General features: G+C 52.7%; 1 protein-coding gene across 1 annotated transcript; it reads left to right on the top strand.

Annotated features, from left to right (window-relative positions):
* Positions 1-11,548: 11,548 nt before the first annotated feature.
* On the top strand, positions 11,549-60,699 carry LZTS1 (leucine zipper tumor suppressor 1). The gene is made up of 4 exons (XM_036450498.2): positions 11,549-11,747; positions 54,714-55,189; positions 56,192-56,992; positions 59,678-60,699. Exons 2-4 carry the CDS (start codon positions 54,845-54,847, stop codon positions 60,347-60,349), a joined length of 1,818 nt encoding a protein of 605 aa, XP_036306391.1. The 5' UTR covers positions 11,549-11,747; positions 54,714-54,844; the 3' UTR covers positions 60,350-60,699.
* Positions 60,700-70,442: the final 9,743 nt, after the last annotated feature.

The raw sequence follows: 70,442 nt of genomic DNA, 5'->3' as shown, positions 1-70,442 counted from the left end.
CTGATCAGTATTCAACATTTAGTGGCCAGGCATTAGGGAGAGAGAGGTGGGTTTTTTTTTCGTTCACCAAACTCCCCAACATTTACAGATGTCAAACAGAATGGTTTGTCTCATAAAATCGTGGGTTCTCTGTTAATATAAATCTCCAAGCAGAGTTGGACAGCCACCTGCTATGTGTGCTGTTGTGAGGATTCTAGGGTTGGTTGAGGTTGGGACGTTTAGCTCCATCAATTCTATGGAATTTGGAATTTTATGGAAATTCTAACTGCAGGCTGTTCCAGCTTGGACATGCGGAATGTGAATCAAAGAATGAAGTGGCTTCTGCCTCAATCTGTGGCCTGTTAAATCTGAGACTTAATCTTCCTGAGCTTCAGCTTTCTCAGCTGCTAAGTGGGATAATAATACCTGTCTTTCCTCCATTAAAAGGTTGGCCAAGATTAAATGAGACGATGTTTAGATTTCAAAAGTGTGAAGTGTTCTACAAATATTGCTCGGGGCGGGGGGGGGGGGGGGGGGGGGGGGGGGAGAGAAATGGAAATTCTGAAGTACCAGGTCTTCTGAAGTCCAGGCCAAGACGCTGTCAGGCTAAAACAAGTGTTTTTCCTCGGTTCCCTCTGGACATTTTAGAGAAGTGTTGAACCTCTCCCTCTCTGTCCCTGCCTGGTGATAATAGGGCTGTTAACTTGTTCTTTTTAGTTGTAGTGATTTCACTTGGTACATAAATGTCAAGTTGCACCTGACTCGAAGTTAACATATAATGTCTCTTCCCTTTCCTCATGAGTACAATTCTGTTAAATTATCCCTTATGCTCACATTGATTTTTTTTTTCCTTCAGTTTTAAGTCTTAAAATAGCATATTCTGCCCAACTGCTTTCCTGCTTTCAAGGCAATGAGAATGGCGCCTGGCATTGTAGGAGTTTCATGCAAATCATAGTGAGGCTGGCTGTGCTTCAAGACAGCGAGAGCACCGCCAAATAGGCTTTTATCAAGGACAGCCTGACAGTCGCCGGGGCCTAAATTACCTTACATCTCAGCCTTTCCTTCCCAACTCCCATCACCCTCGTGTAAGCCAAATGGAACCACGAGATGGGTTTTATTATCCCCGTTTTACTGAGAGGAAAAACTAAGATACAAAACAATTAAGTGCCTTTACATAGATCTCACTTGGTCCCACCAGTGCTGGACCTGAGCTTACAAAGTTGGCTTCCTACTAGCACGTCACTCTTGCTACTAAATCTTCATACATCGTCAGATGCTCCTGCCTTTTCCATGGGTTGATTCTACTCCAATCCACTCATGATCATGGTGTGCGGATCTTACTAAGAAAGGCTCTGACCTTGATCATGACACCTTCTCAGACAATCCAAAGAAGGCCCGGGTGAGGGAAGGGTCCTTAGGCCTGGGTGCATGTGGCTGAGTTGGTTGGAGCATAGTCCTGTACACCAAAAAGTGGTGGGTTTGATTCCTGGTCAGAGAACATACCCAAGTTGTACAGCAGCCAATTGATCTCTCTCTCTCTCTCTCTCTCTCTCTCTCTCTCTCTCTCTCTCTCTCTCTCTTCTCTCTCTCTCTCTCTCTCTCTCTCTCTCTCTCTCTCTCTCTCTCTCTCTCTCTCTCTCTCTCTCTCTCTCTCTCTCTCTCCAGCCAATTGATCTCTCTCTCTCTCTCAAAATCAATTTACATTTTTTTAAAATTAAGGGTCCTCAGAACTAGAGGAAGTAACTAAGAGAGCAAGCTTATCTCTACTGTGAATTCCAGTGGTCAGCCCTGAAAGCTTATCAGAATAACAGGGAACAAGCTTAATGTCTGGCTGAGTAAAAGGGGTGCATCTGCCACAGGTGTACATTGACTTGCAACTTAAAAGAACTTTCATATTGTCTCCTGATCTGGTCACAAATTCGGTGACAACCCAGGGAGGTATGTATGGAGATGGGGGTGTGGGAGCTGGGGTGGCGCTCTCTCCACTTTATAGAAAATCAGCTGAGATTAAATGGCACCCATGGTCATGTGGCTGGTAAATGTCAGAGCTTCTCATCAACTAGAACCGTGGTCGGCAAACTGCGGCTTGACAGCCACTAGCAGTTCTTTGGCCCCTTGAGGGTGGCTCTTCCACAAAATACCATGGCCTGGGCGAGTCTATTTTAAAGAATTGGCGTTAGAAGAAGTTTAAGTTTTAAAAGTTTTGGCTCTCCAAAGAAATTTCAATACTTGTACCGTTGATATTTGGCTCTGTTGACTAATGAGTTTGCTGACCAAGAATCTCAAGCATCGACTCTCCTTTACAGTGACAGACTTAGGAAGTTTCTTTTCAGTCTCCCAGAAGCAATACCAGAGAAGCAAACACTGTTCATGAGTTCCTCTCTGCAAAAGGCTGACCCTCTGTTGGCATCAACAGCAGGCTCGCTCACACGTTTCCCCTTCGAGGTCACTTGCATCTGACTTCTCCAGGAGGACTCTGGTGACAGAAGCTGGGAGTGTTTGCCATCAGCCTGTAGACCAGCTGAGGCTGCCCATGCCCAGAGGCAGAGGGGCTTTCCCAGCAAACACTCTTGCGCAAGAGCCCACTCTCCTTTGTCCCTTCCTCCCCAGCCTGCACCACTGGGAAGCGTTCCTCACCTGTCACCAACCCGCCGGGGCCCAGCCTGCAGCCCACACTCCGGCTCTCTGAGCAAGCAGCCTCCCCCTCAGCACAGGTCAGGGCCAGGGCTGGCGGGGAAAGGCAGGGGTCGCCCCAGGGAGGTGCAGGTCTACCGGGAAGCCTCTTCCCGGTGGTCCCAGAAAGCCTCCTCCCCCTCCCCGCTCTGGGCTCAGCCCTGCAACACAGGGAACTTCACCACTTCACCGCTGCAAGTTGAAACAGGACTCCCCGCCTCCCCTCTCAGCAGCCCGGCTTTAAATAGGATTAATGAGAGAACATGCTAAACACCGCGCTGAGAGGTTCCAGAACAGGCAGCCCAGACTTCCTCTCAAGCTGCCATTTTGGACCGGCTCCCCACTGCTCGCCCGTCCTTGACTTTGAGCTAGCTCCTCCGCACTCAGCATTCCCGCTCTGCTGGGAACCTGACCTTGGGATCTCAAGGACAAGATGCAGCCCCACTGACCTCCCCAGTACCTCCTCTGCCCACAGCTTGTGCCAGAAAGCTCGTACAGTTAGCTTATCTTCTTTGATAAAATTCAAACTCGTCCCCCCCCCCCCTAGAGAAGGGGATGGGAGGTGGAGCTGGGAAGGAAGCAGCGTGAAGCTGTGTGTCACACACTCCTTGGTGTGAAGAGTCTATTTGATGGCAGTACCAGTAGCCCCAAGAACGGTAGTAAATGTCATTTAGTCTGCTCTATGTGTGTCCCTGTCCCCCTGCCTGTGGAGTTATACTGTCAATGTCCCTAAAACTGAGGCTATGAGGGCAAGAGAATTGGCCAAGGTCATGCAGCTACTAAGTACAGTCGAATTCAAACCCAGATCTCTCCTCCAGCCTAGACTCAAAATGCTGTTCACTTCCCCTCACCCCTTGCTGAGTCTGCTTCAGGACAAATCCGGCAGCTGATTTCAATGAGGAGATTTAGGGCAGAAAAGGCTCTGGGTCTGCACTGGGGGAGGCAGTTGGTGAGGAACAACAACAGTAGGGGGTTCCTGACTGGCGGGTGCTGTGCCACCCACATCACAAATATCAAACCCTCCCAGCCACACAGGCATGTGGGCCCTGGTACTGGAAACCTCAGGCTAACGGATGCTGTTTCCCACTTTGCCTCGACTGTACTCAAGGCAAAAGAGAAAATCCCTCCAAGTTTACCTACAGCCTCTCCTGGCGGCACTGCGGCAGTCCTGAGCTGCTCCCAGACACCCGCCAGCTAAAGTCAGAAAATGCTAGAAGTGACCGTGGAGATAACCTGAGGCAGCCGCCGGCACTTGCCTCCCCTCTGTTCCCTTCTCTCCTCCTCCTCCTCCTCTATTTTTGCCAGTGATAAGATTGAAGCCTTCTGATAGAGACCACATTCAGTCTGGAAATAAAGCCAAGGATGTGGCCGACACCTAGAGAATTTGATATACAAAAGTAAAGGGAGTGAGGTTAATTCCGGAAGACATGAGGGGAGACTGGCAGTTCTAGCTGAGAGGGGCAGGGACCTGGAGGATTCCATTAGAAAGCCAGACGAGCCAGCAGGAGCCCAAGCCCAGGACGGTCCTTTGTCCCAGACTCTCCTGTCTCTGACCCCACCAGCTCCTAGGGGACAGCATGGGCCTTGTCATTTAGGACTTCCTGAGAAATGGCTGAGTCCATGTATCAATTAAATTTCAACATGCGGGATGTAAAAGCCTCTGCTATTTGTTTCTGCCCCCCTGGGAGGAGGAAACGAGCGAGCCAACATTCCCCATGGGGGAACTAAATGATCTCCCTGGCGTTCTGGTCTCATGTGTTCTATTTGCTTAAATGAGTTTAGGGCTACAGCAAATGTAAGCTTGACGGGACCCGTTTGCCAAAGGCCTCTCTCAGAACTGACAAAGGTCATGTCAATGTCTCTGTCTGGGTGCTCTTCCTCAGCCCTGGGGAGAAATTAGCCCAAAGTCAATTAACCCATTAGTCACCCCCCATGTGCTCAGCAGTAGGCTGGGTGTTATTAGAGAAACAAGAGGTGGTCCCTGCCTTCATTTACCATTAAATATTTGTTGAGTGTCCATGGTATGCCGGGCACTGAGCTGAGCACTTAAAAACCCAGTAGGAAAATGAGCTTCATTCACCTGGAACAACAGAACACAAGTTACAACGTGCACAGTGAAGGAAAGAACACCAGGACATGGATGGGCTCTTTAATGGGACTTCAATGGGGTGGGGATGGGGGACCCAGGAGGGCTGGGTCAGGGATTGGGAAGGGTCTTCAAAGACACTTTCATTCTGGCTTGAAGGAGGGCAAGAGCTAGGAGGAGGACGTGGCCTTGGTGGAGATGGGAAGCAGCATGGAACTGAGGAGAGGTACACGTTGGGGAAGAGGGAGAAATGGGGGGAGTAGGTAAGGATGGGGTCACAGTGTCGAGGTGTTTAGAGCTAAGCAAAGAAGTGCAAACTTGATGGTAAGGGGAAGGCTCTGGCTCAGTTTGGGGCATCTCTAGACTTGGATAGAGTTGAGAAGAGTCAACTCTTAAGAGCCAGCGGGACCAGCAGACAGAGAGACAAGGCTTTAGATGGACCTGATTCAGTCTTTTTTTTCTATATATATATTAGTGGTGGAATTTGGGGCACATCATTGAACCACCCTGAGTTGCAATGTCTTCATTTAGAAAATAGCAATAATGAATACTGTATTAAATAAAATGCCATAGATTAAAATGTCCAGCAAAAACAATGGTGCATAATAGGCAGCAATGACTGTTTTCCTTCAGCTTTCCCCTTTCTCCTGGAAGACAAAGATGAGATATACAGATATATCCCTATATTCATTCCACCCTAACCGAGTGGTGAAAGCCAACAATGGTAATCTCCTTGAGCTTGCCAGTGATTGTCAGATGATGTTGCCAAGAGCCTTCCAGGAAAGGTTTCCTTGATCCCAGGAAAGAGATGTAGGAACAAAGGCCTTTTATTCCTCAGCCCACTGCTCATTCTGGGTGTGACTACTAGACCGATGGGCGCAGTCCTGAAGCAGCCATCCAGAAGGAGAGCTGTACTCTGGATTGTAAGCACGTAGAGATGGAAAGACCAGATATATCTCTATATCTATTCCACCCTAACCAATTGGTCAAAGCCAACCATGGTAATCTCCTTGAGCTTGCCAATGATTGTCAGATGATGTTGCCAAGCCTGTCCAGAGTCGGCCGAGAGCCTTCCAGGAAAAGTTTCCTTGATCCTAGGAAAGATACTTCTCTGATGACTCCATGAAGCCAAGGTATGAAGTAACCTGGGAGGTAATCTCTTAACTTATCTCTTTCATGAAGTATTTTCTATTGTTTAAGCCAGTGTGATTTGTCTTTTTTTGTTTGTTTGTTTGTTTGTTTTGTTTTATTTTGTTTTGTTTTTGTTAGCTGTAAGTGGAAACATCTTCCTGATTCACAGCTTTAGAGAAACTAGTCAAAACCATGGAAGAGATAGATTCCAGAACCTTTGGATAGGCCTGGACCTTTCAGAGCGAGGATACTGAATTAGAAATAGTCTATTGTAAAGAAGTCATATCCCCCCAGGTAATAAGATCTCTTTATTAAAGCTACTAAATTGCTAAGTAAAAAAAAAAAAAAAGAAAGAAAGAAAGAAAGAAAGAGTCTATTGTATCTGATAGATCCTCCCTTCCCTCAGTTGATGGACAGACATAAACCCCACCTGCAGCCAGACATTCCTGAGCTCTGAACCTGCCAAATACCCTAAGCCCCCATTCCTAAGACCCTAGGTCCCTAATCAATCAGTGTGTGCTGAGTTCCCTAAGCCCCACCCTCTATCCTTAAAGGTGCTTGTAAGTCCCTAGCTCACTCTCTTCTACACCTCTTGGTGGAAGCAGCTGGCAGGGGTACCCTTCCCTCCAATAAAGCCTGTGTGTCCTGCCATCTCTGTCTCCGGTCTACCTTCTCTATTTAATCTATCAGTATCCATTTGAAATGGTGTTTGGGGGTGAGGGAAGTAAAATTTGAATATTTCTTCTTATTTCTCTGTCATCTTATTCCACCCTGCATTTATATCGAAGGGTTTGCTAAACGATTATCATGAGCCTTGTCAACTAGAGGCTAACTAAAGTATATTTGCACTAGAAGCTAGTTAGTGCCATTTGAGTCCTGTTTTACATTAGCCAAGATGTCTGGTTCACCGTTCTCAGGGGAAGGCTGACTGACTAAGGGCTACACTGCCCAAACCAAACCACCTCGAGGCACCGCATCACTTACACAGTTTCTGAGGCAGGAAGGGGACACATGCCTTCAACCCCGGGGGTCCTATCTTATGTGAAACTGGGTCCATTTTTTCTCTTGCCCTTGGACTCAGTTTTCCTTTTGATGAAAGAGTGGGGTGGACATCTTTCCTGATGTAACTTGAGCATGCTCGTTGGGTTGAGTCAACCTTGGACAGGAATTCTGAGGTCAGTAAGTTTCCCCTAGGGCCCTGAAGAATTTGTTCCCTCTACAACTTTACCCTGGTTGCCTGAGCCTGAACACAACACTCAGCATCGCTATAGACAATGATGCTACTGATGGTGAGGAGGATAATGGTAGTGATAAACAATTCCTTGAAGTCTGGTAGTACTTCCTAGAAAATGAGAAATGCCCCTTGCATTTTATCTCACTTAACACTCAGAGAAGTCTAGGAGGAGCTCTTTTCATACAAAGGAGAGTTTATTGAAGCACAGAGATAAGAGGCGAGGTGCCCCAGGCCTTACGGGTGGGGAAGGTAGAGTCTGGTTCTAAGAGCTACACATCCAAGGCAACTCCTGGGGACCCATTTTGTACCCTAAAGGGAGACAGGACCTTTAAGGTCAGAAGGCCTGGGCTCCACCTGCAGGAAAAAAGTCTTGTACTTTTTCTGGTTAGTGGGAGATAAATGGAGTAGTGGAAGCCTGTTCCCTGAAAGCTTTTCTCAATGATCTTTTCTCATTTACTTTTGGAGAGTACTCAACCTCAACTAAATATAGTCAGCCTTTATTTCCATTGATTTTTAGAGAGAGTGAAAGGGAGGAAGGAAAAAGGAGTAGGGGGAGGGGGGGAGAGAGAGAGAGAGAGAGAGAGAGAGAGAGAGAGAGAGAGAGAGAGAGAGACTGATGTGATAGAGATACATTAATTGGTTGTCTCACATACATGTCTCCACTCCACCCCACCCCCACTCAGGGCTGGGAATTGAACCTGCAACAAGGTATGTGCCCTTGACTAGAATAGAAACTATGACCCTTTGGTGCATGGGCCGGCGCTCTAATAACTACTGAGTAATACCTGCCAGAACTAGCTAGCCTTTCTATCTCCCAATACAAGGCCCTGGGTTTTTAGACTTAAAAGAAATTAAACAATTATTTAACATTTTTACTTTTCTTAACACCTCTGCCTTTATTCATTCTTTTATTCATTTGCCCACAAGACAAATAGGGCAAATGTTATCGGGCCCATGTTGCCAGTGAGCAAACTGAGTCTCAAAAGGTTATGACAAGAGCACATGTGTGAAAAGTGGGAGTCGATGCGGATCTTCTGTGTGTGAGTCCATGCCTTTCTGTGACATCATCCTGCTCTCTCCATAGAACTCATTCAAGGATTTTTAAAAAATATATATTTTATTGATTTTTTACAGAGAGGAAGGGAGAAGGATAGAGAGCTAGAAACATCAATGAGAGAGAAACATCGACCAGCTGCCTCCTCCACACCCCCCACTGGGGATGTGCCTCCAACCAATGTATATACCCCTGACCGAAACCGAACCTGAGACCCCTCAGTCCACAGACCGACGCTCTATCCTCTGAGCCAAACTGGTTTTGGCTCAAGTATTTTTTGAGTGTTTGCCAAACACCAACAATGTGTTAATGCTGAATAAGAAAGAAGTGGTCTTGAATGAGAAACTTACAGAAGAGTTGATGGTGAACGAGAAGGAAGACAATTATTTGAACTGTGATAAGTCCATTGGAATGGCGGGGATGGTCCTCATCCAGACAGGCTGCTGGTCCTTGGACCTGTCCTATATGGCCAATCCTAGATTCTAGAGATGAAGAACAGAATGATAAGCCAGAACAGTAAACTGCTTGGTCTTGAGTGATGAGTGGATGAAGATGGCAAAAGACTTTTTATAAGAACATGCTTCATAACCCAGCTTTCTAGGCTAGCTCAGACAAGGGCAAGCCTGAGTGATGCAGATGTCCAAAGGGGATACCCAGGACCAGGAACAGCAGCACTTCTTCAGGAGACAAGGCAGGAAGAGGGGCCACACTGAGAATCTCACCAGGGGTTTTAGGGGCAGACACATCCAGCCATTGCATTACCATACCAAACGGCTGAATCAGGGAGCTAATTATGGCTTTGTGCGCCTGGAGATCACATTCCTGAGGCTTTTACGAACTGCACTCACACACACACACACACACACACACACACACACACACACACACACAGACTATACTATCACTGCTCTCCTCCCTCCATTTCACTCCCTTATTTCCACCTCTATGGTCAACAGCACCTTTATCTCTGAAGCATCCCTTGCACAGGATGTCTCTTTCTTTTTTTAAATCCTCACCTAAAGTAAGCGTATTTTTCCCATTGATTTTTAGAGAGAATACAAGGGAGAGGAGAGGTGGGGCAGGGAGAAATAGATAAAGAAGATGGCAAATACAGGGAAGAGGAGAAAGAGAATGAATGGATAAAGGAAACCTGGAGTCAGAATGGAGTGCAGGTGATAAAAGGCAAGAGGGAGGGGAGAAGAGTAAGATGGGAACATTGGGAGAAAGGGGGAGATGGGAGGGAGGGGAGAAACTGAGGCCTAGCCAGGGACATGGCTTTCCCAACAGCATTTAAGTAGTCATTGGTGGGATCAAAACCAGGAGCAGCAGGCCTCCAGAAGCTGTTTGCCTCTTCCATAGAATTCCACATCTGAAGTAACCACAAATGAGTTTGACTGAAGCCTGGAGCCCCCCTGATCCCTTACTCTACCTTCTAAGATTCTACCCTTTACTTAAGGGGCTGAGCTGTTTAGTCAGTATTAACCCACTCAGCAAATATTCCTGAGAAACTGCCACCTGGGAGGCACCACATTTGTCTCTGGAGCTTTGTATAGAGTCCAGTTCCTGACTTAAGAGCCACTCATACTCTAGGGAGGCAGACCTACAGTGTCAGCCACCATGCAAGCAAGCATGCGTATGCTATGTCCATGAACGGGCTACAGAAAGCCTGGGGCTTTAGATAAAGGGACCATAATTCTGCCTGGGGTGATCAGAGAAGGTGTGCATTGGTAGGTCTCAAATTTTTGACAGGTAGAGAAAGGCTTTTCAGTGGAGGAACAAGTATACACAAAGTGGGAGAGAAGAGGTGAAGTTCAGAGAAGAATGAATAGCCTTTGGGGTTGACACAGAGAAGCTGTCGTATTACTTGTAATAATTCCCATGGGTAAGTATTGACCACATGCCAGGATTCTCACTGAATCCTCACAACCAACTACAATCTATGAATTAATTATTTAACAATAATTTATTGAGTGCCCACTACATGCCAGGCAAGTTCTAGGTGTTGGGAATATACATCCATGAACAAAACAAGACCGACTCCCTCAGCCATGAACATGAGAATAGTCCCTGCCCTCATGAGTTTACATACTGGGAATTGTCACCCCCGTGTTACACATGAAAAAAACTGAGATCTAAGGAGGTTAAAGCACTGCTTAGGGTCACACAGATAATAAGTGACAGAACCTGCCTGTGCTCTCAAGCCCCCTGCTATGCTGGCTTCTAAGAAGGGTCTAGAAGGATCTCCTACAGGGTACTGAGCAGAGGGTGGCAGAAACAAAAGGGTGTTGTCTTCCTCCATTCTACTTATAATCAGAGGTCAGCTACTAAATATTCCCCGCCACCACACACACACACACACACACACACACACACACACACACCTCTTTTGTCTAAGGTTGATGCTGCCTGGGCAGAGCCAGGCTTGGCTTTTAGAGGATTATCTCCAGTGCACCCTCAGAACCATAGCTTCATGCAACACCTGGCACCCCGTTTAACTGTCCAACCAAAGCTTGTAAGCTTGGTTTTCCTCCTAGCTCAATTACAAACAGTTGAAAGTGAGTGTGGTAAAAGAAAATGATAGTGTTGGAAAGGCACTGGGTGAAATTAATAGCTATAAACTTGAAACAGGCCTCAGCTCTTCCCTGAAACGCAGTCCCTGGGAGGGAACTGAAAAAGTTTGCCTTTGAAATGTCTTGGGAGTAAGAGTGCCAGGGCTCTGGGTTCCAGTCTGTAATGCTGGCATGGGGAAGCAATGCCCCTCACTAGGCTGCTGGTCAAGTCTCTGAACCTAGAAATCCAGCCTTTTGGCGGGGTTTGGGGCTTGGAGTGGGGAAACCTTGTAAGATGGCAAATACGGAGAAGAGGAGAAAGAGAAGGAATGGATAAAGGAAATTGGAGTCAGAACGGAGTGCAGGTAACTAAAGAAAAGAGGGAGAGGAGAAGAGTGAGATGGGAACATTGGGAGGAAGAGAGGAGAGAAAGACCCAGGGCCGCTCGGCGGGTTTTGCTGGAAGTGAGAGCGGGGAGATGGGGGCCAGGGACCCCGCTCTCGCACAGGGACGCACAGGAGCCCGGAGGTCGCCAGCAGCCCCAGCTGTCAGCCAGAAACAAAGGCCACGGAGCGGGGAGGGGGAGGCTGCGGGCCGCGCCTGAACCAATGAGCGGCGCCGGCGCCGGCGCTCGTCCCGCCCGGCCCAGCTCTGACCAATGACCGGCCCCGCCCCGCCTGCCGCGACTCTGCCCCGCCCCGGCCAATGAGAGGCTCCGGGCCAGGCTCTGGCCCCGCCCATCCCCGCCAGAGGCCCCGCCCATACCATACCTGGCCAATGAGAAGTGCCTGTCTCGCCCCGCCCCGCCCCGCCCCGCCCGCGGCCCCTCCCGCCTGCGCGCCCGCGGCTCCGGGACAGCAGAGGCAGGCGCGCTGGGAGCGGGCGGGCGGCGGGCAGCGCGCGGGAGGAGCGGCCGAAGTTTCTCCGCCCGCTTCGTCCCAGGACCCAGAGCCACCCCGCACTTCTGAGAAAGGAGGGGCGAAAGCAAACTGCAGAGCCACTGAGAAATCATTCTCAAGTCAGCCCGAGGCGCTGGGGCAGGTAAGGTGCGGCGAACGTGGGGTCTCGCTCGCGTCCACAAGGGTCTGTTGCCACGGAGGACGCCCAGGTTCCGGCGGACTCCGCGCTCCCCGAGGGGTGCAGCGCGTCCGCGCATCCGTCAGTCTTTGTGTGCGCCCGGTCTGTCTAGGTGTCTTTGTCTCTACGTTAACTGTCAGGGTCTCCCCTCCGCCAGGGTGGGTCTGCTGGCTGGTCCCAGCCCAGAAGAGAGAATGATGGTATGTCTGTCCTTCTGTCTTCATCTCTGTCTCCTGCAGACGGGGTGTATCTACTCCCAGCCCAGAATCTGATAGGCAAAAGTGTTGGGTGACACTGATGAGGGAGCCATAGGTGATGGTGAGGCTGGAGGGGCCCTGGCCCCAGACAGAGAGTTTGACAGCTGAAGTCTTGGCCCCTGAACTTGGCCTTCTGGGACTTTGGTGATGGGCTGTGTCCGCATCAGTGGCAAGGGACACTGATGCAGTTAGAGGTTTGCAATATTTCCCTGGAGGAGTATGTCACAGAGGATGAGGTAGATAGAGAGGGGGGTGATAACCCCAGAATTTAAGTGACCCCCTGGTACTGCAAGCCACCAGGATCAGTCCTGAACATGCACACAACACAACACACACAACACACACACACACACACACACACACACACACATACCACATTCACTTATTTCTCTCTCCCACCACAGGCAGCCAACCCCCCACACTGCACTCCTACACACACACACACACACACACACACTCTCTTCCACATGCTTCAGGCACAGAAACAAGAGCCAGGTGATCTTTCCCTTTCTTGCTCCAAGTGGAAAGGATTGGACTGCGGAGTAAATGAGTGTTCTGCTCGCCCACGAGCATGTCAGCCTCAGGAAAAGTGTCCCAGGCTTATTAGCTTCAGAGCCCTCACTTTTCCCAGGAACAAGGAGTGCTTGGGGCTCTGAGCATCTGAAGTTCCCAGATCCTCCTTCCTCTTTATTCCCTCCGCACTGGTCTTGGGTGCTGGCAAATGAACGAGGAGGCTCCGGGTTCTGGGGAGCTCTTGGCAGGAGGTGCGCCAGATAAGGGGCGCCTGCTCTGCTGGAAGTGCAGCCTCATTATAATCGTGGGAGCAGAGGAGCCCAGCCACGGGTGGGGAGATGAGCTGTCTGCTTGGCAATTCTTGGGAGACCCTTGAAAACCGTCTGTGGGAGCAAGAGTGTTTGTAACCTGAGCTTCCTCCAAGTTCAAAAACAATTTGCTGGGGGAAAGGCAGGTGCTGGGAGAATGTCTATGCATGCACGTGGAAGTGGGCATTAGAGATCAAGTTCGCAGGGGAAAGGGCGTCTGTGCTCCCGGGTGGAAAAGAGCCAGGTCCGTGGGCAGAGGCATATACGCTAACCAGGCGTGGTGTCTGCACCTTATATTTATCCAGCGCCTTTCTTCTGAGGCACTTTCTGCCTCTCACAGATGCTATCTTCTTTGCTATCTCCATTATCCTGACACCATAACCACCAGGTGGTTACCTCTCTGTGTTTACCAGTGAGGAGACTGAGGCACCCAGAGGGGCAGGGCTTTCCCCGGGACCCACAGCTAAGGGGAACAGAGTTGGACTCAACCACTGGGAGTTCAAGTACGAAGTCTCAGCTGGACAGATGTGAGTGGGGGACTCACTGGGCTTGAGCTGGGAGGAGAAGCTCAGGTGGAGGAAGAAGGGTGTCTCTCGAAGGTGTGGGCGAACAAGAGGGAGGATGTTTGTCATTTAACATTCACAGCAGCCTCTGTGTGCTTCGCGAGGTAAAACCTGCTTCAGCCGTTCAGCGTGTGCATGTGTGTTTGTGCATGTGCCTCGGTAGACCTGTGGCAGATTAGCTGCCATCATGGGGCGCTGCTGTGCACTTGTGTGTGTTGGGAGAGCCTGAGCATTGGGCATGTGTCAGGGGAGGATTTGCCAGGCAGTTTTGAGAAGCCGGGCACCTGCCTGTATAGACCAAGAGGTAGGTGGGCTTCAGCCATAAAATACGGCCTTCTCATTTCCCACACTTATTTATATACCTTTACACATATTCCATGTTCATTTAATAAGTATTCAGCCGGTGCCAACAAAATGCAAGGCTCTGGGCCAGGCGGTGAGGCTTCAAAGATGAGTAAAGTAATGATGGCAAACCTGTCATTAAGCAGCTTACAGGGGAGCGTAATGGGTAATAGTTCACGACATCTAATAACTTCCACTGCGTACACTGAGCCCGGTATTTTTTTTATCCATTATCTCATCCATCCATTATCTCAGCCCTGCAGGGTATGTGTGATGATCTGAGGAGGAGATAGCAAATGGAGGATGGAGCGAGGATTTGACCTCAGCTCTCTATCCTGGCTCTTCTCCTGCTACCTTTGAATACGTGTTCCTTCTCTGTAAAACGTTCTTGCCCAGTCTCTCCCCCTAGCTAGCCCCTGCTTACACTTCTGGTTTTAACCACGTGAATCAACCCCTCCAAGAAACCATCTCCTTTCTTTCCTTAAGTCTGGGTCCCGGGCCTTCCACAGTTCCTGTCATCATCCATGCTATCCCACCTGTGGCCACTGGCTCCTCAAGAGCCAGCAACGTTCTTAGAGGCAGAGATTGTGTCATGAATTCCCAGCCCAAAGTACAATGTCTGGCTACTCTGTGTAGGCCCTTCGTCAATGCTTAATGGAGTGGTGGGAGAGGAGAGACCCTGGGCAGGGAGCACTCTTCCCAACAGCAGATGTGTGGCCTGACCTCTGATACTCTGGCCTCTGCTTTGCGCCAGTTCCTTCAGAGGCTCTGCCTCACCAGGGCTTCTCCATCCCAGCTCCTGCCTCCAATAGTTTGGGAGCCTAAGGAAAGCATACCACCTAACCCCCACTCTATCTGCCCATCCACTCCATTTCCAGCCCAGTCAACCCACAAGTACGACGATACAGGGAGGCACTATGTGTGATCTAGACTTGGGACCCCAGGGGGCCAGTGGTTCCAGGGCAATGATGAGGTGTTTCTGGCACTTGGCCAGCAAAGAAGTGTCCAAAGGCCTGGGGAATCTTCAGGCAATTGACATGGCTGGTCTTCGAGCTTCCTTTTGAATAGGTCTTTGTGAATAGGTCTTTGTGTTGCTGCGTTTGAAAGCCATTGATCTCAACTGGACACTCAGACTCTGCTGCTGCCAGTATGAATTGCTACCATGTTTGGGGAGGTAATCTGGCCGTGATTTGCCCAAGGTCACCCAGGCACAGTCTGGCGTCTCCCTTCCAAAGCTTTTAGGACCACCCCGTTATTTCTCATCAGGGTTGCCCCATGCCTTCGCAGGGATTGTGATGACTTCAGTTTTCCTCTCAAAGATCATGACTCACGTTTGAAAAACTCTGCATTTCTCTGTTTGTAAAAAGGTCTTACCCATTCAAGGTCACGGACCTTCCTGAGTTCATGAACTCCCAGTGCAAAGTACATCGTGAATTCCATCAGGTTGATTTTTTAAGATCTCCCATCAGGTTGATGGGAGATCTTAAAAAAAAAAAAAAAAAAAAAAAAAGGCTAAATATTTTCTGATGAGAATTGGGAAGGGGGGACAGCACACAGGAATCAATGACAAATTATACTAACTGTATTTATTTTTTTAAAATATAGAAACATCAATGATGAGAGAGAATCATTGATCGGCTGCCTCCTGCATGCCCCCTACTGGGGATGGAGCCCACAACCTGGGCACGTGCCCCTGGCCGGAATCGAACCCTGGACCCCTCAGTCCACAGGCCATCACTCTATCCACTGAGCCAAACCGGCTAGGGCAGATTGTACTAACTTTAAACGAAGCAGCTGCTCAGCCTGAGGAAGGTGAGCTCAAGGATGTCAGGAAGAAGGAAGTGATGGTGGACTGAACCTCAAGAAGGTAGGAGAGAGGAGACGGAGCAGCCAGGTCACAGCTCCAGGATGGAAGCTGAGAGCGGAGGGGATGGGGCTTTGTCTTCCAGGGGGAGCCCTGGGGGCACCCTGCTACCTCCTTTCCCGCTCAGCCAGTCACCCTGCCCAGACAGAGCCGGGAATGAAGGGTGGGAGGGCTCACCTCTTACAACTGCCCGCAGCCAAACGAGTGTGCAGCCTGGCCGGGGCCTCCTCCTCCAAGGACTGAGAGCCGTGCGTGTGTTGGGAGGTGTCGCAGCCGAGCACAGTGGAGTTGGGCTTCGGTTTGGGCGAGCTGCCCTTGGCACGGCTGCCTCTGTGTCTGCAATCTCCATCCTGCTTCTCTCACTCGCTTGCTTCCTGCCAGACATCGACTTCCAGCAGACGGTGAATGCCGTTCCTGGCCTTCCTGCAGTAATGGTTCCAATAGCCCCTTTATCTATCTGTCCAGGACTTTACACCTTAAAAGGGACGTTGTTCTTAACAGCTCTGTAGGAAGATTTTGTCTACAGCATGACAGAGGAGAAAACTGAATGAGCTCGCCCGAGGTAAAAGAGTTTACCCAAGATTTTAAGTGGAACGCTGGGATTTGAACCCAGCCAGCCATCCTGACTGCCAATCTGGGCCCTGGCCACCCATCATCAGGCCGCGCTAATTAAACAGATTTAGGTTCACTGCATTGTTGTCAAATGTTTAATCTTTAGAGGGAGGGGGGGCATATTTTAAGAAGATATTTTCCCCCCTGATTTCATAGGGAGAGAGAGATAGAAATATCAATGATGAGAGAGAATCATTAATCAGCTGCCTCCTATGTGCCCCACGCTGGGAATGGAGCCCGCAGTTCAGGCGTGTGCCCTCACTGGGAATCAAACCGTGATCTCTTGGTTCTTAGGTCAATGCTTAACCATGCCAACTGGGCAAAACAAATATTTCTTAGGTCAATGCTCAACCATGCCAACTGGGCAAAAAAATATTTTTAAAAATCATGAGAACTCAGTTACTTTCGTAATTATTATGATCACAAGCGTGATGGGAGTCAGAGTTTTCTTCACTTTTTCTAAGCTGCCTTCTCCCTAAGCACTTGTCATGCATGTCTGATGAATCAATCAACAATAAATTAGGACGTATCTCGAATAATGGAATGTCTACTGGAGATTCACTTTAGGAAATGAACTTTTCTCTCACATCAGTTCTTTCTTTATAGCTGGTCAATCCGTAAGGTTTCATTCCTCCACATTGAAATCATAGCAGACTTTGCCTTCACAGAATCTGAATTCATGACATTTCACTGGAATACCAAACTTGACTGCATTCTCTTTGTCAGTGCGTCCGCCATGGGCACGAAGTAAGTTCCAAAGTAAAGTGGGCTGGCAGTCTCCCCCCTGGCAATGTGAGCAGAGCGTGGGAACCAGGCTTGGGAGGTGATCACACGTGGAGGTTGCCTACAATGAGGAGACGTTTAGGAGAGATTCAAATGGAGCAGGGATGGGGAAAGGGTGGGGGTAGGGGGGAGACACGCAGGAGGGTTCGGAGGGAGATGGAAAAGACAGAGGACACACAGTGTGTGTGTGTGTGTGTGTGTGTGTGTGTGTGCACGCATGTGTGCGCGCGTGCGCTCACTAATTGCTCTTCTAATCAATCCAGCAGAGAGGTGATTTTTCTTACTAAGTGACAGGCCAATTTTGTATTCGAACAGATGATGTGGGTTATATCCAGGTCCTGGAACAAAGGCAGTGAAGAGCTACTGTACCCAGATCACCCATAGATTTGCTTCCATGTCAGTGAGTCACTGTGGGAGAAGATGACTGCCTTCAGGATGGCAGCCAGCACACACATACACACACACACACACACACACGCGTACACACACACACACACTCATTCATTTATCCAGTCTTGTCATTTTTCCCTCGCAGACATGCCCTCCTGTGGTGCCCACACTCACAGTTGCATCTGGGTTGGCCTCTCGGTGGCATGATGTGGTGTGTACTCGGGCAGCCGACCTCCCTGACACCCAGGATCTCCATTTCTGCCATGCCCAGAGCAGTCAGATTGGCTGCCATCAGCCCTTTAGAGCTGCTGATGCCCCCCAGGCCAAAGCATCCCTCAGAAGCAGAGATAAAGGTCTGGGTCGAACTCCCAGCCCAGGGGATGGACAAGGAAACAGCCCCTCGAGGGGGCCAGAAGCAGAGCTAAGATCAGGTGGGATGGATATAGCTCTGGAAATCCAATCATGTCTGAGGACAAACCCAACCCCATGCATGGCTACAACCCTGTGCCCAGGCTGTGGGTGGCCGAGGCAGTGCCCGCCGGGCCCCGGGGCTGTGCAGAAGGCTGGCTGGCCTGCTGGCTCCCGGGCAGCCGCACTCTCCTTGCTGTGGCAAAGCCATTTGCTGCTCAGACAGCCTCCTCCTGGCACCCCGGACTGCTAAATTGGTCTCAACTTGCTGTACTTCCACCCACCACCTTAGTCATTATTCACTGGCAGCGTTCAGAGAGTGGGTGTAAAGCAGCCGAACATTATATTCCTGCTGAAAAGCGAGAGAATTGAGTATAAGGCAGGCAAGGGAAGGAGAGAGGGAAGGAGCTAAGAGAAAGTGAAGGAGGCAGGGAAACAAAGCTTGGGTCCCCCAACACCTTTCCCCCTGACCCCAATAATGTTGGAGGGCGGAAGGGCAGTGAGCATGGGTTGTGTGGGTCTGGGCTCAGTAGGAGGAGCGGCAGGGGTGAGAGGGTGAGAGGGTGAGAGGGGCAGCACCTGTGTGGTCTGGAGGGGGGAAAGGACATCAGCTGTGGGGGGAGAGAGACCTCACGCTCCTTAGCTCCCTGGTCTCTAAGTTCTACAGTAGTTGCTTCACGCCCAGTGAGCGCCTGTTCCCAAGTATGGTTACTTCTCATTGCTCCCCGACTATAAACCCCTTGAAAGAGGAAGTGTGTCATGCCTCAGGTGTGTAGCGCCAGGCCCTGGGCACAGCCAGGGCTCAGCCCCAAACGGATGAGTCTGATGATGGAGAGCCTGCCGTGGTCCTTCCTGCCCAGCCCCTTCAGATCTCCCCGTGCTGCCCAAGGGCTCCGGATCTGGACCAAGGCAGCCAAGAGTAGCAGAAATGAGCCCAAATCGGGTTGGTTCAGTGGATAGAGCGTCGGCCTGCAGACTGAAGGGTCCCGGGTTTTATTCCGGTCAGGGACATGTACCTTGGTTGCGGGCACATCCCCAGTAGGGGGTGTGCAGAAGGGGATATGCAGGAGGCGGCTGATCGATGTTTCTCTCTCATCAATGTTTCTAACTCTCTGTAACTCTCCCTTTCTCTCTCTAAAAAAAAACAATAAAAATATATATATATTTTTTAAAAAGAGTAGCAGGAATGACAGAGGAGCTTCAGGGTTGGCCTCCCATCCTGGGGAGGAAGATGCAGGGAGGGAAAGCGGGCCAGCTGGGGAAGCGGACACTCGGAGCCCCGTGTCCTGGTGCGGAGGCTCCGGTGCGGATGCTGTGCGGTGCTGTGCGTTGCGGCTCCAGGATGGCTCATCCAGCATTACCCTGGGGCTGGCAGGAGGTGACCACGAGCGGCTCTCCCATCAGACAGCAGAGACATCACCGGGCAAGGTCAGGGTGACCCTGACAGGAGGTGCTCGGAGTCCCTGATAACATTTGTTTGGTCTCCCAGGGGCAGGGTGGAAGGGGAACACAGCAACAGCCCTCGCCAGCTTGGAACGTGGTGGGCCCTCACCCTGTTCCCTCCCATCCCCTCCCACAGGAAGATAATGGGGAAACTCTGAGAACAAAAGCCGCTACACAGCTAGGGGGGGAGGCAGGGGCACTGGGAAACCACACTGAATGTCAAGGGTCAGAAGTCTGGGGAGTGAGCCCTGCTCTTGACCTTCTGCCAGTCGCCAAGAGGCAGACTGTCTGAGTGTCTCCGGAGGCCTGCGGGGCTGCCCCACCACCTCAGCGGTGAAGTGAGGGGGGGGGGGGGCTTCAGAAGACACTTGAAGCACTCAGGACCCTCCCTTATTGGTTGCAACCTTCAGACTCGGCTGCTTGGGCTCCCTTTGGCGCCTCAGGGAAGGGCTTCTCGGCAGTGCAGGAGGAGGAGGAGGAGGGAAGGATTAGACTGGGCTCAGGTCTTGGGGAGACAGCCTCCCCCTCCTTGCTGATCAAATTCCCCAGCCCCCACGTCTCCGTGGCGCCAGCAGACAAACCGCACTGCAGGCAGGTGGGGGAAAGCGAGCCCCAGGCAGCCCCCAGCCGCCACCTGCCCTGGAAAGGGAGCAGCCGGACCAGGAGGACCTCCAGCTGCTGCCTCCTCCTCGGCTGGCCCGCAGCCTCTCCCGCCTGAAAGCTCTGCACCAGCTCAGGGCGCCTGGGGGCAGGATGCGGGGCTTTTCCTGACGCGACATTTCCTCATCCACCTGGAAGACTAGAAGCCAGGCTTTCAGCTTCCCCAGACCTCCCTCCTTGCTGCGCCGGGGGCATCTGTTGACTTAGAAACTTGCTATTTTTGACAGAGTTGCTTTTATGCTGGAGCTACAGCAGGACCTCCAAGCTCAGGGTCCAGGATTTACCTGGAAACGGAAGAGCCTGCGTTAAAGAAATGGCCAGTGCTCTGCATAGAAACACACAATCTTGGGGTTGAAGGGATCTTTAAGTCCCGGTCTGCCTGCCGCCTTCCCCACCCCCAGCAAAATCTCCTCTCCCAAATTGTCTCTTCTTTCCCTGCTTACTTCCAAGAATAGCTGTGCTGGACCCAGGAACACAGTTCTTTCTATTTTAGTTCCATTCCTTCAAAGACATAGGATGCCATGTCCCTGTCAAGCACCCTGGTTCCGAGGGTTCTGAGACGTTCCCAGCTGATGTGGCAGAGCTGGCCTGGAATTGGGGGAGCAGACAGACACCTTAAAATGTATCACCTGACAAAGATGTAGAATTTGAGAAGGACCCTGTGGGCTGGCTGTGATTTTTTTTTTTAATTTTAAAATTTTTATTCATTTATATACTTATGATTAATTCTCACCCATTGGTTTTTAGAGGGAGTGGAAAGGAGAGGGAGAGAAAGAGAGAAACACCGATGGGAGAGACACACATTGATTGGTTGCCTCCTGTACGCATCCCAACCAGAACCAGGGATTGAGCCTGCAACCGAGGGACGTGCCCTTGACTGGAATCGAACCTGGGATCCTTCAGTCCGCAGATTGAGGCTCTGTCCTCTGAGCCAAGCCAGCTAGGGCTGGCAGTGATTTTAAGAGATTTTAAGAGGGAGAGGGTGGCAGAGATGGGGATAATAAGTGGCAGGGAAACAAAAGCAAGTTGAGTCAAATTGAGGAGCACCCTGCCCACCCAGCTCTAGGTTTGCGTGCTGTTCTGCAGCAGGGGGGAAGCCATAGGAGGGGGCTGGTGGAGCAGACCTGGGCTTTAGCAGGCTCACCTAGCAATGGAGTGTAGAATGGAGGTGAGGGGGGAACACTTTCCAGAAATAACATCATTTATTAGAATGCCTCTCTATCCTCCCTGTCTGTGTGTTGATAGCTCATGTTCCTAGAGATGTCATGCAGCCTGGAAATGTGGGGGAGCCAGGCCTCCAGGAGAGGGGAGTTCCTCGTCCGAGGTCAAAGGTCAGGGTTAATGTGCCATGTGGAGGACTTATAACAGGAGACATGACTAACACCTTGCTTTGGACTGCTTTGGACCCGGGACCAATCACAGTTCGCCTTCCTTTTTTCCTTCCTTTCTTCCTTTCTTCCTCCCTTCCTTCCTTCCTTCCTCCTCCTCCTCCTCCTCCTCCTCCTCCTCCTCCTCCTCCTCCTCCTCCTTCTTCCTTCTTCTTCCTTCTTCTTCCTCCTCCTCCTCCTCCTCTTTTTGCCGCCCATGGTAAGAGGGAGCAGGACTGCAGGGCCAGTAGAGTTAGTCAGATCCTCAACCATGAACGTTCAGCAGGTGTGCCCCAGGGACCCATAAGAACATCCACAGTGGGTGCTCTCAGTCTCTGGATTTCTCCCCAGCAGGCCAAGGGATGCCCCGGATGTCAGAGACAGCTGATAGCCATGACCTCCGTTTTCTCCCCTGTCTTCTTTCTTACTCTCTGGCTGCTTCTGACATTTTGTTTTCCTCTGTTCCTCTGCCTTTTCCTTGGTTCTGAGGGTTCTGAGACGTTCCCAGCTGATGTGACAATGAAGCTTACTACCAGTTGGCGCCTTTCAGAAATGAAAAACCTGTTCTCTGCCTCTGTCTCACCCGAGCTCAGTTTAAACCAAATCCAAACAAAATGCAAAGGTTGTGGGTGCCAATCAGCCATGCTAACCGCCCAGAGTGTTGATGCCACATGGGCAGAGTTCCATACAGGAGGCAGGTCTTGGTCAAGTAAGAGACCTCCATTACTCTCAGGGGAACAGGGTGTAGGGGTCCCCTGCCCACAGCCAGGAAGCTCTCAGAACACTATTCCTCACCTTCTTCTGCAAGGCTCCTCAGGCTGGCACCTGCCCAAGAGCTTGCTTCTTGCTTGCTAACTACCTGCATAGTCAAGAGAGGGCAACGCCAGGGCAGTGTCCTGTGAAGTCTCGAGTGAAGTGACACCTGTACATGACACCTTCCTCCAGAAATAATTCAGCCCCTGCCACGTTCGTCTTCACCTGGGTGGCAGCCACAGCCCTGGCAGAGGGAGCAGGCAAGTCCCAAAGGTGAGACATGGGCTTTTTCCTGCTTGAAGATTCCATGAAACCAGTGTGGGAAGTTTGGAAGCGGACAGCAGAAGTAATCAGAGACTACGGTTTTGATCCCAGCTATGCGTACTGTTAGCTGTGTGGCATTGGGCATGTCACTTAGCCTCTCTGAGCCTCATTTTTCTCATCTGTAAACTGCATTGTGTCCCATATAGAGTTTTTATGAAAATTCCATGAGCCAAAATGAGTAAAGACACATGAAACATAGTATCAGCTTCATTTGTGTTAACCTCAGCCTCCTCCCATCAGCTCCAAGGGAAGGGAGCCAGGCATAGGAGTAACTTCTCTGTTTGGGAGGCTCCTGAGCCCGGGGTCCAGGCACATGTCCAGGGGTCAGGGAGGGCCAACTTTGGAATCAGGCTGCGTTCTCTGTGACAACTACCTTCTTATCTGCTTCCTCTGCCAAGTTGAGACCGTTGTCACTGACAACAATGTGAGGGAACCACTCCACCTTGTCACTGGGGTCTCCATCCGCTCTGTCAATGTGACTCCATTTTGATTTGAGCTAGGAGGTGAGGCAGAAGCAGTAAGGGAGACATCATTGAATGTCCTAGGTTGAGACTCGGTGCTGAAAGTGTACCTTGCTCACTTCGGGCGTAAGCCACGTGTGTGAAGGAGAGAAGGAGGTGGGAGGAGGGCCCAGAGGACGGGGCTCAGCTGGGCGTTCCCACTGCCTCAGGGAAGACCGGCAGCTCCACTCCAGCACCTAGATGGAGGACGGTTCCCCCCCAGGGCGAAGGGCTGGATGGAAGGGGCATGTGCTGTGTCCCTTCCTTCCTCCTGCCTCTTGCTTCCAGGCCAGTGCCTTTCCCATTTGGACTGCTTTCTGGATGATGCAGCACGTAAGGTCAGGGAAGGGGGAGAGAGAAAAACAAGTGAACTGAAACTTCTCTGTGCATTCAGTTGAGGGGGATGCACAGATGTGAGGGGGCCCAAGGTCTGGCTGCATCACACAAACAACTGACTTTGAATTCTGCACTGGAAAATTAGATCATTTATGGCACCCACCTGGCAGGGCGGGGCGGGGCAGGGCGGACCAGACCAAGGAGAAGCCACTCCTGTTGGACACATTCCCCAGCAGCCACACAGACGCCCATCTTCCGTGTGAAACAAGCAGGGGGCAACGAACGCACCTTCCACCTGCCTCTCCTCTTCCTCTGGATTAGGGGTGTCGAACTCAATCAGAGAAGGGGCCAAAATCTAAAATCCAGCCTAAATCGTGGGCCGAATGGTTTACTGAACAGTCATAAACTGTCATTGTGATGGAAACGCAGCGGAGTGCAGTGATGACAGCGCGGTGCGGGCCACATTGCAAGGCCTGGCGGGACGGATTTGGCCCGCGGGCCTTGTGTTTGACACATGTGCTCTGGATGCTTTTTTTTTTTTTTTTTTTTTTTTTTTTTTTAGTAGAAGGAACTTGGCTTTAATAGTGAGGCCCAGAGAGTGGAAGGGATTTCCTCCAGGGCACACAACCCTTAGGTTCGCGGTTTCTCTGTCCTTGCATGTTGGTATCTACCGGGGAGAAGGCAGTGCCTCTACCATCGTGGGGCTCACATGGCATTTAGGGAGAGGGGGTGCCAGCCCAGCTGTAGGAGCCTCTATTGTGGGACCAGGAGAGTTTGGAAAGATCTCAAAGCGCTGCCCAGGAACAGAGAAGTCCTGGGACTTACCTGGAGCCATCTCTGCCCCCCACCCTAAAATGGGCATGTGCCTGCCCACCTCCCAACAGAGTTCAAAGGACTGAGTGCCCTCCTCACAGTCTCTTGGACAGTCTATGAACCACCCCTTGACTGAGCTCTGTGACTGAGACCGGGACCTGGGTGAGGGAACACAGGCCTGCTTCAGATGGCTCTGCCCAGCAGTCCTCAGAGATGGGCCGGGGCATGGCAGCACACACCCTCCCGCACACCTTTCCACAGCAGCGGAGGACTGTGCTCCATCACCCAAACCTGAGCAACCAGCGCTGGGGCAGGGAGGCGTGGCGGTTTATGGGAGCAGTCAATTGCAGATCTGGCCTCATCACAGTGCTGCCTCCCTGCCTCCCCCAGACCCGTGCTGGCCGCACAGCGCTGCTGAGGCAGCCAGGACAGCTCTGCAGGAGCCGGTGGCGGGGGACCCCACTTTCCGGAGGACCAGAAGGCCTTAGAGTAGGGGTGTCGAACTCAATCAGAGAAGGGGCCAAAATCTAAAATCCAGCCTAAATCGCGGGCCGAATGGTTTACTGAACAGTCATAAACTGTCATTGTGATGGAAACGCAGCGGAGTGCAGTGATGACAGCGCGGTGCGGGCCACATTGCAAGGCCTGGCGGGACGGATTTGGCCCGCGGGCCTTGTGTTTGACACATGTGCCTTAGAGTATCTCAGCCTTTGCCGGCAGAAGTGTTTCCACATTGAATCACAGAAGGTCGCCGGCAGAAGGCTGGCTGGCTCCTAAGAGCAGTTGGTGACTAGGACATTTTCTTTTGCAAGAAAACCAGGGGTGTTCAGTGTGCATCAGCTCAGGGCACTGCCTCCCGGTCACTCTGCCCAGGCCCCGGACCCTCCTTGCCCCTCCCTGAACTCGGATGGAAGGGCCCCACAGGTGAAGTTTAGTTTTCCTCCAGGAGGGAGTGGTGGAAATGTGGGCTGAGAGTGGAGGCCAGAGACAGTGCTGCAGCCCAGGAGGACCGCAGGGCAGAGATGCACAGAAATGCATCTGGGAGCACCAGGCACTGCAGAGCAGGAGATGCTACCACTGCACACACCTTGCCTCTACCCTCTGTTCACCAAGGCCAGAGGCTGGGACTGCTCCCCCTGCACAGTGAGCTGCTGACTGTCTGCTCCTCTCCTTGAACCTCCGGAGTCCTGCCTGGAGACTCTGTGCAGGGGGAGGGGAGAGGGGAGGCAGGGACCTGAGGGGTGGTGTTACCATCTACCTGTCAGGTCAGTGAGTCCTAAGTCCTTTAAGAGCAATTCCTATAAACAATTGATAAGTGATTACTCATCTTCTTCAAAATCTAATCGCTAAATGCCCCAAATGGAAGCGTCCCCAGTTCTTTAGCTGATGCCAGGAAAAGGGTGGAGACCAGGGGCCTGCAGAGTTGGAGAGAAACAGGTCAGGAGTTTGAGCCTAGCCTCGGAGCCCAGCGGTGTCTTGAGTCACCAAGCCCCATAGGTCTAGAAACAACAACAAAAACCTGCTTCCAGTTGTTAAGCTCTTGCTTATATCCTAGTGCCTTTGCAGTGAAAACTTCTCTCCATTTGCACAGAAGCCCTGAGAGGCGGGCGCTGCCCTCAGCTCCAGTCTGCAGAAGGAAGCAGAGTGTGGAGGGGCTGCAGTGTGGCCAAAGACGAGGGTGGACCCACAGCTCAGGGGGTGATGGAGCAGGGGCTGGGCTACCGGGCACAGTTAGGGTGAGGTCTGGAGGAGCTGCCAGCCTGTAGGGAGGAGGCAGGGGGTAGAGGCCAGGGAGACCACCACCAGGGGTGAGACTGCTGCTGGAGATAAAGAACCAGATTAGCTTATCACCACAACTCAGGGTCAAAGCCAGGCCTTGCATTTGCCAGTACAAAACCTGAGGCCTCATTTGTGGGTCCATCAAGTGGGGATCAGGGTAGGGCCTCGTTCTCGGGGTGCTTTGGGTGCAGCTTGCACCAGACCATGTGTGCGTGGTGCTTGGTCCAAACCTAAGGAAACGCTCAGCACTGGGAGCTGATGAGGAAGCTCTTCCCCCTCTTGGCATCACCGGCCTCTGCTGTCCTGCTTGGACATTCTCCTCTGGCAGAGGAGATGGGAGGGGAGGGCAGCTCCCACGGCCTTTCCTGGGCAGCAGCGCCCCCATTCCTGAGCCCTGGGGGGGCTGGTGCTCAGCTTTTCCAGAGGAGGCTGCCGACAGCTTCCAGGTCCTGGTTCTTCAGGGAGACAGAGACTTAAGGAACCCCAGCTGTGCGGGGGAAGAAGGGGGAGAGGCAGTGGGAAGGAAGCACTGCTCAGTGATCTGCCAGCATGCTTCACCCCACCTCTTTCCTTGGAGAAAAGAGCTGCGAGGGTGAGAGGGGGCTGGAGGAGCCAGGACTAAGCCCTGGGAGCAGGAGGGGTGAGAGTGAGCAGACACTGCTGTCCAGCGCCCTGTGCCTGGCAGGGTCTCACAAGAAGCAGCTGAGTGAAGGAGGAGACCCCCCCCCCCCCCCCCAGGTCTGGGAGCACTGCTGAAGCCACCTGCCAGCCATCCTAAAGGTGACACCGTTCTGCCAAGTCAGGAGGTGGAGTCAAGAGCCTGGCAAGCTGGGGAAAACTTTTCAGAGCCAGGAGAGAAAGGGAGGGAGGAAGGGAGGGAAAAAAGGGGCAGGTGGGTGCGTTTATAAATTTAGCTTTCAGCCTTCCTCTTCTGTGTCTTAGCTCAGGCTGCTATAACAAAATACCATAGTGGGTGGCGGAAACAATAACCATGCATTTCTCACAGTGCTGGGGGCTGGGACGTCTCAGGTCCAGGTGCCGGCAGATTTGGTGTCTGCTGATAGCCCGCTTCCTGCTTTGCAGATGGCCACCTTCTTGCTGGGTCCTCCTGGTGGAGAAAGAGGGTCTTGGTCTCTTCCTCTTCTTATCTTATAAGGGCACTAATCCCATCAAGGGGCTCCACCCTTGTGACCTCCTCCAACCTCATCACCCTCCAAAGGCTCCACCTCCAAATACCATCTTGGGGTTAGGCCTTCTATGTGTGACTTTGGGGGGGATAGAAGCATTCAGTCCATAGCTCCGAGCATCCCTTGGGCTGCAGTGCACAGACCTGTGCTGACAGCAAGGGGTGCACAAAGCAGGAAGGTCAGGGTTCCTGACTGTGAGGGTGCAAAACCCTGTGAGGAACTGAGCGACTGAGGGAGAGAGCAGCACTGGCCTCAAGTCAGAATATGGTGCTTAGGGGCCCTCCCAGATGGGTTTGAATCCTCTCCACCTCTCATCCCGAGGTGACCTGAGACCAGTTCCTTGTTCTCTCGGAGCCCAGTCTCCTCATTGATAAATGGGGAGGAAATGAAAAACCACCCTGTAGAAATTTTTTAAGTGAAATTTTTATTCAAGTATAATATACATACAAGAATATGCACAACTCATGGATGTGCTGGAAGCCAATTCCAGCATGTCATAACTGCAAGAGTTTCATCAAAAGGTTGATGGAACTTGGAGACTCAACAAGGTCTGAGTCACATATGTTGTCACCTGCTGGAATGGCTAAAGGCATTTCCCCAAACCTGAAAAGGATGCATTAAATTGATTGTTTGCTACCAGACAGCTCAGAGCATCTTAATCTTCATGTTATCGCCTCCTACTGGCCAAACACCTGAACAGCCATAGGCTACTCCCCATTCTAACAATGGACTCTGTAGACTAAACCCTACCCTTTGAAGGGTATATCTCCACTTTGCTTTAGAACAATTTGGGTTAATAAAAAGCAAGGGGTCCTGAGACAAGGGGAACTACCGTGTTTCCCCGAAAATAAGACCTAGCGCATGGAAAGATGAGACATCCCCTGAAAATAAGACCTAGCTCAACTTTGGGAGAAAAAATTAATATAAGACACTGTCTTATTTTCGGGGAAACAGGGTAGGTTTCTTTAGCCAGACTCCTCTGACCCCCAATGCCTTTCAAAATTATCTTTAGTGTCTGGACTTTTACTTAAGTTGCACACAGCCTCTCTCCAGATTGCTGAACCCTTCTTAATGCCAGAACAAGTACCCCGGCAGGATGGACAGTCAGATGATTTTTTCACAGTTCTCATATAAATAAAACCCAAGGCAGAAGACAGAACATAATGGTACTACAGGAACCCCCTCTGCTCCTCTTTGGATTACGTGTACACACACACACACACACCGATGCTTACCTCTCTGTAAACAGCTTATTAAGAGAATCTCCTATATGCATCCTTGGGGAGGCAGGTCCTGTGGTTGCGTGCAACAGTAGTTCTGGCATTCTCATAGCTCCGTAATGTGCTACTTACTGTACAAATATTCCACTGGGGATAGGATTGAGGTTTCCCAGTGCTTCCAGTTGGGGACTCGTACACACAATGCTTCTAGGTTTTTTAGTAAACATTTTAGTAAATCTGGGAACATGTCTCCTGGGTGCACATCTAGAAGTGGAACCCCTGGGGCAAAAGATTTGCATCTGCCAACCCCTCTCAGTGAGGTCGAGGGCACCTGCCCCCGGCGCTGTGAGATGGCCCCACTGGCGTCATGTCCTCACCAGAACTTGAGTTCTAAGGCTTCCTCGTTTACCCACTGCAATGGTTGTGCAGTGGTATTTAATCACGGTTTTAATTTGCATTTTCCTGAGGAGTGCCTGTCTATACATTTTTTGCCTTTGGCATATTCTGTTTTATGAAGTGCCTCCTTAAAATCTCTTGTTCAATTTTAATTTGGTTTCTGCCTTTCCATTCGAGATTTACACGAGCTCTTTTTGGTATTGGGAGGGGAGTCCTTTGTCAGATATGTGTCTTAGAAACATCTCCTTCCACTCTGTTTTGCAGTTTAATTTCAGGGGAGACCTCTGAGGAAGAGAACTCCTTAATTTGTCAGTATTATTTCCTGTGTGGTTGGTGTTTGGATGTCCTTGTTAAGAACTTTTTATCTATCCAAAGGCCAAGAAGTTGTTCTTCTATGTTTTCTTCTAGAAGCTTTAGTCTGTTACCTTTCATATTTCTATCTACAAGTCATCTGGAATTATTTGTGTGTGTGGGGTGACATAGGAGTCAAAATTTATTTTCTTTTATAAATGGGTGCCAGTTAACCAGCAGCAATTAATAAACGTAACTTGATTTTCCCACTGCTCTGCACTCTCCCCTTTGTCATAAGTCAAGTGACGCTATTCTGTCCCAGTGGTCAGTTTCTCTAGCTGTTTGTTGATCTGACATTGTCTTCGTTACTCTCACTTCATAGTCTGGTAACATGCACCTCCAGCTTTGTTTTTTTCAAAATGGTCTTGGTTATTCCTGTCCCTTTGCATTTTACTATACAGGATGTCCCCCCTATATACATACTTTAACAGCTGATAGCTCAATTTTGAAAATGAAATGTATTTTAATAAACATTGCCTTTATAATTATTCAAAGTGTTTGAAAACATTTTGGGGGTGTGAATACACCTGATATAAGTGCTGGGATTTTGATTAGGGCTGTATTGACCCCGTAGATCCGTGGTCGGCAAACCGTGGCTCATGAGCCACATGCGGCTCTTTGGCCCCTTGAGTGTGGCTCTTCTACAAAATACCACGGCCTAGGCGAGTCTATTTTAAAATAATGGTGCTAGAAGAAGTTTAAGTTTAAAAAATTTGGCTCTCAAAAGAAATTTCAATCGTTGTACTGTTGATAATTGGCTCTGTTGACTAATGAGTTTGCTGACCGCTGCCATAGATTGATTAGGAGAGAATGAACATCTTTAGAATATTAAGTCTTCCGAAACCATGAACCTGACATATGTCTGCGTTTGCTTAGATTCCCTTTAATTCATCGTAACAGTACTTTACAGTTTTCAGTGTAGAGATCATGTACAACGTTAGTTGTTCCCAGGCATCTATATTTTCTAAATGGTACGTCATAAATTTTTTTTTAATTTGGTGCTAGTATATAGAAGTGTAATTGTTTTTTGTATACAGACCTTGAATCCAGACACTGCTACATTTATTGCAAGGATTGAATGAGGTCATGGATTAACCCCAGGCATATTGCGAGGGCCTCAGTAACTCCTGTCTGGGTGCAAAAGAACCGAGGCAGGACAGGGACTGGGTACCAAAGGTGCATTTAGTGAAGGTGGACGTCTGGATGAGAAGATCAGTGAGCCCTGGAGGGCAGGACTTGGCTGGCCAGTTGAAGGAGGGAGAATCCCCATGGAGAGAAACAACAGGAGAAAACCATTTCGGATGGGCCTTGAGAAAGGTGGAAGAGACCTGAGTGGATTGTAACGGTGGTACATCCTCTCTGTCATTGATCCTCACTGCACATGAGGACACACACAAGGCCATTTTCAGAGACGAGGAAAGGGCTCAGCGTGAAAAGCCTGGCCAAAGTCTCTGTGAGGAAGGAAGCGGAAAGGTGGGTTTCACCAGGTAAGGGAGAGGTTCTCTAACATGAGCCGATGGTGGCGCGGGTCTTGATGAGCTCGGCCGTGGGAGCAGAAAGGTTATCGGGAAGATAAGTGATGAGAGTGTTGAAATCTGTGTTCAGAAGACCTTTGTGCAGAACGGGAGGCAGCAGGCCATCCTGAAGGTTGTAGCCACGGGGTAGGCCTGGGAGGATGCAGACCCTCCGAGAGGGAGGAGGGAGCAGCGCAGAGGAGGGAGTCACAGATCAGGCAGCTAATCTCATAATTAAATCTAAACCCAACACAACAAACTGTCCCGCATCGGCTCCGCTGGACTGCCTCTTCCCGGGCTGTGGGCTGGCTCCAGCTCCTGTTACACACTGAACTCATTAACCTTCAGAGGGCCGTGCCCTCCGGCCTGCCAGAGGGGACCGCCTTGGCTTGCGCTCCTCCTGTGAGCTCAGTCCTTTCATCCGGTGACTCCCTTTTAAACGGCGCTGCTGTGCCCTTGCTCCCTCAGCACGAGCCTGAACTTGGCCGTGGTGGACACCAGCAGTCCTTTCTCTCTTCTCCAAGTGTGTTTGGTCGTTGATCTCACCAGAGCCTCTCAGAGTCTGTATCAGAGAGAGCATTCCTGACGCTGCCCCAGGGAGATGATGAAGGGAGCGCAGGAGAGAATGACTCACTCAGGACCAGGCAACTAACTGGTCCAGAGGAGCAAGTTCAAGCCTCTAGCCTAGGGGTGTCGAACTCAATCAGAGAAGGGGCCAAAATCTAAAATCCAGCCTAAATCGCGGGCCAAATGGTTTACTGAACAGTCATAAACTGTCATTGTGATGGAAACGCAGCGGAGTGCAGTAATGACAGCGCGGTGCGGGCCACATTGCAAGGCCTGGCGGGACGGATTTGGCCCGCGGGCCTTGTGTTTGACATATGTGCTCTAGCCCATTGTCATTTCTACTCCACCATTTAGAAAAACCAGCCTGAGGAGGTTGGGTGGCTATAACTTGGACAACACTGAGGTTCCCATATTGGGCTAGTTTTGACTCTCATACAACCCACTTCTGGACTTGGACGATGTCCATGGGACAAAGGAAGTACAGCCTCCAGAGACCTCTCCCCTTCCTCTGTCTTCCTGCCCCAGTGGGAGGCCTGGAGCCGGGCGGGCAGGAGGGTGGGGCAGCTTCAAAGGCCAGATGTGCCCAGGGCCGGGTGGGCAGACAGGCAGGCTGTCCTCTGAGGCCTGCAGTTTCAGCCGTTATACTAGGCCCTTCCCTCCCGTGCCCTGGCCACGCCAGCTTCTCGGCAGGGTCTTCCACACGCTTTCCTCGCTGGGACAAACTGCTGCTCTGTGTAAGCTGGAGTCCCTCATCTAGAAAGAGCCCTAGGTCTCCCCAGAGCCACCAGGTGGGGAGGAGAGAGAGAAGCAGAAACAAGCTGCCTGCTTAGAAAAGGGTTTCTGTGGAAACCTTTCTGGACCTCCAGCTACGCCACCTCTTTCCCACGAGACACTCCTGAGCCTGCCTGAGCCGTCTCCCCTGAGACCAGCGAAGCCACTGGAGAGAAGGTTGGACTCAGACACCTTCCACTGACCTCTTCCCGGAGCTGTCCCACTCCACCCACTTCCGAGGCCCAGGGACCTGCCCTGGCAGGTGAGGGTGGCAGGCAGACTGCCAGATTTTACCTAAAATACCGAATGGGACTAACCTTCATTGAGCACCTACTCTGTGTGTCAGACACTTTACACCTGCGATCACGTTGTCTCATCTTTAGAACAACCCCAGGGCGTACATATTAGTGCTTTTCCGCCAAGAAAGGCTTTGTCTTCCGGGACCTTTTGCAATGCCTAAGACATTTTTGTCACAGCTGGGAGAGGGTGGAGAGTAGGTATCGTTGGCATCTAGTAGATAGAGGCCGGGGATCCTGCTAAACGTCCTGAAAACCCAGGACAGCCCCTCACAACAAAGAACGATCTAGCCCAACTTGTCAATATGCCAGGACTGCAGACCCAATTGCAACTTACAAATGCACACAGAGACACGCGTTCAGAGCCAAGCAGCTTCCCTGAGACCTTCTAGCTGGGCAGCTGTCTGCATCTGTCTGACCCCAAAGCCCATCCTTCTGCGCTTACAAAATGCCCCGTTCAAGAGAAAGTGCCCCCTATCCGGGAGAGGACAGGTTTTTCTCCCTCCGCAAACAGACAGGCAGCTGCACCCGCCAAGCCGAAGCTGTGAGCTTGGGGAGCAGCAGCTCAGGTGCAGGCCTTTCCCACCAGTGCTCTCTCTGGAGGGTGGCGGGGTGGGATCTCACCGAGTGGTTACAGCATGTGCACATGGAGGGGCCTGGTAAGTGCCAGGTGAGGGTATTTCCCAGAAGCCCGTGGGCATCAGAAGGCATGTGGGCCCCCGTGGGAATCAGGGATGTCTCCCTACGGGAGGGCGGATCTAGAGTAGGTCTTAGGAGGCTCTTAGTGGGGCCTCAGTGCTCAGGGGGGAATTGGGGTCCTGTCATCTGAATGAGCCTGACTCTGAGGCCAGGCCTGGGCGGGGGAAGCGGGGCTCTGGTTTGGCAGACGAGTGATAGAATAGACCACTCACTCCTGCCTCTGTCTCCTTCTTGGTCTGACATGTGCCCTGCCTCCTCTAATGACTTCTTCATGCCCTAACAGCCGTCTTCTTAACCATTACCTTAAAAAACGCTGAAAAGAGTGTTTCCTCTGAGCTGCATTGTGCCCGCCTGGCCCCTCAGCAGCGATTCAAAGATGCCTTAAGCAAAGCGTGCTAGCAGATCGCAGCAGCAGCCCTGGGTGGAGGGGGTAGGGCTCTGTGGAGGGAGGAGGCAGCACATGAGCCTGGAAGGTCCTTGAGAGCCGGCTGGTGGAGATCTCTGGATGCCAGGCTGACAGCCTAGGTAGCACATGTGTCAAACACAAGGCCCGCGGGCCAAATCCGTCCCGCCAGGCCTTGCAATGTGGCCCGCACCGCGCTGTCATCACTGCACTCCGCTGCGTTTCCATCACAATGACAGTTTATGACTGTTCAGTAAACCATTCGGCCCGCGATTTAGGCTGGATTTTAGATTTTGGCCCCTTCTCTGATTGAGTTCGACACCCCTAGCCTAGAGGAAGGCAGGGGCTGGGTTTCCAGAACTAACTGGCACTTGGGAAGGAGAGCAGCGTTGGTCGGTCCGGAGTGAGGCAGCTGCCAGTGTTTAGGGAAGGAAGCTGTGGGGACGCCCCTGCCCCTTCCTCCCGGCCTGCTCTGCAGAGGCCCCTCGTTCCCCCTCCTCCCCCCCTCCCCCACACACTTCTCCCTCTGCTTCTTGAAATAACATTGTGCAGCGGCCGCCCCAGCTGTCGGAGGGGGAGGGCACAGCGCTGCCCTTTCTTTCAAGTGTCCTCACGGCTAATGGAACACGGGTCCGGCCGCCTGTGCACGCGCCTCCCGCACGTGGCACAGGAGGAATCAGCCCGTGAATGGCCGGGAACAATGCGGCGCAGTGAATGGCGCGTTGTGAGGCGCCTTTCATGGGGCCTGAATGACAGCTGGGCTCCAAGGAAGGGTGCCAGCCCAGGCAGCAGCCGCATCCAGAAAGTGAGAGGGGGCTTTCACGCCAGACGCAGCAGGGCTGCCGGAGAGGAAGCCCTCCCATCAGGCCTGGGCCCGGGCAGATGAAAGGGGAGAGAGGAAGGTGCGGCCTCGCTGTGGGAAGCTCTCAGATCAGAGCCCGAGGGAAGAACCAGAGAAGGAGGGAAACCCAGTCTCAGCTTCTCTCTGGAGGAACTTGGTGGGGTTGGGGGCAATGAGGCGCCCTCATCTCCCCTCTTTCAGCAGCAGTTCAGGTTCTCGGGATGGAAGCTAAATCGGGAAAAGGAAATCGGTGCCAATGACAGCAATTTCCGAGGCAAAGGGCTAGGTGTCTGCCGTTCTGTGTTTTCCTACCGCCACCGCCACGGCCACCCCATTAGCGTTTCTTCCTCCAGCCTCTCTGGCTTCTCTCCCTCCTTCCTTTACGAGTCATTAAGCTGAGTCTGCGGGGACACATACAAAGTGTTCTTCTTCAAGAAGCCCAATTACGAGTGCAGGGTGATAGGTAAAGAACAGGCAGTTTAAGAGACAGGCCGGAGTCGGGCCCCCTGATGCGAAATGACTGATAAAAGAGGCCGGGGAGATGCAGGAGGGCTTCCCGGAGGAAGCGGTATTTGAGTGGGACTCTGAAGTTTATCCCAGGCTGAACGCGGGGGTCACGGGAAGTTGTGGAAGAGATTCTAGGTGGACTTGAGCAAGACTAGGCGGGTCGTATTATATACAGAGTGGTCTTGGGAGAAATGGTGAGGAAAACGGTCTTGGAGGGTAAAATGTGGAACAGAACTGGGAAGAGGGCTTGGGGCCCAGGTCACGCAGAGTCGTGAATGCCCTGGACGCACCGGTGTCTGAGGAAGGAAATTAGGACACTTAACTCCAAAGGGGAGACGCTGAAAAGGCCGTCGACCCGATGTCTGGTCTGTGTTTCAGAAAGACAGCTTTTAGTGTTCAATGTGGAAGCCCTATCTGGGCTGGAAGAGAGAGACCTAAGATGGGAAGTCTGCTCGTTCACTTATTTATTTATTTATTTATTTTATTTATTATTATAGAATGACACATTCCTGCATTTTATTTTATTTTTTTAACATTTTATTGATTTTTTTTTTTTACAAAGAGAAAGGGAGAGGGATAGAGAGTCAGAAATATCGATGAGAGAGATACATCCATCAGCTGCCTCCTGCACATCCCCCACTGGAGATGTGCCCACAACCAAGGTACATGCCCTTGACCAGAATCGAACCTGGGACCCTTCAATCCGCAGGCCGACGCTCTGTCCACTGAGCCAAACCGGTTTCGGCCGCTCATTCATTTACTGGATGAACACTCCAGCCGTGTGCCAGGCGCTGTGCTACAGAGACAGTCCCAGCGGCTCGCCGTCAATGGGGCTGCTGCCGCACGCCCCTCCCGGGCATGCCTGGGTGCATGGGAGGCTCTCACTCGCTTTGTCCTCCCGCCAGCTTCCCTGCAGGCCCAGAATTCCCAAACCGCGCCGAGTCAGAGTTGGCAATCGACACTGATAGCCCCTCTGGGAAATTTCCAGAACGCTGACGAATCCTGTTGTTTTGGCTCTTGCAGGAGATTCTTGGCTCTGCGGCGGGTAAAAGAGAGAAGGGGGTGCTTCCAGGACAGGGTGCCTGCCGGGGCTTTCTAGCATTCTCCCTCCTCCCTCCCACTCAGAGTGACCTCCAAAGTGAAATGCCTGGTTCAAAGCCCAGTTCTTAAACCGTTCTTTTCTTGGTTAAAATTAATACCAGGAAAAAAAAAAAAAGGAATACCAATCTTCTATACTTTCCTTCACTCTTGGGCAAACCTCCAATAATTATCTACTCTTCAAGCCATTGTACCTTAAAATGGATAAAATAAAACAGGTCTACTTCTGCATTCTGTTATTTGTTGATAACCTGCAGGCCTCTCTCACACTTATATTTTATTTTACTTCTCTTGCGGATAGTGGTGGTGATGGGGGGTGTGGGTGGCTACTGGTTAGCGACATCTCTTCCTATTAAAACGTGTGTGGGTCCCTACAGCCGCCTTCATTTCTGCAGGCGGCGAGATTTCTGATTCCACCGTGCCAAAGTGCACTCAGCCACACACCCGCTCGCTACTAAGCCCTGACTTCTTTGAGTTAATAACAGCTCATCCAGCGTGTGACATGTGCACAGAAGAAATCAGATCTCCGTAACCAGCAGCTATGATATAATCTCTGCCTTTATCTCCACTGATGTTTCTGCAGGACCCTCACCTTCCACACGCAGCTCCCCACCCCGCTTCTCGGTCACTGCATTTACATCACAGTGAAGGCCCTTTTCGCCAAAACCGGTTTGGCTCAGTGGATAGAGCATCAGCCTGTGGACTGAAGGGTCTCAGGTTCGATTCCAGTCAAGGGCATGTACATTGGTTGCAGGCACATCCCCGGTGGAGGGTGTGCAGGAGTCAGCTGATCAATGTTTCTCTCTCATCAATGTTTCTAGCTCTCTATCCCTTCTATCCCTCTCCCTTCCTCTCTGTAAAAAATCAATAAAATTAAATTAAATTTGAAAAATGAAGGCCCTTTTCAACTGAGCCTCCCAGATGAGCCAACCAGCCCTCCTTCTCCCTCTTTTCTCTATTCTCCCCCTCCCCAGATTTCCCTTCACCCTTTGGGGTCCCACCCTTCCCTAATGCTCTTAGACCTGCTCCTGCTCACCTCTCTCTGGGGTCTTCAGGAAAGCTTCAGTCAGGAAGAAGAGGGGATGGAGACTAACTGATGTGCTCAGCTCTTCCTTTTCTTTTGGCCCCCAGCTTACCAGTAAAGATTCACGTTTCCCCCTCTATATGGCTTTTACTTGGCCCTCAACTCATGACCCTACAGACATTTCCCTCCAGGAGCCCAGCATCACACCGCTGATAGGTAACCCTTTGCATGCACGCGTACACACACAAGCAGTTACTCCGCCTTTGTTTTCTATCACACCACCCCAGGGAGTCACTCAGTGAGAGGTCGAGGGCCAGGTCAGGATGTCACTAGGACTAATTCAATCTTCTTTTGTACTAACTCCAACTTCCGACTAGATAAGGCCACCCACTCATCCCAGTTTTCCTGGGACTTTCCTGTTTCAGTGCTGAATTCTCACACCCCAGGATTCCCACAGTCCCAGGCAAATCTGGACAGCGGGTCACTCACTCTGTGAGTCCCAGATTCTCTGCACAAAATGGAGCTCAGAGTGCAGACACCTTAGAGAAGCCTAATACTAATAGGGATGCTGAGTCCAGTGCATAAATGTGTACCCTGCAGACCCAGCCATTCAGCTGTGCTCCTACAGCACGAGGGAGGTCTTACATGGGCTTGTCCTGGTCCAGACACTCAAACCTGGGAGCCACTGAGGCACAAGAGAAGGCTCCTCTAAGGCGTGAAGGGTTGACACAGCTCTGCTCCAGGCTACCCAGTGCGGTCCAAGGAGCCCCCTGGGGAGAGGGTTAACTGAAAAGGTTTGTAAACCACTGTGCCGTGTTTTATGGTGTTGAGCTAGGAAAGGGTGCTGCTCGCAGAGCCATAAAATAGAATATGAATTTTAAACTCATGCTTATCCATTCATTTCACAAACATTTATTGGACTCCAGGGCAGCTACTGTACTTAGAAGCTAGGGATGCAGTGTTGAATAAAACACGGTCTTCTAGATGTGAGTCAGGAGGCCCTGAGCTGTGGTGTGATTAACGCTGTGTGAGAACAAGCAGGGTGTGTGCTGAGGACGGAAGGCCTCACAAAAGCCCTTCTTGGCAGATCCTAGGGACGGAGGCCTAAGAAGCAGCACAGGGTAACCGGGAGAGGGCCAGGGGGAGACCTCTGCACCACCCCGACTCCCACCAGTCAGATGGGTGGAGGGTAGGAGGGGTGCAGGCGCAGTGGTGCCACACAGCAGGAAGGTGCAAGGGTGAACAGTCGTAATCAGGACGGCCTTCTCTGCCATGTTAGGGGACTTGGACTTTATCCTTTGGACAAGAGGGAATCCTTGGGAGACCTTGGAAAAGAGCAAATAACAGGCCTATTAATATCCCAAGAAAAATATGGCAGAAACTTAGACTAAGGCCATGGTTGGCAAACTACAGCTCGCGAGCCAGATGAGGCTCTTTGACCCCCTTGAGTATGGCTCTTCAACAAAATACCATGGCCTGGGTGAGTCTATTTTGAAGAAGTGGTGTAGGAAGAAGTTTAAGTTTAAAAAATTGGCTCTCAAAAGAAATTTCGATCGTTGTACTGTTGATATTTGGCTCAGTTGACTAATGAGAGTGAGGTAGAAGAAGTGGAGCTGGAGTGGAATGCTGGCTTTGAAGAAACTCAATCATAAGACAGGATGTAGTGATTCTTCAGATGGGGTGAGAGAGAAGAAGGAATCAAGGCTTTCTGGCTTGGTCAAGTTCCCCCCCACCCCCAATTGCAGCTGACATACAATATTATATTAGCTTCAAGTGTACAACATAGTGATTAAACATTTATATAACTTACAAAGTGGTGACCCCGATAAGTATAATACCCAACTGTTGGTCAGATTTCTTACAATAGAATCAGATTGCTGGCTTGGTTGTGCCATTCTCTAAGACTAGGAGCCAGAAGCAAGGACTTGTTGGGGGAAGGTGAGTGATGGCAGGGAAGAGGAACTGTTCGATTCCATTTTGAACATGCTCAGTGTGAGACGTGGTAGCCCATCCAAAGGAAGATGGCTGGCAGGCAGTTAGAGGTTCAGGTCAGGAGCTCAGGAGAGAGGATTGGGCTGCAGACACAGATCCAAAATTCATCACCAGATGGATGCAGCAGAAACCATGGGAAAGGAAGGGCCCACCAGGAGCAGAGGACAGACTCAGGATGGAATCCCAAAGAGAACCAGCATTCCATGATGAAAGAGGTTAAAAAGGACAATGAAGGAGAGGCCAAGGAAAGATGGTCTCAAAAGATGGTGTTGAAAAAATAAACAAAACATGGAGCCAAAGAGGTCAATTTTGATAACTATTGAAGAATGTCCATTGGATTTAGCCATATCCCTGGAGAACAGTTCTAGAGGGTTGGTAGGAACAGAAGTCAGGCTTTTGTGGACTGAGGACAAGTTGGAAATGACCAAGTGGCAATAATGCATATAGCTTCTCTCCAGAAGCATGGCTGTGAATGGGAGGAACAATGGTTGTTCCTGGAGGGAAAATGAGTGTAGGATTTAGTGTTTTGCTTTTGAGTTGGCAGACATGTGCACCTTTAAGTGCTCATGGGAGAGAATAAGAGAAAGCCAAACCTTGAAATAGGAGGAAGAGAACATAATCCTTGGAGCAAGACCCCCGAGAAGGCTAGAGTTGATGGAATCATAGCTAAGCTGGAAGGATGACTTGATGTGAGGGCATGCCATAGTGAGAGGCACAAAGAGGCAAGAAGCACTTCAATTGCGTTGAGGAATTGAGAGATTTACAGATGAAGTTGCCTGCAGGAGTCAAGCGCAGAGGTGGGTACAGGCTTGCAGAGTGGAGAAGGTTTCATAGATTTGACTTGAGAAATACAAAAGGCAGCAGCAAGAGCCAAGGCTTTCTTGGAGATTCTTGATTTTTCTTGGTATGCCCATCAGAATATGGGCTCAAAGAGAGTTGACCCTCTAGGTGACAAAAGCACTAGTCAGCAATGTTGAGTCTTCTGAGCAGGAGAAACCAGGAGGTATGGATCTAGGAGAGGTCCAGGGACTATGCCTCAGATGGGAGGAGGCGGCATGACAAAGGCATGTAGAAGGGAAAGGGCTACATGGACCCTGAGAGAGCTCAGGGATGCTGACTAGGAGGTCACTCTAGATGTCAGCTGCACCCTTGCATGTCAATGACCCTGTGTCCTGGACCAGTCAGGAAGCTTGCTTAGTTGGTGTAGCTTGTGATAGTGGCAGGTGGGGTGAGACAAGAACTTGGGGTTAGATTGTACAGGGCCTTGAATGCAAGCTAGATTGTCACTTTCTGAGACATTGTGTATGTTGATAAGGGCAGGCTCTGTTCTGCTCACGGCTGTGTCTATGGGCCCTGATGGTGACTGTCTGTCATAAATGCTCACCAAATCCTTGTGAATGTTGAACAAAGGTACACATGCTCCCAGCAGCTCACCCCATAGTGACAGATGTCTCTACCTATCAAAGCAACTACTGACATAGGTCCTGCAAGGTGACATACAGCCATGCCTGCCCAGCCAAATGTATTCATCCTGCTTTCACCTTGCTTTCCCCATGGCTGAGCTGTGTAGCAGTGGATCAGCTCTGGCCTATGAGCTAGAAGTCCTGGGTTCTAGAACCAGCTCTTCCAGCTGTGACCCTGGAGCTCTGTTACCTGACCCTGGCTCTGGAGAGGACAGATGAGATAAGGACCCGCTGTGTAGGTGCTTGAAGTACAAGGTGCCACAGTACCCTAGGTATCACTGTAGGCAGAGCACCTGGTAAGTGGTCCATTTAGCTGGCGCTCACTAGTTCCTAGTTGCTTCCCATTCCTTGTCTCTTATAGTGAACTGAGCACTAAGTAGCTGAAGGGGGAAGGCAGGGAACCAATAGACACCAAACCTCCCTCCTCAATATCCTCACTCCTGGCCTGCCCCTCATGGGAAGAAATATGGCAGATATGTAAGGTGACTACACGTCCCACTTTACGTCTGCTGTCCTAGTGTAATTAATACCAGTGCCTCATTTACTCTTAAACATGTCCAAATCATATGATCACCTTACTGATAGATAGCCTGTGTTCTGTTCACAGCTTCTGTGTTTCATGAGATAGTGGCTTCAGTTGGACACAGAGAGGACTAAGAGTGGCAGGCAGCTTGGCTAAATCACATGTTTATGTGCACATAATGTTTCCTTGGCCATAGTCTCCCACAGCGTTCAGCTATACTGCCCTCAGGGCCTGGGGAAGGAGCCCCACAGCCAGCACAGTGGCAATGGGGAAGGTATTAAAGGGAGTCCTTGTGCCCCCAGCCCTCTGCCAGTGGCTGTAATGCCATGGGTTACAACAAGCAGGTGGTCAGTATCCTGTAAGGAATCTGTGTACAAGGGCTTAGGACCAGACTCCCTTGCCCTGGTTTTGCATTTTGAGAGAACAGCTCAATATCTTATATCCCCCCCACCCAGCAGGTATGGCTCAGTGGTTGAACTGTCAACCTATGAACCAGGAGGTCAGGGTTTGATTCCCAGTCAAGGCACTTGCTCCAGTTGCAGGCTCAATCCCCAGTGGGAGTGTGCAGGAGTCAGCTGATCAATGATTCTCTCTCATCATTGGTGTTTCTATCTCCCTCTCCCTCTCCCTTCCTCTCTGAAATCAATAAAAAATGTTTATATATATATATATATATATATATATATATCCCTGACACAAACTTAAATATCTAGAGTTTCCTAGCATTCCAAAAGTACCTTTCACCCTTATTCTGCATTGTCATTTTCTTGAGCCCTAAGTGGCTACCTTGGAAGATGGGAGGGAGGGCGGTTAGGAGGAGGAAGGGATGAAGCAAGGGAGAGAGGGAAGAGGAGAAAATCTTCTTTTACTGAGTGAAGGAGGGTAAAAATTTCCCCAGGGCGTTGGATGGATGGGAAGGTTGAGGGGGATGGAGGTAGAGAGAATGCAAGGTTAGGAATTATTCAGATGAAATCTAACTAAAATGTTCATCTAATTCAAATTCACATGGACTTATCCAACCTTTCCTCAGAATATAAGACGAGGTCTACCTTCAAGGAGCTTTTTTAATAATTGAGGTCAGGCTAAATCACATGATCAATACAATGATAAATTACAGAGAACATACCAAAACAGTGGTTCTCAAGCTTTACCCTGCATCAGAATCCTCTGGAGGGGTGATAAAATACAGATGAGTGGGCCTGAGAATGTGCATGACTAACAAGGACCCTGAGGACACTGGGCTGGGCTGGGGGCCGTGCTCTGAGAACCATTGCCAAAGAGCATCTAGAGAGCCACAGGCCTTGAATTCATGTGGGAAGCTCCCCAGAGAGGAAGCACGCAAGGTGGGTCTTGAGGTGAATAGTGTTCAGGATATCCAAGGATGATAGCTAACAATTGCTGAGTGCTTAGGATGTGCTGGGCACTGGGTGTATGTCTGTGTTCAGCTTGCGTTGTTCATCGAATCCTCACAGAAATCACGTGAAGTAGATGCGGTTAATGTCCACAGAAGCACTGAGGGACGAGGTGACTCATTTTGCCATGCTGCCAGCTCAAAACAGTGTCGAGGGGACACAGCACAGGAGATGTTGCCGGGTTCTTTAAGATTCCCCAGCGAGCGGTCCTTCCTCCTGCCCAGATCGCACGTCTTCTCTGAGATCTCCTCCCCCAGAGTTCAGGGAATGGGTATCTGTGGCCTTGGATTTGATTTCCCAGCAGGGCATTGGACTGGCATTGCCTCCTTCACACACACTTGAGGAAGGAGAGGTGATTGTCTGCCTTCCCCTGAGAAACAGACAGGTCAGGGAGGTCCTTCCTGGCAGAGGGCAGACCGTGTGGCAAAGCACTGAGAGGCAGTTTGGGGAACCGTGAGCGTCACTGGAGGGACAGCAGCGAAGTGGGAGCGACCTTCTAATCCCAGCATCTCCAAAGGCTCTTCAGAGCCTCTCTCTGCAGCTCTGTTAAAATATCCCAGGGTGAAGGGGACAGTCATGAGGGGCTCCAGGAGCAGCTGTTGGCCAACCCTGAGGGATCCCCAGGTTTTCCAGTAATTACCCCACTGTCAGGGCGGCGGGGGCAGGGGGCTCCCACAGGGGAGCAGGGTTACCTGATGCTCGTCAGCAGCTGCAAGGCTGCCAGGTCCCCAACAGGAACGCGCCCTGGAAGAGGACACAGCGAGGGTAAGAAATCAGGGCAGAGGTGACTCAGAAGTCAAAATTCCCTAGTTGCATGCATCAGTTGGTACCAAGAGAGGATTAACTCAGGACGTGTAGAGACCAGTCAGGAACGGTCACGGGTTCCTGTGTGGTGCACACAGACCCCGTCGGGCAGGCTGCCCCTCTGAGCACCAGAGTCACCACTACTGAAAAGTTAAAGAGGGAGAAGTGGGCCCCGGTGTCCCATGGTGCCCTGGTCACAGGCATGGATGAGGCTCACCTTCTGCTGTCTCACATGGGAGCAGCCGCTGTGCTCACTCACCGCAGCAGGGGTGAAATTTGCATGAGCTTTGCATGTTAACTGTGGTTTAATTTGGGGAAAGAGAAGGGCAGGGTGGCGTTGGTGGGCAATCATGTTCCTAAGAAGAGCCATCAATCAGCGCTGTTGGGATACAGACTGCCCACTGGGGAGCAGGAAGGCTCAGCCAGCAGCTGACCAATCCGCTCACAAAGGCTGCGGGGCGGAATGGCTTTTGACTCCTCCCAGCAGTGGGAAGCAGAATTGCTTCCTATTCTTCACCCAATGCGATGACTCAGCCCACCAGCGATTTCCCTTTCACTTGCTGCCTTTCCACGGAACCCAAGTGCTCTTACTGAGAGCTGCGTGGGCCCCTGCTCCCAGCCCACCTGCAACCTTCCCCCCTCAGCCTCTCTGCACTGCCCACGCTCCCCTACCTCCTCCCTTCTCCCTCCTCACCTCTTTTTCATTCAGCCACTCACCCAGAAATATGTATTGAGCTTTGCACATGGGGCCCTCCAGACACCAGCAAAGCAAGCATGGGGAGGGTTGCAGATTGGGCTGAAATGATTAACCAGCTCCCAGGCTCACCCCTACCCCAGCCCTGGCCCCAGCAGCCCTCTCCCCCATTCCTTATCCAGAGCAGCAAATGGCAGGAGAGGTCAAGGACAGTAATACAAACACTGGAATTCCAGATAAAGAAAGCTGAGTCAGGCAGTGTACTGGGGTGGGGGACAGAGGGTCAGGGGGAGAGTCATCTTGAAAGGGGAGTCCAGTAATCCCTGGGCATGTGCCCTGTTTAGCCCCAGGGAGACCTCTGCTGGGGAGCTGCTGGGGGGCCATCCCAGCACCCCCAGCCCCAGCAGGCAGATGCTACTGGACTGCTCTCATACTCTGGAAGCCCCACTGCCCTCCAGCAGGCTGAGAGGCAGATCTGGCCGGCCCTACTCTCCACAAGGAGATGGAGATAGGGGTGGGGGTGGGGTGGTCATCCTTCCCTAAAGATCTGCTTCTTTAATTTTAAGACATGAGGATCTAGTTCTAGCATCTTTCCACACTGCTTTATAATTTCATAAGCTCTTTGGTGTAAATTTATCCACTATATTCAAGAGCAAAGGAGCTCTCTGGTCTCTTTAAGGATATCAAGAGCAAAGGAGCTCTCTGGTCTCTTTAAGGACACTAATCCCAACATGAGGACCCCTCCCGCATGCTCATCTCACCTTAATCACCTCCCAGGATGATCACCTGATACCATCTATTAGCGGTTATGGCTTCAATGCATGAATGTTAGGGGCACACAGACATTCAGTAGAGCAAGAACTTTTACCTCACTTCTGTATGAAAGAAAACATTAAACACCACTCATGTGCTATAAGCCTTAGGTCAACTGGTGCTGCTTTTTACTTACCTGTATATATATATTTTTTTGTCTTGGCTGAAACCTTTGAACAGGACTGGGACGTGAGAAACAAGGAGAGGGTAAATCTCCTCCCCAAGGTGACCACTGACTCAAAGTCAGTCTAAGAGCTATTGTAGAAGTTTGGGTTGAAGCCAGATTTGGGTTCTAGTTCTGTAGACCTGACTTCTGATCTACATGTGGGACCCGACCTCATCCCACCTCTCCCTGGGCCTCACCTGCCCTTCGGCAAATGCAGCCAGTGGCCCGAGAGCTGATCTTAGTAAAACTTGCACTGAGAACGTATTGTGTCCTTAGCGCTGTGCTCAGCACTGTGTGGGGCACTGAGAAGCTGCTCTCATTGCTGCCTTCAAGGAGTGTTAAAGATAATGAAGAGATCACCCTTCATCCCTAATGCAAAGGCAGTCCCCAGGCCTTGTCACTGAGTGCTCAGTGGGCTGAGCACCATAGGGTCTGCTTCCTGTGGAGGGACTTCCTGTGGTCTTCAAGGCTTCCCGTGGTGGGGAGACCCAAGATCCCTCCTTTAAAAGCGAGGCCAGTTCTTCGTGACAGGCTTGCCTGTCCTCTTGAGGCACCCTAGGTGGTATCTGACACGTGGTCTACCCTGAAGGACAACGGGAATGAATGTGTGTCATCCAGGTTCCACAGAAAGAACTGAACTGAGAAAGCAAAGGCGTGGCTTCCCAGGCTATGATAGGAATTGTCCTGGACTGTGATGCCCCCCGAGTCAGGGAGACAGCTGCAGGCAGAGCTCTGGGCCCGGCCCAGCAACCATCAGCCATTGCTAGAGACAGGTCAGCTCCCTCTTTCCTCACGGCTGGGCCCAAGCAGAGCTTGCCTGAAGCTGCTTCCTCTGCCTTCCCAGGCACCAACCCCCAGGGGAATCATCTCTTATTGAAACCGTGCCAAGAACTGAGAGCTCACAGGATAGAATCCCATCTGTATCAGGCAGCCTTGCATGCATGCGTGTGCACACACACTCTCCCTTACACATTTGGCCCACTCATACAGGGAGCTAGCTGCTCACTCCCTCCCTTGCTGGGTCTGGAAAATGGAAGTCCTGTCTTGTTGGTAAAATGGAAAGGATGCTGGTCTCAAGTCCAGAATTTTTTATATTTTTAGGTCTGAAGGCTGTCCAGAATTCCCTGCTCCTGGCCTCTGTGAGTCGTGAAGGACTTGGGGTACAGTATCTCTAAGATCCTGCACAGCTTCAGCTTTTTGGAGTTTTGATCCGTATCCAGGCTGCCTCAGAGCTGGAAGGTCCCTTGTCACCTGCAGCAGGACAGTGTCTCTGGCCAAGACTCTTTCCTCCCCTACCTCTGCTCTGCCAATGGCACCCTCTTCTTAATAACAATGACAATGACATGCCTCCTCCACCCTGGAGTAAAATGGGGAAGTGGGATTTGGGCTCTGGCCCCACTCTTGTTGCCTCCTTTGATATACTGGCCAATATGGATTTCAGATACCACCTCTTCTTGCGAGTTTCAATGGAAAGGGGAGGGGCTTTAAAAACTAGGTGTTTTCCAAGACTCAAAGAAAGTAAATCTTACCAAAACCCTACACATCTGGGGAAGTAATCATATGTAAGAGGGTTTTAGCAACAAAATGGAAGCACCTGAGTAGGGAATGGTCAACAAAATATGTCAGGATGACTACGCAGCGTAAGTGGGGCCCAAATGCAAAAGGTTAAATAAAACACCCGAGGTTGCAGAATGATACAACTTGATACCACTTTAAAAAAAAAAAGAGGAAAACAGGGCAATACAGAATAGTCTTGTATGTTTAATATAAAAAATGTACCCAGAAAATTCATGATAAAAACCTCCACCTTTGGGAGAGAGTATTGGGGAGAGGAAGGAATAGGGGATGGGGATTGCAACATAGACGTTTTATTTCTGAAACAAATATGACGACATTTTAACAGTTGCCAATTCTGCATGAGCGACCCAGGTTATTTTTGTAGTGTTCTGGTATTTTAATAGTCAACTAAAGTTAAATAGGAGAAGAAAGCTCAAATAGCGACATGTCGCGACCCAGGCAAGCATTGATGAGGTGTCCACCCAGAATCTTGCTCATCATGGTCCAGGTGGCAGCCCCTCTGCCTGCCTGCTCCCCCCCACCCCCTTTCATTTTATGACCCTCTTTGAAGTAGGTCTGAAGATCTGTCCCAGTCCTGGGAAGGGGGGCTGCGAGGCCTTGGCTTCTGAGTTTGGGAGGGGCAGGCTGCACTGAGGTGATAAGTATCCTTCGTTTCACTTCCTCTCCTTGCTCCCACCTCCCCAGTCCAAGGAAAGCAGGGACTCATTAGTTAAGACAAGAATCTAAGACCAAGTTATTTGTCCCTCCTCAAAGCCCCAAGCTCACATTTGATCCCCCAGCACAGGATATGTTAATCTGCTTAACGTGGGTCAGTCGAGGGGCATTCCGGGTCAAGGAACCCTGAGAAGCCTGAGAAGCCATAAGCAAATCTTGGAGGGGAGGCACTGGTGAGGAGGGGGTCAGCAGCTCCCACTCATTCTCCAGAGGACCCAGAGAACTGAGCTGAACCCAGCCGCTCATACTTGGGCCCAGTGTAGTAAAGGGAGGTTACACCTGGCCCCTCATCTGTGTCTCCTGGTACAGGAGCATTATGGGAAGCCGCAGTCCTCAGACCACTGAGGCCAGCCAGGTTGATCTGGGAGTGCAGGGCGCTCCTGCAATAAGCCATCTCTTGTATAATTGAATATCTCAGCGAACTGGCCTGGAGAGTAATGAAAAACAACACCAACAATAACCAGCACTGGTGATTTCTCCAAATACGTGCTAAGCTCTAACTTCCCTTCATGTTCAGACTGTGAACCCTGAATTTAAAAAAGGAAAAGACAACTGCTAAGAAATGCTCCTGGTGGCTAAATGTGCTCAAATTAAACACAAACACACACACACACACACACACAACAACAACAACAAAAAACAGCCTACCAGCCATTTCTGCACAGGGGCCTCTCATTTGGGGAGAAGCCTCTGTCCACCTTTGGACTGCAAAACTACTGGCCTGGCCTGTGTTGCTGCTCTGTGAGCCAGCCCTTATAAAGGAGCTCCTGGAGTCCTACTTCAACCAATAGGACTGAGGCTTTCTGCATCCAATCAGAGCTGTGCAGCTCTGACCAATCAGAGCGGCTTTGTTCTGGCCAATCAGGGGCCAGGGATGGGAATGTCTGTCTATATAGGCCAGCTCCTCATTGGCTAGGAGAATGCGCTTTCCCCGATGGGAGACTGCGTTTTCCCTGCTGGAACTGGAACACTGGAGAAGGTCCCGGGGTGCATCTGTGAGTAGATCTGTGAGCAGAGCGGAACTTCCTGGTGGAAGAGGGACCTGGCCCCAGGGCCATACTCTATAGTAGGGTTGATGTGTTCTCAGCCATAAGCCATCACCCTTAAGGTGCTTGCAGTAAATAAAGTTTGCTTCACCTCACATCGGGCTTCCTTGTTGGTGCTGACCTGGTACCGGTGACCACCCGTTGTCAAGAAAGATGTCCTGTGGCAAAGCAGGCGTGGTTGCCTCCACTTCACAAGTGAGGAAACCCACGGAGCCCTCGAGGCACTTGCTGTAAGTCACACCCAGTCGATGGCCGGACTGAGGTTGTAACATTTTTCTTTCTGTTCCTCTAAAACCAGACTTCTCGCCCTCAGTGCTAGTGACAGTTTGGGTCAGATCATTCTTTGTCATAAGGGGCTGTTTTTGTCACATGGACTAGATAGGGGCTGTGCTGTCGCCATGTCCCTAGGTCCCAGTCATAGCAGTCATGACTGTCTCCAAACCTGCCAAGTCTCTCACACACACACACACACACACACACACACACACACCTTGAGAACCACCACTGTACCTCAGGCCTTCGCATTGCTGTTCTCCCCGAGGGACCGTTCTGTCAGAAATGTCACCAGGCTGCCTGTTCCTGAGTGCCTTCGCAGGGCACTGCCAGGGAAGCAGTGAATGCGCGTGCACACCCGTTCCTCCCTATCTCTGTGGCTTTTGTTTTTCATTCTATGTGCTTACTGTTCTCCTTTCCCCCTCCCCCTGCATTTTGCATACTTGGTCCTTGTCAGTTGCTGAATAAATATTCATCAAGTAAATGATTGAATGAACCCCATATATATAGCTCTATCATCCAGGCTTAGCCTGCAGGTGACAAGGCACGGCAGTTACTGGAACACACCCCGCCAGTGGGGTCGGGAGTGGGCAGCATAGCTCGGCCTGGGTGCTGGAGGAAGCTACACATCGGAACTGGCACAGCCTCCCCGAGCTCTGTGAGTCCCTGTGGGTGTGCACTGGGCGGTGGCACCTCCTTGGCAGGAATAGGAGATGCCCTGCAGCGTGGCTGTGGTGTCTGGTTGACCTTCCTGCCAGGACCGTTCCCTGGGAGGGTGCGGGGAGAGAATAGATGAGGAGGGTGGAGAAGGGATAGAAAATGGAGCAGGAAGGGCAATATGGGGGATGAGAAGGAGTGAGGTAAGGAGGCTGAGCATCCTGATCTGGTGGTGACCTCTCCAGGCCCAAGGGAGAGGAGAGGGCAGGTATGGAGCCTCCCCCTCCCGGGGCCTGAAGTTTGGATTGATGTGAGTAGGCCAGAACTGCTCCTCCCTGTGGTTTGGGTTGGGAGGGTGTGTAGCATTATTTCTCACCCGAGTCTAGACAGGCCCCTCTTCACCTCCATGCCTCTATGTCCATGTTTCAGGAAGGGAAGGAGGGTGCAGAATGGAGTCAGGGAAGGCAGCTGTGGTGGGAGTAGAAGCAGCCAAAGCTGGGGGTGCCCCAGGATCCAGGTTATTGTCTGTCTTTGTGTAAAAGCCTTAGTCATTTGGAGGAGGGAGAGGTGGGTAGGCACTGAGTCTGGGGGAAGTCTTCTGAGTTGTCTGTGGTCAGATTCTGAGTATGGCATGGGGGGAGGAGATCCTTTTCCACTGGCTGTTCTCTCTTGCCTTAAGACCTGAAATCTTATTCTTGCTGGATTCCTTCTCTGAAGTCAGTAGGAAGTCATGCAGAACAAGGTTGCTCCAACATGATCAGTGTGAGTTCCATGGTTCCTTCCTTTTCCCTCCCCAGCCCTCCCCTCTTCCTTCTCTCCTGCTTGAGCGCCAAGATCTGTGTGCTCATCTCCACCCTGAGTATGTACTCCTGGCCAGTGGGGCTCGGTTCCCAGAAATAAAAACGTGCCCTTCCCCCTGAGCACAGAGACACAATCCTGCGGGGCTGGGCGGGTGGGAAAACTAGGGTTGGACCACAGCCAAGTTTTCTCTGAAGTTCTCTCCAAGTTAAAAACAGAACGAGCCCAGGCATTTAAAGGTAATTAGTTTAGCTCCAAGTGGATCTGGGGATAATCTCAAACTTCAAAGCTCCTCTGTGTGTCATGACCTGGGCAGTGGAGGGAGGGCAGGGATCAGGGGCTAAGGATGCACTCGGAGGCCAGAGGCACCATCCTTCACCCCCTCCTCTCATTTGCTCCCCGCATCATTGGACTTTTCCTCTCCATCCCCTAGGGCACATGTGTCAAACACAAGGCCCTCGGGCCAAATCTGTCCGGCCAGGCCTTGCAATGTGGCCCGCACCGCGCTGTCATCACTGCACTCTGCTGCGTTTCCATCACAATGACAGTTTATGACTGTTCAGTAAACCATTCGGCCTGCGATTTAGGCTGGATTTTAGATTTTGGCCCCTTCTCTGATTGAGTTCGACACCCCTACCCTAGGGCAGTGGTTCTCAACCTTTTTAATACTGCAACCCTTTAATACAGCTCCTCATGTGGTGGTGACCCCAACCATAAAATTATTTTTGTTGCTACTTCATAACTGTAATTTTGCTACTGTTAATGAATCGTAATGTAAATATTTGTTTTCCGATGGTCTTAGCTGAGACTTTCAGGTCCTTTGAGGCAGGTTGAGAACCGCTAGCAGGGTCGTCGAAGACCATAGGAAAACACAGATATTTACATTACCATTCAGAACAGTAGCAAAATTACAGTTATGAAGTAGCAACAAAAATAATATTATGGTTGGGGGTCACTACAACATGAGAAACTGTATTGAAGGGTTGCGGTATTAAAAAGGTTGAGAACCACTGCCCTTGAGCCTAGGGCAGTGCTTGTGCTTCACAAGGCATCCAGGCTGCTGCTCAGGAAGCAAAGGGGCTCACCTGTACTCAGAACCTTGTTGTCATCCACCCAAAAGGGAATGAAGCCATGGCTAGAAGTGACGATCTTGAGTTGGACTCCAGGCTTTCTCTTCCCTACCTGGAAACTCACTTTACTATCCAGGACTGACCTTAACATCCCTGAGCCTCACCTAAAATCCTCAGCAGTGTCTGTAGCGTGGATTCATGAACTTGGGTCGAGGTTCCCCCAGGTTCGCTGGTCACCAAATAACAAGGGCCATGCCGACCTCTCTGAGTCTGTGCGTCATATTCCTCATTTTTGTACCAGGAGCTATAAATGCAAAGTCTTTGCTTTCATGGAGCTTATATTCTGTTGGACACATCACAACACACACATTTAAAAAGATTATTATTACAGGTTAAAGCAAGTGTTACCAAAGAGTGAATAGGTTGGAGTAATGGGGGAGATGGATTTTTCCAGGGCAACCAGAGAAAACTACTTTTCAGAGGTGATATTTGGGTTGAGAACTAATGGATGAGAGGATCTTCTGTGTAAAGAGCTAAGGGGACAGACTTGTCTGCAAAGGCAACCGCAGGGGCAAAAGGTCATTGGTGGAGAAAGGCTTGCTATGTTCAACCAATAGAAAAAGTCGAGGACTGTAACCGTAGTTATGAGCAGGGGAAGAATGGGGTGAGGTGTGATTGGAGCAAAACCAAGGCCTGCCATGGGCTTGCGGGGTTTGATGAGGAGTCTGCTTTTCTCCAAGGGCAGTGGGAAGCCTTGAAGGGTTTCACAGGGTGTGTGACGGTTGTGCTTCTTCTGATGCTTAAGATGAACAGACTGGGGAAAGACAAGTTTGGAGTCTGTCTGAAGGTGCAAGTGAGAGGAGCTGGCAGTGGAGCAGAAGAATGCAAACAGGTCCATGGAGCCTGACACTAGTTGTAATCTAACTCGTCTACACTTCTCGAGGGCAACACTCCCGTCTCATCCTTGCATTGATTGCACATCTGCAGCGCGCCTACCATGTGCGAGCATTGCCCTTGACTGCTGTCGGTTTGCTTCATCCGCATGCTGCCTCGGAAGGAGTGATTATTTTTATTTTGTAAGCAAAGAAACCTCAGAGGAGTTGATTTTCAAATCCAGATCTGCCGTATCTCCACAACACTGCCCCTATAGATGCTCAGAAATGTGCACCTGGATGGGCAAAAGTAAGTCACCAGTTGCCCAAGGGCTATACTGTGCAGAGTGCAGGGGAGTCTTTTGGCCAACACTGGCTTTCCTACATATGGAAAACAGAAGAATCTTTGCCTCAAAGGACCTGAAGGTCTCAGCTAAGCAAGAGATGGGTGACCTGGGGGATGAGAAATATAATTAGTCATTGTCACCTGTTAAGCGAACAGAGGAACTCCATACTCATAGGTAGCTTGTCAGGGAAAGAAAGTCGCATGTAGAAAAGCGATAACTTGTTCTGGAAATGGGGGGCATTGAAGATAACAAGGTTGATGAATTCTGGAGGGAACCATGGTAATAACATAATAATAGATACCAATGAAAATGCCCACCATTTATTGAATGCCTATACATACCCTTTAGCTTACGGTGGTATCTCACACACGCCTCATGACGAACCTCTAGAGTAGGTATGGCTATTGTTCTGAGATTCTAAGAGACCATTAATTTGTTTTGCTGTGCTGTTTTTATTAATGGAACATAGAACACATTTAGTCATGCATAACCCCTTGATTCTTCAGGATAGCAATGCTCAGTTGAATCCAAGCCTTCACATGCAGAGTTGAGGAGTCTTCTGGTTCCTCCCGCTGTGCGCACACACCTCTCCATGACCTGCCTGGGCATCTTTTTTCCCTTCTGGGTTAACAGTATCCTTTAGAGCAGGATAAAGAGAACAGGGTGCGTCTGACTTCCCATTTTATTAAGCGTGTAGCTCTGTCTTTCTTAATTGGATCAGCGTGTGTTGGCATTGACATCCCAATGTATTCATTCCTTAGTCCAATGAGGGGCAAGGTCATTATTATTGTATTCAGCATTTATTATAAGATGCCTTCCTATTACTAAAAAAAAAAAGTTGTGTGTCTTAGCATTAGTATATGAAACTGAAGGTTGAAGATGTTAGAGAGTTTGCCTCACATGTCGTAACAGGCAGGGCTCATACCTGGAAATCCAAAACTTCCATCACTGCTGCTCAACATTCAAGGGTGTAATTATTCCCTGCCTCATTCTCTCTGGAACCCTCTCCAATGAGGCCTTTCCTCCCGCCACTCCACCAAAACCGCTCTTGCTGAGGCCACCAGTGACCCCATGGCCAAATCCGCCCGCCAGTCCTCAGCCATCATCTCACTCCAGTAGTCCTGGCTCCATCCTCTTCCCCAGAAGACTTCTTTCCGTAGCTCCCTTAGGCCTCCCGCATCAGCTGGGAGCTCCTTAGCTTCTCTTCCTCAGACTCCTCACCTCCTACCACCCCGAGCAGATCCTCAGACTTCTCTCTCTTCCTGCCTCCGCTTCCTCCGCGGCCTCCTCTGCTCTCAGAGCTGGCTTCTCTCCGACCACTGTGCTAGGCAAGCGATACCATGGCTGGAACAGGTGGTAGCTTTGGATTACACTTTAGATTTAAGTTTCAGCTGCTAGAATTTGCTACAGGAGCAATGCAGGGAGCAAAAGAAAGAGAGGAAAGAGAGGCAGCCATGGAAAGAAGTCTTCTGGGGAAGAGGATGGAGCCAGGACTGCTGAAGTGAGATGATGGCTGAGAACTGGCAGGCGGATTTGGCCATGGGGTCACTGGTGGCCTCAGCAAGAGCGGTTTGTTGGAGTGGTGGGAGGAAAGGCCTCATTGGAGAGGGTTCCAGTTCACACAGAAATCTGCAGCTCCAGCCCGCCCTGCTGCCTACTCTCCAGCAGGCCTTACCATCTTCCCGACGTTTCCACCCCTGCTTCATCCTAAACTGGCTCCTCTGTGGTCTTTATATCTCAATAAACGGCAACATACTTATTCTAGTTACTTGAATAGGCCCCTTCCTCTCTTTCTCTTCTCCCTGCATTGATCCGGTAGCAAATCCTAGCAGCTGAAACTTAAATCTAACCTGTAATCCAAAGCTACCCCCATCCCAGCCATGGTATCTCTTGCCTAGCACAGTGGTCAGCAAACTCATTAGTCAACAGAGCCAAATATCAACAGTGCAACGATTAAAATTTCTTTTGAGAGCCAAATTTTTTAAACTTAAACTATTTAGGTAGGACATTGTTTTTAACTTGATTAGGGTACTCCTAAGCTGGCCTTTGCTAAAAACTCAAGGGGCCAAAGAGCCTCATATGGCTCGAGAGCCGCAGTTTGCCGAGCCACTGGCCTAGCATAATCAGCCCACCATGTCCACCCAGGCCCCTCCATAGCCTCAGGCAGATCATGGTGTTGCTGCTGAAAGCCACAGAGTAACAGCCGAAGCCCTGGGGCCCCAGGCTCTGTGCAGCCCGGGCCCGCTAGCCTCTGGCTTCCCCTCCCCTCCCTGCTGCTGACCGGCTTCCAGCTGACTGGCCCCCTCGCTGGTCACGTCGCCTGGCACGCTGCACCGCGGGGACTTGGCCTGCACGCAGGCTGCTTCTGAGCTGCTTCTTTCCCCCCCACATTCTCATGCAGCTCGCTCCCGCATTTGGGGGGTCTTTTTAAATGATACCCCCAGCAGAGAGGCCATTGTTACCTGGTGCTCCCTGTATAAATAGCCCCCCGAATTCCGTCCCAGGTGCTCTGCTTTATCCCCTAGCACCTCTGTCACTTGAGATGGTGCACCCTGTCCATGGCCCATCCATACCACCCTGAACACGTGCCCCCGGGCACAGGGACAGTAAAGTGTCTTAGTCTCCGCCCTGTCTCCCCACTCCAGAAGCAGGGCCCTCAGGGAACACTGATGAATCTGGGGACAAAGGACCAAAGGAGAGCGTAGGGACAGGACTGCACGCGAGTCTCCACCACCAGAGCCAGCAGCGAGGACTCCTCTTCCCGTCCCACCAGGACTGCCCGGCCAGCCCTGCTGACTGCTGCCCTGTGTCTCTTCCAGATCCGTGCTCTCCCAGGCCCTGGAGGCCTTTGCTATGACCGCAGCCCCCTCCCGGAGCCAGGACTGCCCCTCGCTGCCGCAGCCCCTCCAGGTGCCCGCGCTACCCCGCCCGTCCCCCGCCCCGCGTCGCCATGGGCAGCGTCAGCAGCCTCATCTCCGGCCACGGCTTCCACAGCAAGCACTGCCGCGCCTCGCAGTACAAGCTGCGCAAGTCCTCGCACCTCAAGAAGCTCAACCGCTACTCGGACGGGCTGCTCCGGTTCGGCTTCTCCCAGGACTCGGGGCACGGCAAGTCCAGCTCCAAAATGGGCAAGAGTGAAGACTTCTTCTACATTAAGGTCAGCCAGAAGGCCCGGGGCGCCCACCACCCCGACTACACTGCTCTGTCCAGCGGGGACCTGGGGGGCCAGGCTGGGGTGGACTTCGGCCCGTCTACCCCACCCAAGCTCATGCCCTTCTCCAATCAGCTAGAAATGGTAAGTCGGGGGTCTCTCTGGTAAGGGCGGGTAGGTAGGAATGGCAGGTGAGAGCAACATGGTAGGGTGGAGAGCACAGTGGCGGTGACCTAAACATTCAGACCTCCGAAATGCTCACCAGAGACCAAAGGTTGGTCAGTCTTAGGTGAGCCATTCAGCCAAGCGCAGGGGAAGTGAAGGGCTTGCTGAGCTCCCGGGTGTAACTGGTGGTCAACGTAAGACCACCAGCTGCATTTTCAAGCGCATGGGAAGGAGAGGGAGCCCTGGTCTCCCGGAGGAGCAGATGGAGAGTCGGCCTGGAGAGCTGGCAGTTTCTCTTGTGCGAGCAGATCCTCATGTGCGGCTGGGTGGTGTGGCAGCTCGTCTCGAGCCGGGCCAGGAGCTGGCTGTGAGTTCCTTGCCATCATCTTTAGCAGCAATGAGGGCAGAAGAGTCCTACAGACTCCAGAAAGCCGGTCCTCATTCCAGATTAAGCTCTCATGGGGCCCACGGGTGGGTGCCAGAAACCACGTTCCCACGTTCCTACTTCAGCCCCAGTGTTACGTGGACTTAGATCCACTAGGAAGTGGCCCCATGTGTCTGCATGGAACCCTTTTCCGCGTAAAGGGATGGTAGACTGCAAATGCTCTACCCATGAAAATGACGATTTTAAGAAAAGGGTTTATGTCAAGTTCTCCTCACAAACTCTTTGAGGAGGCCAAGGTGGTGTCTGCTGGAAGGGCGGTAAGGTGAGCAGGGACTTCTGCAGGGAGACCATGCCCACCCAGCCCCGGGCCCCTGCCGGCACCACACAGAGCCGTCGGAGCCGTTCCTCTAGGGAGGCTGGGAGGAGCTGGTGGCAGGTGGCAGCTCATGGCACAGAGTGGCTCCTCCTTGAGAGATTCAGCACATTCGGCAGCCTCAGAGCCCCAGGCGAGGTCGCCTAGGGCTGTGACTAAGAAGGGTGCCACGTGGCTGGGTGGACAGGGAGACCCAAGGTCACGTGGTTCTTTTTCTCCCCAGGCCTCAGAGAAGGGTGCGGGGCGGCCCACGGCCTTCAAGCCGGTGCTGCCACGATCAGGAGCGGTCCTGCACGCCTCCCCCGAGGGCACCGGCCACCAGCTGCACCCCGCCCCCCCGGACAAGCCCAAGGATCAGGAGCTGAGGCCCGGCCAGTGCTCGGGGGCTCTGTCCGACTCCGGCCGCAACTCCATGTCCAGCCTGCCCACGCACAGCACCAGCAGCAGCTACCAGCTGGACCCGCTGGTCCCGGCCGTGGGGCCCGCCAGCCGTTTCGGGGGCTCGGCCCACAACATCACGCAGGGCATCCTCCTCCAGGACAGCAACATGATGAGCCTGAAGGCGCTGTCCTTCTCCGACGGCGGCAGCAAGCTGGCCCACCCGGGCAAGGCGGACAGGGGCCCCTCGTGCGTGCGCTCGCCCATCTCCACGGACGAGTGCGCCATCCAGGAGCTGGAGCAGAAGCTGCTGGAGCGGGAGGGCGAGCTGCAGAAGCTGCGGCGCAGCTTCGAGGAGAAGGAGCTGGCCTCCGGCCCGACCTACGAGGAGCGGCCGTGGCGCTACCCCGAGGAGCCGGAGGGCCCCGAGCCCAGGGGCGGCGGCCGGCTGAAGGCCTCGCAGAAGGGCCCGCGCGCCCAGCAGGTGCTGCACCTGCAGGTGCTCCAGCTCCAGCAGGAGAAGCGGCAGCTCCGCCAGGAGCTCGAGAGCCTCATGAAGGAGCAGGACCTGCTGGAGAGCAAGCTGCGGACCTACGAGAAGGAGAAGACCAGCTTCGGCCCCGCGCTGGAGGAGACGCAGTGGGAGGTAAGGCAGGGGAGGGCTTGCCCTGCCTGGTGCCCAGCCCCTCCCGTCCCCTCCTCCAGGTCCTACAGGCCAGCGGTGTGTGGACACAAACTGCCCAGCACGCTGCGCTAAAGGGCCAGCTTCCTGACCCCAGCGAGGGACTCCCATATGAGGGATGCAGGTGGTCTGCGCTTCCCACTCTGTTCCCTTCTCAGAGCCTTGTGGCCCCTAGAATTGAATTTATTGACCAAGTCACTGACCAGGATGCTGTAACCATAGGAAGCAAGGCCCAGCGGGTATCTGCGGGCCAGCTCGCTTCCTCTGCTTACAGGAGGCTCAGTGGAAGCACGGCCATACCTGAATTCATGCCGGTCCGAGAGCCACGAGAGCATAGGATGTGTTGCTTTTGAGGGGAGGGTCCCCACCCACTGGTGAGAATGCCACCATGTGTGGCAGGTCTCAGTGACAGAACGGATCGCCCCCCCCACACAGAAGTATCAGTGGGGGTTCTGTCACGTGTCTGAGATGGAAACAGGACAGGAAGACAAGGGCTCACGCAGGCACACGCACGCACTCAGACACCCTGGTGATGAGGCCTCTGCATCTGGCTGCTGGAGAACCAGCTCAGACCCCATCCTGCTGCCTGCGGGCAGCCTTTCTCCCCGGGTGGCCCCGGGAGGTGTGCTGGGACAGGCGGGAGTGTGTGCATAGCAGTTCTGTGACACACACACACTCTCTCCCCTCCCCCCCGCCCCGCCCCCAAACTCTGTGTGGAAAGGGACTGAAGGGCCGCTGGGTCTGGTTGGACCGGCACCACTACCCTAGCAGCACAAACATCTGTTTGCTTTAGAGCTGTGTGTGCTGATCCTGGCAGTCAGAATGAAGTGTTGCCCGTAGTCGTAGAGGGAAAGATCCCTTCTGTGGGAGAGATGGATGGGGGACGGGGCAGGGGAGGAGGGCACCACCACTTCCTGTTTGCAGGTTTTCTGGGGCGGAAGGAATGGGAGCCATGAGAGCAGTGCCTTCCTCCATGTCCACGTGGGCACAGCACACCCTCCCGCAGCTACCGTTTCTCAGCCAGCCCTGGGGACCCCTGGGGCGTCTCAGGAATGTAAGCTAGTGCTGGCATTGGGCATCCCTCCTTGTCCTTGGACATGGCTGCAAACCTTGCTCCCAGGTTGTCCAGTCAGGCTATATAGTAAAACAATAAGTTAAATAAATTCAATTAAACATTTATACTAGAGGCCCAATGCAGGAAATTCGTGCAAGGGGCTCAGCCCTGGCATCCACAGCGCCTTGCCTCGGCCATCACAGCCCCGGCTTCGTCCAGAAGGTCGTCCGGAAGGACGTTCGGCTGTCTGGTCTAATTAGCATATTATGCTTTTATTATTATAGATAAATATATTCAACCATTCATGATAATAACGTGTAGAGTGTTTATTAAATGCCAGGCCCTAGGTTCTCTCATCTACTCCTTACCCTATGGGGGAGGTACTGTTCCTAATCCTCAGTTTTTTGAATTATGGAGACTGAGGCACAGAGAGGTTCTGATAGAGAGTAGCCAGTGAAATGGCTCGCCCATGGCCACCGCCTAATAAATATCAGAGCCAGGACTTGATCCTGACAGCATGGCCCCAGAGTTCAAATATCTAATCACTATACCATACAGCCACTATGCTAGGGGTTGCTCAGGTCCTAAGGGTCAAGTCAGGATCCCAAGCCAGGCCCGTGCCTCAGCCATCACTCCTGCTGCTCCCTCCGTAAACAGATACAGGCTTGGCCCTGGAGAGGCATTCTTGGTCCCAGTCAGTGCTTCCAAGTTAGTTCAAGGATCCCGAGGAAAAGTGAGACATGTCAAGGTGGCTTCCAGCCTTGTTCCCAGAATCCCTCCTGTTAGAGACCCGGGCCCCAGGATCATCCCACCAGCCTTCCCAGGGCAGCAGGAGGCACTCTGGGACACACACCCAGACGGGCCCTGGCCTTCTTCTGAGCCGCTCACGGCCCTGAATGGCCCAGACCCAGAAACACACCAGTCTGCTCCAGTGCCTTGGGTGTTGTTTGTGGATCTTGGCCAAATTCGTTGGGGAACAGGAACAGAAATGGTGGAGGCATGGGGGCCGGCAGAACACAGTCGCCCACCATTTGGTAGCTCAGAATCGGGCTGTCTCTGAGCCAGGCGTGGCCCTCATCGTGGGGCGAATGCATGAATGTGATCTTCACCCCAGGAGGGAGGACAGGGGAGCCGGGTGTGTGCAGGGGTGAGGTCAGGGTGTATGTGCATAAACATGGTGATGGAGATGTGGCAGACATGGGAATCGATACCACTGACATTAATTAAATGTGAATGATGGAGATGCCAGCAGTGGGCAGGTTAAACCCCTGGTCATCGATTGCACGTGACTATAGGCGTGGGTATAGACTGAGATTTTGACATCCCCTATGAGGACATCATAGCCACCGAGATCTGAGAAGCCTCCTGGGAGAGGGAGAGCCGGGGCCGGCAGGGTGAAGGAGGGATGTGGACAGAACGAGCCAGGCTACTGAGCTTCAAGGAGGGGCGGGGCCTTCATGGTCACTCAGACCACCTTGTCTGGGAGCCCTCAGGACAGCTTCCTTTTGTGAGGCAGCAGAGCCCTCGCCCGCCCTGGCCACGGCCTCTCACCTCCCCCTCTCTCCTCTCTCCCACCCCGGCCTGGCCCTCGGCAGGTGTGCCAGAAGTCGGGCGAGATCTCCCTCCTGAAGCAGCAGCTGAAGGAGTCCCAGATGGAGGTCAACGCCAAGGCCAGCGAGATCCTCAGCCTGAAGGCTCAGCTGAAGGACACGCGGGGCAAGCTGGAGGGCGTGGAGCTGAAGACGCGGGATCTGGAGAGCGCGCTGCACACCAAGGGCCTGGAGCTGGAGGTCTGCGAGAACGAGCTGCAGCGCAAGAAGAACGAGTCGGAGCTCCTGCGGGAGAAGGTGAACCTGCTGGAGCAGGAGCTGCAGGACCTGCGGGCGCAGGCCGCCCTGCAGCGGGACTGCACGCCCCGGGGGCCGGTGCACGGGGCCGGGCCGGGGCCCACCTTCTCCGAGGACATCCCCGCCCTGCAGCGGGAGCTGGAGCGGCTGCGGGCTGAGCTCAAGGAGGAGCGGCAAGGCCACGACCAGATGTCCTCAGGCTTCCAGCACGAGCGGCTGGTGTGGAAGGAAGAGAAAGAGAAGGTGATCCAGTACCAGAAGCAGCTGCAGCAGAGCTACCTGGCCATGTACCAGCGGAACCAGCGCCTGGAGAAGGCCCTGCAGCAGCTGGCCCACAGAGACGGTGCGGGGGAGCCGCTGGAGATCGACCTGGAAGGGGCTGATATCCCCTATGAGGACATCATAGCCACCGAGATCTGAGGAGCCTCCTGGGAGGGGGAGAGCCGGGGCCGGCATGGGGAGGCAGGGTGCAGGGCCTGTCCAGGGGGCTCCCCCCCCCTCCTCCCTGCTCACTAGCAGAGCCTCTGAGAAGCCTGGGCACAGACCTGGGATCCTCCCAGGGAGGGAAGCAGAGGGCAGAGAAGGAACTGCCCCATGGTCCCTCCTCCTCATTCCCATGGCGCAGTGCTCACCATTCTGCCACCCACCAGCTCTCTAGCCTTCCCGAGAGATGGGCCAGGCGTCTCCATCATTTGATCAAGGTCTCCCTACACCTTGGCTTTTATTCAAGTACTTAGAGATACCCTTCCCCAGGGATGGTTGTGGCTGCCGTGGAGGCCAGCAAACCCCCTCCCCCCCTCTTCCCACCGTCTTTCTCCCCTGACACACTGGGATGCCTTGGGAATAGAATGAAGCCATTTGTGTCTGGAATCCTTGTAATCTGACCCAGTCATAACCTGAGTTCCTCTGGCTGAGGAGGTGCAGGCGTTGGGGTGGGGTGCTGAGAAGCTGGCTTAGCCACATCAGCGCTGTGGTCCCAAAGCCGGCAAGCCACAGAGAGGAGGGGAGAGCTGGACAGCGAGGACCCAGGGGCAGAGGGAGACGCTCAGTAGTCTGACCCGACCCTGCTGGGCCTGCCAACAAGGTGAGCGGCCTCTGGGCAGCTGGTGGCCTCTCATCTCAGTGACCACTTTTCTTAAAGCCATAGAGACCTGGGTAGGTGCTGGGAAGGGAAGGTTGCAGGCACGGGGACACAAGTGGGTGTGCTTTCCAGCTGTCCCTCGGATAGTGCCTGGTCGGGTCTGGAAGCACGGCTTCCCCACCTGGCTCAGTTGGCCAGCGGCCATGTTGGCCTTGTTTTCTTCCCAAGAGCCCAGCCCTTGCTGGATCCAGAATAACCTGTATCCGCTAAGATGGTCAGGATGACCTGGACGGCGGCATGCCTCCTCCCCTCACAGCTCCAGGGACAGTTCAGGCAAGAGTCCTTCCTGGTCAGGAGGGGTCCCTAGAGTGCAGGCAGGGAGAGGGAGAGGCACAGACACAGCCTGTGCATGTCCCAGGGCCACCGCGGGCCTCCCTCCACCCCGAGCCCCACAAGCCGGACTGTCAAGAAGCCAGAGGCTGCAGCTGCTGGGAGCTGGGCCGGCATCGGGGGAAGCGGGTCTCCTTTCTCAGGATGTGCAGCGCTGGGGAGGACAGAAAAGGTAGAGCTGCTCAGTTGCTTGTTTCAGGATTTTTTTTTTTTTTTCTTTTTTCTTTTTCTTTCTTCCTTGTCTTTTTAGAAGGAAGCCATATCGAGCAGGCAGCCAGGCTGTTCCATGTTCTATTTTTGACTCTAGCCCCAGCTGCTGTTCCTAGGACAGCCAGCCCTTGCTGGGTGCCCGCACCTCATGCCTGCCTGTGGCGGGAGGGGCGGTGGGGGGGCCTCCCTGGGGCACTTGGCAGTTCCACACCAATCCCCTCTGCCTCCCGACCTCTGACCTTTGGCTACAGGCTCCTGGTGGGAATGAAGCTGCTCCTCTTCCTGCCCCGGCCCCTCCAGGACCCACCACATTTCTTCCCCGAGTCCAAGTCGGGGATGAGGGCAGGGCCACCATCCCCGGGGGTTGCTCTGCCTTTCCACCCCCGGGTGACGCTGTGCCTGTCTTGCTGCCTTCACACGATGGAGGAGCTCTTCCGGAATTTGAAGCCATGGCCCTTAGTCATAAGCCAGACTTGCACCTGGAATCCACAGGCCAAGAGCCCCCTCCCCTGGGCCTTGTGCAGAGCCCCAAGTCAAAGATGTCCCGTTCCTCCTGCTGAGCCCATCCCCCTTCCATTCCCACCAGCCGGGCCTTGAGTCCTTCCTCCTGGTGAGACTGCCCACAGGCCAGAGAACAGGGCTGCTGGCCCCTCCCCAGGCCGGAGACACCCCGACGCCCCTCCCAAAGAGCAGTGCCTCACCCAAGAAGAGGTGGGTGCTAACCAGGGTATGACTGTACCCTGCACCCCACAGCCCTGCCCTCAGCCAACCCTTGGATCCCACCCTGGGCCGCCACCGGCCCAAGGCCCCAGGATGGCCCACGGTGGCACCAGGTGCATCAGTGACTTGTAACATAGCAACCTCACACCGTGTGGCTTTCTTCCCCTCCCACCCTGTGGAAACTCCTTACTCCTCCTGGATGCCCGCCAGACTCAGCCTCTCCAGGCCTCACTCCTCCTGGACCGTGCCCGCCAGACCCAGCCTCTCCAGACGGGGCTCTGGGCAGCAGAGGCTGGCAGGGACTGGGGAGGTTGGACGACTGCACCTCGGGGCAGGCAGCCTGAGCACTCCTGCTGGCTGGCTGGCTTGCGCCCCTGAGTGCCTGGCCTAAAAATGCTCCAGCTGTCTGCAGAGAGTACAGCAGCCCGCACCCCCTCTCTAAGGAGGGGGTTCTGCCTCGGGGACATGGGACGACCAGACTCACAGGCAGGCGCCCACTGTGGACACTGAGCTCTGGGGAGTGGGGGCCGTCTCTCCCTGAGAGGCAACTGCTGAGCCTCTGGCCTTGCCCCACCTAGCCAGGCTGCCCAGGGTGAGGCCGGCTGAGCTGATGGAGCAGCAGCTTCAGGAGGGGCGTTCCCTGCACCTCGAGTTCTGAGCTGGAGCCACCTCCCCCCCATCCCTCCCCACGCACTCCAGTGTGGAGCGTCTGTGCCGCGTCTGCAGGCAGAGCCGGAACCCCCAGCCGGGCTGCCTTTGGACAGACTTTGGAGCGTTTGGAAGAATATGTACACAGTTATTTTTCTCTCGGTTGCTTCTTGTTTTGTTTGCTTTGCTTTTGACAGCTTCTTTTTATTTTATTTTTGATGCCCCTTTTGGCCATGTAAACTATTTCTGGTGATTTTATGTTTTTATTTATGAATAAAGAATGCCATTTCTCCTGTCTTCCATGGCCACTTTTGTCCACGCCAGCCACCCTCCTTCCCAGGCTGTGGTCTGGCCGGTTCTTGGGGCCCCTCCATTGGAAACAGAGGTGCCGCCCTTCCTACTGGGGAAGGTGGGAGGAGGCCTTATGAGGTCGGTATTGGCCGGTGGGACCCTGCCACTCACCAACCCTGTGCCTAACCTATGAATGGGCCCTGGGCTGACCCCGAGCAGGGAAATGGTGACCAAGAAGCATGTTCCTCTGTCAACGAGGAGGGTCCCCTCCGAAAGAGCCCCTCCCCCAGCCCCATCTGAGGCCTCCCAGGCCTCACGCCCCCAGACACTCACCGCGTCAGCCAGCCCCTTGGTCTGATGCACATGGCCACTTCGGCAGGAGCCCAGAGTGGCTGCTCTTGCCACTGCCCTGGGCCTCCCAGCTGGGAAGGTGCAGGCACTGCCATGGCCATCTGGCCAGCCTCCTGCTGTCTGTCCGCCTTATTTACCTGGACCAGGGTCACCTACTTCCCTGGGCTCAGGTCCCAGGCTCAACGGGGATCCACTCAGGTGGCAGGTGCCCTGGAAAGAGGGAACTAGGCACACGAGGCAGCCTGTGGACCGGGTGAGGGTAGACGGGAGACAGTGCCTCTGCAGGGGGCTGATCAGAATGTCTGGGGAAGGTGGCAGGCAGGAGGGGTTAGGGGCAAGGGTGGGACATGAGTGGAGGAGGGAGAAATAAGAAACTCATCCCAACCAAAACCGGTTTGGCTCAGTAGATAGAGTGTCAGCCTGTGGACTGAGGGGTCCCAGGTTCAATTCCAGTCAAGGGCACATACCTTGGTTATGGGCACATCTCCAGTGGAAGGGGGTGCAGGAGGCAGCTGATCGATGTTTCTGACTCTCTATCCCACTCCTTTCCGCTTTGTAAAAAAAAAATCAATAAAAATATATTTTAAAAAGAAAAGAGCTAAAACAGGTTTGGCTCAGTGGCTAGAATGTTGGCCTGCACACTGAAAGGTCCCAGGTTCGTTTCCGGTCAAGGGCATGTACTGTGGTTGGGGGCACATCCCCAGTAGAGGTTGTGCAAGAGGCAGCTGATCTATGTTTCTCTCTCGTCGATGTTTCTGGCTCTCTATCCCTCTCTCTTCCTCTCTGTAAAAACTCAATAAAATATATATTTTTAAAAAGAAAAAAAGAAAAGAAACTCATCCCAGGTCCGGCATTCACACCATCCAGGGCCCTTCCCGCCCACACAGGTGCCAGGAGCACGTTGCAGAGGGAGGAAGGCCGGGCTGCTGTGAGCCTCCAGCCCGAGGAAGGGCAATGACCAAGCCAGAATTAGATCCCTCATCGGTCAAATTCCCAGGCACAGGGGTCCTGTCGGGCCTGGGGTGACCCTGTCCAGTCTTCCTCCTTGATGTGGCCCAAGGCTGCTAGGCTGTTGCATGGGTGACACCCCTGGGCTATGTCTCCCACTGTTCACTCCCGGGTAGCCCCCTCCCCTGGAGCTCAGGCATGTCTGGGACTCACTTGCACCTTCCACTGTTATACTCTTGGGGGCCCTGAGCTGCCTTGTAAGAAGCCCCCCAAGTCCACTAGAGAGACCCCCTGAGGCAGGAGGCCCTGTTGTCCCCGCTGGGCCCCAGCTAAGTGCAGCCGAGCCAGGGCCCAGGGCCCAGCCAGTCCTGAGGAACACAGACCTCTCCCGCTTCTGCCCTTTCAGAGCCCCGGCCTCAGCGCCCAGCACACATCAAATGGCAGTGCCCTTACGCCCTCGATGGGGAGGGGTGGGGGGTAATCATGTGGCTTAGTAAATAACTAACCCCTCTCGGCAGCCAGGCCCCTGACAGGCCACGCCAGCAAGCTTCTCTCCCTCTGAAGGGCAAAGGGCAAGGAAGAAGAGGGCTCAGAGGGGGACAGGCCGGGAAGTGACTTCCAGCCGCAGGAGCTGGCAGCAACGAGGGAAGTAATGGCTTTCCCCACTCCCACTTCCTCTGGAGACACAAGCCTTCCTTGAGCTTCCAAACCTGCTTATTATTTGGGGGGAGGGGGGAACAAAAGGCAAATATGAGACAAGGGAGGGGGGGGGAGAGAGAGAGACCAGAGCAAGCAGAGGGAGCCTCAGCATGGCCCGCCCAGCGCTGTCACAGGCGTGCTCATGGGGCCAGGGACGGGGTGCACATGCCACTGAGCTTGTGCGGAGGGAGGCAGGGGCCACGGACACCATGCAGCCTCTGCAGCTGGTGCTTCCCGAGTGCCGGGAGGAAGGCCACACCGCTCCTGGATCCCTGCGCAAGCCGTGCGTCACAGGCGCCACATCCAACATCCCTCCATCCCCTCGTTCACTCAGCAAATATTTACCGGGTCCCACTGGGCGCCACTCTCTGATCCAGATACGAGAGATGCAGGGTGGATGCAAGCAGCTGAGGCCCTTTCCCCTCGCAGGCCTCACGCGGTGGGGGTGACAGATAAAGCGGGGGCGCCTCCCTCCATCCCGGTGACCCTGAGCGCTGCCAGGGCGACAGGGGCACCGTGGTCTGTGCACAGACGGTGCTGGGCTGGAAGGCAGAGGGAGGGGGAATTGCTACACGGAAAGGGGAGCTCCCCTCCTTCCACTGTCCTTTCCTAACTGGGGCCTCTCCCCACTCCTTCCTCCTCCCCCTTCACCCCCCGGTTCTCTGGGAAATCTTCCCTTCTCTGGGCCTCAGTAGACAGCTTCCTGGCAGGCTCCCCGCTGTCCTCTAGCGCAGCATCTCTCGTTGCCACACCTGGGTGTCTCCGCAGCCCCGAGCAGCCTGGAGCCCCGCTTCCTCTCCCACGAAACAGCTCAGCCCATCACTTCCCGTGAAGGCCATGGGCGAGCCTGGTGCACTAGGCATCACTCTTCCACGTGTGCAAGTGAAAACCAGCACTTGGTGAAATGGCATGATCCTTGTGTGGATGCTAAAGTTTCCATGTAACTTGCTTAGAAATGCTCAATTAATGTATCCACCTACACATATTTTTAAACGTCTGTTGGTTGTGGCGGGAGGGCCTGCTTGTATCCAGCTCACTGCATAACTGGAACCGTCCCCAGGACTGCTTTATTCTCCAGTCCCAGTCTGGTCTTGCAGTGGGAACCGACCTGGGCCCTGCTTTTCCTTGATCCTCTCTTTTCAATCAGAGCCTAGGTCCTGTGGTGTCTAGTTCTTAAAGCCCTCACCTCCCTCCTCTCTCCTTCCTGCATCCACTGGCCCGGCTGAGTTTGTTTTGTTATGGGGTTGAACCCTGGAGTAAAAAATAAGACCACCGGGGGCTGCTAATTGATTTAAAAAAGCAGGCAATGATTTATTGAACTGGCCAGGACAGCCCCAAGAGCGCCACACGCAGGGGGCCACACTCACGACCATGCTGTTTCAGGTGTAGGCAGTCCTTTTAAAGGTCTAAACCACCAAAAAAAAAAAAATTTTGTTCTAAATTCTAAAGGCTGGGAACAGCCCACAGGGTCGTTCCCAGCCACATCTTGCTGGATGTTGGAAGGTGGACCTATCTTGCGAAAGCAGATAGTACAGAAGCAGAGCTGAGCAGTTAATCTCTAAAGGTTATCTGCAATTTCAACTCCTGGAGCTACTGAATCAATGGGACTCAATCTCCTGTGGTTCTGGTCCACAGGCACAGGAAAATTGCCTTAGCTTCCAGGTCTCAATCTGGAAGCTGAGACAACTACCCTATTGTTTAAACAAGTAAATGAGTGCAGCAGCCAGAATAGCAGGGTTAAAATTCAAACAGCAGTTTTTACCTAAGTATGGTCGCTACCATACTTCAGTTTCATAACCACAGAATGCCCAGGACATCTCATTCCACCCACCTCACTGACAGCTGTGCTACAGAGAGACCGGAAAGGACTTCCCCAAGGTCACACAGCTAGAGCATGGCAGACCCAGTCACCGTGATGACCCTGCTGACCCTGCCGGTTCCTGTGCCCAGCGCTGGTCCATCAAACACACCGGCACACAGAGGCGGCTATACCCCCCGTGCTGCTCCCACCACGCCCTCCTCTGCTCACACCCTTCGGGGGCTCCCCGCTGACCTCTGAATGCTCTCAGTGGGCTTCAAGCCTCTCCAGTTTATGGTTCCAACACCTAGCCCGGCAAACCTGATCCTAACCACTGATCAAAGTCTATTCACTGAAATGTCACCTCTACCATCCATATGGGCTCAGTAACACCAAGACAGTCTTCTTGTCGGTCGTGACCTTTGTGAGAAAACCCCCTCTACTGCCCCGTCCCATTCCACCTGAGGCCCAGGTGCCCAGATGGGAGGCCCAGGTGCCCATATGGGAAGCCCAGGTGCCTGCATAAGAGGCCCAGGTGCCCATATGGGAAGCCCAGGTGCCTGCATAAGAGGCCCAGGTGCCCGGATGGGAGGCCCAGGTGCCTGCATGGAAAGCAGGGCGGCCAGAGGTCACATGCTCCATCTGCGGATTCTGCGCTGGCTGCACCACAGCTGCCCCTTGACCTTGGACAAGTTCCTTAACCCTGTGCTGCGGTTGTGCAGGCACAGAAGGTTGTTTGGAGGATCAAATGAGTTAATGCCCAATAAACCAAGCTGGTGTGGCTACTATTATTACCATCATAACTCGTTCACCAAGCTGATTATTGTTTGTGAACGCAATGCCACGGCTTCCATCTGTGATGAACTACGTACAGCGGCAGCCAGGCTCCCGAGGCCCCAGAGAAGCTGGAGCCCCGGGGGTACAGCTGACTGATTCTGATCAGCTGTCTCCCCCAGCGCTGCTGCCCTGTCTCAACTCCAGAAGGCTGGCTCGCAGGGAAAGCCCTGGGGGAAGAGGGCGCAGCTGGGGAAGAGAGGAACAAAGAGGAATTTGCAAGGGGGGGTGCGGAACAGGCCTGGGCCTGAGCTAGCTTGTGACCCACCAAAACCCCAGCCAAAGGGAGCTCCGCTCTCAAAGGCAGCCCCTCCTCACACAGGGCCCCTCCCCCACTCAGCCCTGCCTCTCAGCACACACTCACAACCACACATGTGCACACACAGGCCCAGATTTCCCCCTCCCTTCTCCCTCCTGCTCCCCGCCCCCACTGCCTCCATTAGGGCTAATTGAACAGTAAGTGGCTCATGACAGCATTTATGGTCAGTGACAGGTGAGGCAAATGGAATCCTTACCCCAGAAGTCACAGGAGGATTTGCCTGCCAAGACCCATCACCAGTGATGCCTTCTTGGGCCCTGTGCTCACAGCCTGTGGGTGCAAAGTAAGGTTACCCCAAAAGCGGGATGTCTGGTCACCTTAGTGCAAAGCCACGCTCCCTTTGCTCGGCTGGTTTTTCCATGCAGGAAGCTGGGGTGCAGCAGAGCAGGCCAGGGGGGTAGGGGTGCCGGCCAGGCCCAGGGAAGAGAAATTGGGGGCACTGGCTGGGCTGCATGGCTTCCCAAACCTGCACGTGCACCTACCCCCATAGGGTCCTGCATTTCACACGGGAAGATGCTGTGACTCGGGAAGCCAAAAATCTTGACTTTTTTAAATTGCCGCAGGACGCGGGACAAATTGTTAAAAATCAGGACTGTCCCACCAAAAGCAGGATGTCTGGTCACCTTAGCCTAGGTCCCTGGCCATGAGGCCATCATGCAGACACCAGGCTGCCTCTCCTTCCACCCTGGCTATAGCCCAGTGCCCTGTCCCAGGCAGGCCACAGAGTTGGGTCCGAGCTCTTCTTGCCCACCTGCCCACAGATAAAGGGAGCCCCGACCCCCGCCCTCAGCACAGCCCTTCCCATCCCAGAATCCTGAAATTTCATGCTAGAAAGGCGTGTCTTTGGGGCGAGCGTTCAGAAGTATGAATATCCCAGGAGAGATGACCCCCAAAAAGTGAATAGGGTTCTGAAACATTTCCCAATCCAGAGGAGAAGGGGTCGGGGAAATTGCGGGGCTCCAGGCGGGGAGCTGGGCACAGGCACAGCCAGGGAGCAGTGGTGAGTGGCCAGTGTCAGCTGGTCCAAGGTCACTTAGCTTTTCCCCTCCACCGCCCATCAGAGCGGCCCCCGCCCTCCAGGGCCCCTCTTCCTCCAGCCCCTGAAAACGCCAGTCTGAGCTTGGTCTTCTCTGGCTCCAGCTTTGCCCACGATCAAACCGGAGGGCGAGGACCACCCTCTCAGGCCTCAGGACCATCTGTATGGACAAGGGCCCCAGCGAACCAGGCCCTCCAGGCGGCTGAGCACCTTGGCCCACCCTCCAGCCCGCCAGCCTCCTGCCCCGCGCCCCGCCAGGCCTCTGTGAAAGCAAACGCCTTCCAGGGAAATCCTGGCTCCGGCTCCCATCTGGTTGGGTCTCAGAGGCTATACTTAGAAAACAGGAGGGGCCCGTTGGCAGCTCCCAGGCAGAGCTGGCATCCCGGAAAGGCACCGCCACAGGCAAACCGAAGGACCCCAGCCCACAGCCCGGCTTTCCCCATCCGTCACCAGCCCCTCCTGCTTCCAGCGCCTGAGAAAAGCAGGGTGTCTCAGGCTCCATTTCCCTCTCTGCCATCTTGCAATAGCTTCCTTCAGGAGGTATTTTCCTCCTTACCATTCCCAGAGGGTATGCACACACGTACCCTCAGGGTAAACCAGCAAAAAGACAATACTGCTTTCCTCTGGACCAGATGTTTTTAAGTTGATGTTGAAAATTAGGACTTGCAAGGTGTGTGTGAGTGTGAGTGTGTATCTGTGTGAGTATATGTGTGGGTGTGAGTGTAGTGGGTGTATGTGTGTGTGTGTGTGTGTGTGTGGTGGATGTGAGCGTGTGGTGGGTGTGAGTGTGCGGTGGGTGTGAGTGCATGTGTCTGTATGTGTGAGTGTGTGGTGAGTGTGTGTGGTGGGTGTGAGTGTGTGGTGGGTGTGAGTGTGTGGTGGGTGTTAGTGTGTGGTGAGTGTGAGTGTGTGGTGTGTGAGTGGTAGATGTGAGCGTGTGGTGGGTGTGAGTGTGTGGTGGGTGTGAGTGTGTGTGTCTGTATGTATGAGTGTGTGGTGTATATGTGTGAGTATGTGGTGGGTGTGAGTGTGTGGTGGGTGTGAGTGTGTGGTGTATATGTGTGATGGGTATGAGTGCGTGTGTCTGTATGTATGAGTGTGTGGTGTGTGAGTGGTGGGTGTGAGTATGTGATGGGTGTGAGTGTGTGGTGGGTGTGAGCGTGTGGTGGGTATGAGTGCATGTGTCTG

This window comes from Pipistrellus kuhlii, unplaced genomic scaffold (assembly GCF_014108245.1).
Source record: "Pipistrellus kuhlii isolate mPipKuh1 unplaced genomic scaffold, mPipKuh1.p scaffold_m20_p_21, whole genome shotgun sequence".
In the NCBI taxonomy this organism is placed as follows: Eukaryota; Metazoa; Chordata; class Mammalia; order Chiroptera; family Vespertilionidae; genus Pipistrellus; species Pipistrellus kuhlii.
Note: the sequence above shows the minus strand (reverse complement) of the source record. Positions and strands in the feature narration are given on the sequence as shown.

Bases quoted from the DNA above. Each gene is read 5' to 3' on its own strand.
- LZTS1 (XM_036450498.2), top strand. From the start codon at position 54,845: ATGGGCAGCGTCAGCAGCCTCATCTCCGGCCACGGCTTCCACAGCAAG. The intron at 55,190-56,191 runs GTAAGTCGGGGG...TTTTCTCCCCAG, and splicing joins TCTCCAATCAGCTAGAAATG to GCCTCAGAGAAGGGTGCGGG. The intron at 56,993-59,677 runs GTAAGGCAGGGG...GGCCCTCGGCAG, and splicing joins TGGAGGAGACGCAGTGGGAG to GTGTGCCAGAAGTCGGGCGA.